The sequence below is a fragment of the Carassius auratus genome, chromosome 17 (assembly GCF_003368295.1).
Source record: "Carassius auratus strain Wakin chromosome 17, ASM336829v1, whole genome shotgun sequence".
Classification (NCBI taxonomy): Eukaryota; Metazoa; Chordata; class Actinopteri; order Cypriniformes; family Cyprinidae; genus Carassius; species Carassius auratus.
Genome location: NC_039259.1, coordinates 15,893,509 through 15,954,623, shown reverse-complemented (window position 1 = coordinate 15,954,623; position 61,115 = coordinate 15,893,509). Strand labels below are relative to the sequence as shown.

The 61,115-nt window shown below is 37.6% G+C and overlaps 2 protein-coding genes and 1 long non-coding RNA gene across 12 annotated transcripts in view; 1 reads left to right on the top strand and 2 right to left on the bottom strand.

Moving 5' to 3' along the window:
* Positions 1-747: 747 nt before the first annotated feature.
* On the top strand, positions 748-2,221 carry LOC113117916 (uncharacterized). The gene is made up of 3 exons (XR_003294232.1): positions 748-812; positions 1,254-1,348; positions 1,954-2,221. It is a non-coding gene; the product is annotated as an uncharacterized LOC113117916 (long non-coding RNA).
* Positions 2,222-16,180: 13,959 nt separating this feature from the next.
* On the bottom strand, positions 16,181-40,808 carry LOC113117410 (stonin-2-like). Of its 5 annotated transcripts, none has more exons than XM_026286061.1 (7): positions 40,749-40,808; positions 35,635-35,785; positions 34,730-34,894; positions 30,331-30,513; positions 22,442-24,316; positions 20,058-20,260; positions 16,181-18,385 (listed from the first exon to the last, which is right to left on the bottom strand). In XM_026286061.1, the coding sequence occupies exons 2-7, from the start codon at positions 35,708-35,710 to the stop codon at positions 18,308-18,310; spliced, it is 2,580 nt and encodes an 859-aa protein (XP_026141846.1). In that variant the 5' UTR covers positions 35,711-35,785; positions 40,749-40,808; the 3' UTR covers positions 16,181-18,307. The 5 variants fall into 5 exon arrangements, with proteins under 5 accessions (XP_026141846.1, XP_026141845.1, XP_026141847.1 ...); XM_026286060.1 differs by having other exon boundaries at positions 35,635-35,794; positions 40,749-40,807; XM_026286062.1 differs by lacking the exons at positions 35,635-35,785; positions 40,749-40,808 and having other exon boundaries at positions 34,737-34,891.
* Positions 40,809-52,770: 11,962 nt separating this feature from the next.
* The window catches only part of foxn3 (forkhead box N3), a 79,576-nt gene continuing 71,231 nt past the window's right edge, over positions 52,771-61,115 (bottom strand). For 5 of the 6 annotated variants that reach the window (XM_026286054.1, XM_026286058.1, XM_026286055.1 and 2 more), the window contains exons 5-6: positions 59,091-59,199; positions 56,787-57,255 (exon numbers count right to left, since the gene is read on the bottom strand). In XM_026286054.1, the coding sequence (XP_026141839.1) occupies positions 56,787-57,255; positions 59,091-59,199 (578 nt within the window). Of the gene's footprint in view, positions 57,256-59,090; positions 59,200-61,115 lie in introns of all 6 variants that reach the window. The other variant, XM_026286059.1, reaches the window with a different exon arrangement.

Below are 61,115 nucleotides of genomic sequence, written 5' to 3'. Positions count from 1 at the left end.
CCCCCACGCCCAAACATAATGCAACACGGTGACATCGCGCTATTGCGCCATTTTGCGACTACTTGGCGGTCTTTTTTGGATCGGCAGGCATCAGTTTATCAGGCGGCCTGCGGTGCACTTACAGCTCAAACTGGTGGTGAGTAATTCTGGGTATTAGATCATGTATAACGTAAAAGTGTTTATGCCCCCCTATATAATGATATTATTGCAATACGTATCAAAATACATCGAAGTATTTTAGCTGCAAGACGATGGGTAGAGATAATTAATTAAAAAATGGTAACGTTAACTGTTATATCCCTGAAATAAAAACGCCTGCAGTCATTAAAGCCATCTAACTGTTTAGCGCTGAAAAAACAGTTCAAATAAAGTTTAAACTTGAGACATATGTTTTTAATTATTATATTATTATTATTATTGTTTCGAATAATTTAACGTTAAGCTTTTCATCATGAAATTTGTTCGATTCAATGCTTTTTTTTCTTCAATTGTGTCATGCGAATTAGTTATACAGGTTTATAGTAACTTAATATTCTGCTGTACAAGTTTAATTAATTTTGGATCTCCTTTAGCTGTCAGATTTCTACACACGATGTAAAGAGGCTCCTTTTTTATTTATTTTAAGCAAAAACCGCCTTTTCTTCTACAAGCTCTAGTTTTATATTTGGGGTTCAAGTTTATCACTAAGGTATAGTATTTAATATAGTGTGAATTTAGGGGCTATACTATATGATGTTATAACTTTTGTTTGTTTTTGCTTTGTTTTGCATTTATCTCTTTGCCATGTTCTGAAGAAGCCATATTGTTGTAAGGTATGTTTTTTGTTCATTTATAAAAGAGCGCTAGAACAATCTGCTTTAATATATTACATTAATTAGATTAAAATATTAATAGATTGAAGGTAGTTTAATCTGATTCTTCTGGTTTTCTTGTGTGCTCTTCTGTTATCCTATAATTTTTGCACTTTACAGTTGCTAGCAAGGAGAAAATGAATGAAATTAATATTTACAGGCCAAGTTGTTGAAATAGTGTTGGTTTTACATTTTGAAATTGCACAATATCAGTTGTTTTGCAATAAGATAAAAACCTGCCAGTTTGGGTGAGCCTATGACTTTTAATCTAGTACCAACTGGAGGACCTGTATGATATCTGCATTATACTAGATATGATGAACACGTAACAGAAACTATAACACCTGCCTCATAATGTGTCATGTATAATTAATTATTTGGGCATTACTCTTGTATCCACAGGTTGATGAAAAATGAGGTCATGGCCTGTTTCAGTATGAAGTGGGGGAAGGGGAAGCTTGCTTTCACCAAGATCAATCTGTACACTGTTGTCACAGGTAAAACAAAATTAACATACAATACAAATATTAGCATCATATCATTGTGACATTCAGCGTTGTTTAGTTTCTGTTTTTGTTGGTTTAGTGAAAACCAGTAACCTCGTATTGTAGGTACTCATCTGTCACACAGAAATCACACAAACTTCCATATATACACTTCTTATTGATTGGCAGGTCATTCCTGTTGCCAGCCTATCTTTATTGTTCAGAACTCTAACAATTGTTTTTGCATTCTCTAACAATTGTTTTTGCATTTAATGTATTAGACATTAAATGTTAATTTACCTTAAGACACTCTGCAAAAAAATACTGCAATGTGTCTTTGTTGTCATGGTTTTCTTTTGCTAGATTGTCTGCTTAGTGTTTGTCAATTGCATCACAAGCTGAAATATATTTTGATGACTTATAGCATGTAATTTACATTCATGGCTCTTAAAGCTAGGGTAGATTTTTATTTTTTTCTAAGAAACCAAATCAATAGTGTAAGTGGTCTAAATGTATTCTGTGGAAGGCAAATAAATAGTTAATGATTACATTCAGTGATTACTATAGTGCATCATATCCTATACTTACACATTTTCTTATTCAAATATTTCTTACAGAGAGTGTCCAGAAAACATCAAAAGAGACGGGGCAAATACTGCAGCAGCCACTGCCTTTTGTTTAAAATATGCCCCAGCAGAGCCGTCGCAAGGAGGGTGAGAGGCCCTGTGCAAAGTTGATGTGCGAGGCCCTCTACAATTTTGCGTGTGTATGTGTGTGTGTGGTGGGGGAGGTTGCTGTAGCAAGGCAAGGCAAGTTTATTTATATAGCAAATTTCGAACAAAATGGTAATTCAAAGTGCTTTACATAAAATGAAGTAAAATAATCATGAAGAACAAAAGTAAAACAAGCAATTTTAAAACTTTGGAAATTATTTAAAAATTGACTTGAATTTAAAACAGTTAGAAATAGAAAATGATCTTACAGTTAATAACATAAAATACAGTGCAATCAGGTCGGACATCGCACAGTGCTCATTCAATAAATGCACAGCTAAACAGATGAGTTTTGAGTCTAGATTTAAATGTGACTAGTGTTTTAGCACATCTGATCTCTTCTGGAGGCTGATTCTGGAAGCAATGTATTTTGGTCCTAGGTCTTTGAGTGACTTCTAGACAAGTAGAAGTACTTTAAAATCAATCTTAAATGTAACTGGAAGTTAATGAGGACTGGTGTGATATGCTCAGATGTTCTAGTCAGAATCCTGGCAGCAGTGTTCTGGATGAGCTGCAGCTGTCTAATGGTCTTTTTGGGAAGGCTGGTGTGGAGCCTATTACAATAGTCCACCCTGCTGGTGATAAAGCATGAACAAGTTTCTCCAAGTCTTGGCTGGAAACAAAACATCTAATTCTTGCAATGTTTTTTAAATGATAGTATGCTGATTTAGTACTGCTTGACATGACTACTGAAACTAAGGTCTGTCTCCAGAATCACACCACGTTTCCTGTCTTGATTTTTAGTTGTTAGACCCCTAGAGTCAAAGTATGCATTCACCTTAAAAACTTCATCTTTGTTTCCAAATGCAATGACTTCAGTTTTTTCCTTGTTTAACTGAAGAAAGTTCTGGCACATCCAGCTATTAATTTCATCAATGCATTGGCAGAGGGAGTCAGTGGGGCTGTATTCATTTGGAGATAAGGCTAGGTAAATCTGGGTATCATCAGCATATCTGTAATAGGCAATTAGGTTCTTTCTCATTATTTTACTTAGAGGAAGCATATACAGGCTAAACAAGAGCGGTGCAAGAATTGAACCTTGTGGGTCTCCACATATCATGGATGTCTACTTAGACTTATGCTCTCCTAGACTCACATAATGATCGCTCCTTTTTAAGTATGACCTGAACCATTTGAGTACCATCCCAGAAAGCCCGACCCAGTTTTCCAGTCTCTCTAGTAGTATGTTATGATCGACAGTGTCAAACGCAGCACTGAGATCTAGCAATACCAGCACTGATATATTGCCAGAGTCACAATTTAAGTTAATATCATTTATTATCTTAATGAGTGCTGTCTCTGTGCTGTGATGCGGTCTGAAACCAGATGTTTAAGTGTTTATTCAGCTGATTAAAAACTACCTTTTCTATAATTTTGCCTATAAAAGGAAGATTAGATATTGGTCTATAATTGCTCAAAATGGTGTTATCAAGATTGCTCTTTTTCAGGAGGGGCTTAACAACTGCAGTTTTCAGGGAGTTTGGAAAAGTCCCAGAGAGAGATTTACTTCTAAACAGTTAAGCACACTTTTGAAAAAAGATGTGGGAAGTGTGTCAATATAGCAAGTTGATGATTTTAGTTGCTGCACTATGTCTTCCAAAATGTTGTTTGTTTTCTTACTGACTATTATTGGAGCAATATCATTAATAACATTCTTAACTTTTGAGTTGAAGGAATCAAGGAGAATATCAACAGAGTCGGCAAAAAATACTTGGTGTTAAAGATATGGCCTCCGTAAATAGTACACTAGTGTTCTTGTTAGGGCTGCACTATTAATTGCATGCAATTGTCATGCATGTCTCGTCAGTAAAGCTGGTTCTGTGATTAGCGGTGATTAGCGGTTGATGTCAATAACCTGCTTTCAAATGGAGCCGCACTTAAAAGACAGAGCCGTAGTTTGCTGACAAGCTACGCAATATCGCGTTCATAACCGCATGAGATTCTTCTGCGATTTTGAACGCAATAATGCACCACTTGTCAGCGAACTACGGCTCTGGTTATTAAGTGCGGCTACATTTGAAAGCATATCCTTCTGACAGAGACAGTTCTAGAGTAAGTGGTAGCAGAGATCAATATATCAAAGAAAATACAGAAGTGATCAGATAGTACTACGTCCTTAATAACAATGAATGAAATGTTTAGAGCCCTACTGATGATTACATCTAGAGTGTGTCCACCTTTGTGTGGGTCCATGCACATGCTGAATCAAGTCAAAGGTATTTAGAACTGTTATCATTTCTTTTGTAGTTTTGTTTTCTGCATTGTCTATGTGAAAATTAAAATCCCCTGCATTAGCAAAACAGTCAAACTCTGAGGAAATCATTGATAACGTTTCTGTTACCTCAACAAATGCTGAAGAGTATTTTGGAGGCCTGTAAATAATAATAAAAGAATGTGTTGAGCACCTTTTAGCACAATCCCTAAATATTCAAAAGACAAGTCATGACCAAATGACACTTGTTTGCATTGATAGACATCTTTAAAAAAGCAGCTCCACCTCCACCTCTCCTAACAGTCCTGCAAACACTCATGGAAGTGAAGTTAGGAAGGACTGCTTCATTGAGGACTGTTGAACTGCAGCTGTCCTCTAGCCATGTTTCATTTAGAAACATAAAATCCTAATTGTTTGTGGTTATAAAGTCATTGATTACAAAATGATTAAATTTTTTAGTGAGCGAATGTTTAAAGATGCTAACTTGATGGCAGTGCTTTATGTCATTACATCAGTTTTAGTTTGATGCATATTAGATGAGTTTGCCCTTCGGCTTAAGATGGCCTTAAACTTTCTGTCACATGATAAAAGTGAAATCGAGAAAGCTACAGGCACACTGGGTTCCCACTTGTTCTTTAAACATTTGTGAATGTTGCGGTTATTATAGCAGGGACCCGACACATATCACTGAGAGCTTCTATCAGTTGTTTTTGGTTCACCTTCAGCAGATTGAGGGTTTGGGGCCTGCTGTTGCTGCAGCGGTCTGAGAGCTCTCACAGGAGCAGGGCCCCCAGGCTTTGATGTTTTGGGACCCTGCTGTTTTCTTGTTGACATTTGCGGGCTTGCAGCGAATGAGTGAGAGAGTTTAGTCCAAGCATACACCAATTCTACCATTTTCAGTGAAAAGCACAGAAGTGGAGATGCTGGAGAGAGGAATAATGTGTCTGGTGAGATGGGTTGTGTCTCTGGTGTTTCTTGTGGCTGTGATATGTTGTCTTGGCTTCCCCGGCTGTCTTCAAGAAAGTCATCCTTGAGTGCTGAGTCTTGTATCTGTTTTGATACATCACAGTCTGTCTGTGAGGAGCTCTGAGGGCAGGTCTCTTCCGGGATGGTGTCCATCAGCAGTGCTTTTTGTGGCTGCATGGTGTTATCAGTTGGGAGTGGTCCACTGATGAACGACTGAACTTGGGAGTCTTCAAAGTGTTTGAAAGAGTTCACTGAAGTCCTTCTTAAGGATGTTTGACTGCTTTTTGAGAGTATCATTCTTCCCCACATGGATTGATAATTAGATTTGTAGTCTTGTGCTTCATTTTCTGAAGTTCCTTGTTCACATAAGAGACCGTTGCTTGAGGAAGGCAGCATGTTATTGTAGTCCTGCTACGGATGTTTCTGATAATAGAGTCACCCACTATCAGAGTCCTAGGCTCGGCTACGCTCTGAGCTGAATGTCACTGTCTGTTAGTAACGGTGTTAGCTGCTAATCACATTTGGGGATTCCTCACCCGCATTCATTAATTCTTCAAATCTGTTTTCAAGATGTATAGTGGGAGGAAGAATACTGGTATTTACAAGCCTTGTCATAGTTGAATCTGGGGTAGAGAAAGCTACGGCAGCAATACGAGAAACTCATGACAATCTGATGTCTTGTGTTCCTCTGGGTCTTGCACCCTGTTTGTGCCATCGATTAGTGTGATGATCCGTTTCGGCTTGTTCCTCTACACTTGGTACAAACTGTTGAGATTCAGAAGATTCATGGGACTCACCGGCTGTATGCTGAGAGGGTCCATGACGACAGTCTGCTGAGTGTTTCGCCTGTTTTGGAAGTCCAGCAAGTAACTTTGTTTCAAGAATCACAATTCTTTTTAGAAGTTTGCAGCAGTTCATGCAACAAGTAGATCCAACAGGAGGCATTTTCTCTCTCTTCCATTTGAATGTAGGCAGTTGTTTTCCCATCTCCAGAATGTAAGCTGCTGGCAGTGGGAGGCAAAGTCTTCTTTTGTAGTATTATTCCAGTCAAAAAAAGTTTTTAGTTTTAGCGTTTGTGCCAAAAATATTTTGTTTGAGCACTGTGCTGATCTGCTGAAGTAAAAAATCGTAGAAAAAACTGAGAAAAGTACAGAAATAATAAGCGAAGCGCAGAACAGTAGGCTAGAACGTCCGAACGGTAGCAAAGCCAGAACCGCAACAAACTCAACTTTAACATGCATCTGTTCGATTGTGATGCCTTGCTCACTGACATGCTTGTGCGCAAATCATGGCCACGCACTAGCTCATAAGGATCTACAATCATAATTATAATAAGTTAATAAGAATGCTTAAATTAGTTCTAGGCTTGTAGACAGTTATATATGAAGAGTTCAGATGGAAAGTGCGATCCAACATTTTCTTCTAAAATAATTATTTTCTCATCTTCCTATGTTTATGTTCAGTATTTCACTTTATTGGGAAAGAAAAGAAACTGTTTATTGCTATTAAAGTGAAATTAAACGGTACTAGGTTTTTGCAGCTGAATTTTACATCTAAAATCATTTTGCACTATTTGAAAATAATATTTTCTTTTAAAATGTGAACTCTCACTCTTATTCGTATGTTTAATAGTCGAAAACGCAAATGTCTATTGTCACATTTATTTTATGTTTTACATGAATCATTAACCTATCGCATTCTTTCAATTCAAAAGGGCGAAATTTCATAAAAGGTTGAGTAGTTTGCATCTCTAGATAGTCTATTATGTTTGGTCGCTGAACATTTCAATCATAAAACAGTTCTCTAATACCGTAGGCTACTGCTTACATTTTCCACAAACTCTAGTTATGTTGTGACAGTAAGACCCACATTCTTTGATATGATTGGCCATCTCGACCACTGAGGCAGACCAGCCTAGAGCCTTGCACGGACCTCAAATTTAAGCCCTATCCCTATACCTAGATTTTTTTTTTAATGGCCAAGCGGCCAGTGCCAGACAGTGAACCTATGGATCAGTTTAGCCTTCTTAAATCATCACGACTTGCCTAAAATAAAATCTATAGATATATAAAACAGTTCAAGTATGTTTAAGAATTAAACCGAGATAAATGTGCACTATATCCAGTAGTTTGTGCGGAGAGTGCAAGCAAAAGCGTGCTGGCCAGTGCAATCACTTGCATTTTTTTCAGTGGATATGCAGTAATTTTTGCTCATAAAGGTAAGAGTAATACATCATTCGTAATTGTAAATTGTCTACTTTTATTTGTGTGCAATCACATTATCAACAAATCGTTGTGCTTTTATAAAAAAAAGAAAAGAAAATAGTCATGATGCGCTTTCTACCGTCTCGTCTTGAACAGGAGCACTTAACAAAAATGAACCAAAGCTCAGTGAATACATGACTCACGGACGTGACAAATAAATCTATAGAAAACTTTAAATGACTACTTAACAAAATACAACACATCAGAAACAAAAACTCATTCATTATAAAGATAATCCATAAAGATGAACTTTTCTCTTAAGGCTTGTAAAATTAAGAGTTGGCGAGTCAGGATTAGCAACATCATCCTTGCTACACCAACTCAGAAAACTATTTATTAGTAAATAATTCAATCTCATTCCTATTTACCCCATGACTCATTTATGGTAATAATTTTTTGAAGATGCTTTATGTCAAGCTTAAGCCTATTGCGTGCATTTAAAAGCAGAACACTGTGATGCTGCGGGACACTTAACACTGTTAAGCCGCTATTGACAGTCATGTTAGCACGGTCTCGTGTTGTTTCCCTCAGTGCAGCAATTTTTTCATCACTAATTGATGGATGTCTTAAATATAAAAATAAGGAGAAGCCTTAAACAGGCCTAAGGACAGCCCGCATCTGAACTATGATGTGGAAATTGGCCCGAAACCCGGCCTGGAGTGTAAAAAAAGTCAGGGTGAAATGCAGGGCTCTAGACCATTTAAAAGTTAAACTTTATAACTTTTTGTCGTCCTATCAACAAACAGCTTTACTCATTCTTATACTTAGAGTCTTGTACTGTCTATCCGCTATGACTATTTTAGTCTACCAAAGGACAAGATGGGTGGAAAAAATAGTAATAAAAATGAGATATAAATGACATAAAATGCAGGCCAGGAGCGAGGTCCTCTAGAGGTGTGAGGCCTAGTGAAGTTGCACGCTTTGCACAGCCCTTGCGACGTTACTGTGCACCAGACAGGGTGGGTGGAGGCAGGAAAAAAAGAAAGATGTTAATAAAATGTATGTTTTCAAAACTATTCAGTTCCAATAATGTTGATGTTAAAATGTAATTATTTTGTAAATGTTCTGTTCCATGTTAAATGTAAATGATACAACATGTGAATAAATAAATCATATTTGTTATAATCCAGTTCATCTCTTAGTCATTTTTCTGATAAAACCACAAAACATTTGTGTATTCCATTTTCAGACAGTCTGACGTTAGATTCTGACGTCAAAAAGATTTTCATTTTCATCCAAAATGCAACGTCTGACCAACATAGCAGACTGATGTCAGTCTGAAGTTGGGTTCAGACGTCAACCAGATTTTCATTTTGATCCAAAATGCAATATCTGACTAACGTTGGAGATTGACGTCTGTCTGACGTTGGGTTCTGACGTCAACCAGATTTTCATCCGAAATGCAACGTCTGACCAACGTAGCAGACTGACGTCAGTCTGACATTGGGTTCAGACGTCAACCAGATTTTCATTTTGATCCAAAATGCAATATCTGACTAACGTTGGAGATTGACGTCAGTCTGATGTTGGGTTCTGACGTCAACCAGATTTTCATCCGAAATGCAACGTCTGACCAACGTAGCAGACTGACGTCAGTCTGACGTTGGGTTTAGACGTCAACCAGATTTTCATTTTGATCCAAAATGCAATATCTGACTAACGTTGGAGATTGACGTCAGTCTGACGTTGGGTTCGGACGTCAACCAGATTTTCATCCGAAATGCAACGTCTGACCAACGTAGCAGACTGACGTCGGTCTGACGTTGGGTTCTGACGTCAACCAGATTTTCATTTTCATCCAAAATGCAACGTCTGACCAACGTTAGAGATCGACGTCAGCCTGACGTTGGGTTCTGACCTAAACCAGATTTTCATTTTCATTCAAAATGCAACGTCTGACCAACGTTAGAAATCGGCGTCAGCCTGACGTTGGGTTCTGACGTCAACCAGATTTTCATTTTCATTCAAAATGCAACGTCTGACCAACGTTGGAGATCGACGTCAGTCTGACGTTGGGTTCTGACGTCAACCTTATTTTCATTTTCATCCAAAATGCAACGTCTGACCAACGTTAGAAATCGACGTCAGCCTGACGTTGGGTTCTGACGTCAACCAGATTTTCATTTTCATCCAAAATGCAACGTCTGACCAACGTTGGAGATCGACGTCAGCCTGACGTTGGGTTCTGACGTCAACCAGATTTTCATTTTCATCCAAAATGCAACGTCTGACCAACGTTGGAGATCGGCGTCAGCCTGACGTTGGGTTCTGACGTCAACCAGATTTTCATTTTCATCCAAAATGCAACGTCTGACCAACGTTGGAGATCGACATCAGCCTGACGTTGGGTTCTGACGTCAACCAGATTTTCATTTTCATCCAAAATGCAACGTCTAACCAACGTTAGAAATCGACGTCAGCCTGACGTTGGGTTCTGACGTCAACCAGATTTTCATTTTCATCCAAAATGCAACGTCTAACCAACGTTAGAAATCGACGTCAGCCTGACGTTGGGTTCTGACGTCAACCAGATTTTCATTTTCATCCAAAATGCAACGTCTAACCAACGTTAGAAATCGACGTCAGCCTGACGTTGGGTTCTGACGTCAACCAGATTTTCATTTTCATCCAAAATTCAACGTCTGACCAACGTTGGAGATCGACGTCATCCTGACGTTGGGTTCTGACGTCAACCAGATTTTCATTTTCATCCAAAATTCAACGTCTGACCAACGTTAGAGATCGACGTCAGTCTGACGTTGGGTTCTGACGTCAACCAGATTTTCATTTTCATCCAAAATTCAACGTCTGACCAACGTTAGAAATCGACGTCAGTCTGACGTTGGTTTCTGACGTCAACCAGATTTTCATTTTCATCCAAAATTCAACGTCTGACCAACGTTAGAAATCGACGTCAGTCTGACGTTGGGTTCTGACGTCAACCAGATTTTCATTTTCATCCAAAATTCAACGTCTGACCAACGTTGGAGATCGACGTCAGCCTGACGTTGGGTTCTGACGTCAACCAGATTTTCATTTTCATCCAAAATTCAACGTCTGACCAACGTTGGAGATCGACGTCAATATGACGTTGGGTTCTGTCGTCAACCCGATTTTCATTTTCAACCAAATTACAACGTCTGACCAACGTTGGGATCCAATGTCAGCATGACGTTATATTGACGTCCGGTGCCTGCTGGGTACAGAAAGGATGTGAAACAATAAAAAGGAGTTGAATGAGTGCAAACCCTCAGTATGAACCTATTGTTCCTATTGTTACACAGTGATCTAAGTTTATATCTTACAATTCCGACACAATGAAGTCCAAATTATGAGATAAAAAGTTAAAATTGCCTTTTTTGTTTTTCCGGCAGAAAAAAAAATAGTAAAAAAAAAAAAATAGTTTGAGATGCAAACTCAGAAATCAGAGGCGTGGAACAATGAAAAACATTTCTTTGAATCTTGGAATTCAGATTTATTTTTAATTAAGATAAAAAAAAAACTATTCTATTAACTCAAATCAATATTTAATGTTCACCTTATTTAATGCTCACGGTTAACCTGTGAGCAGAGATTTGATCGAGGGGGATGGACCATGAGTCAAGAGGCATAGCAGAGGAGACAAAATGAGAGGAGGGAGCCAAGAGCCAAGGGGATTGGAAGGAAGTTGTTCATCCAAGGAATGGAAACATATTGGACACTAAAATGGCCATAAACTCCCTAAGAGAGGTCAGGGTTACAGAAAACGGCTGGGGAGATTCAAAGAGGCAAGGAGGCTGTCAGCACAGCAGTGGGGAACCAAGGTGCAACAGGTTCAGCAGAACCCAGAGAGAAGGGTGAGTCTGCTAAAGAGATGTGGTTTATTATATGCACACACACACACACACACATAGGCCCAGAGGAAGAGAATATGGATATAGAATGAATACATTTAACACTGCTTTTTAATAAAGTTAGCATATCTTCTTGATATGTTCTGTCATATTACATTACTTTGGTACGATTTCTATTAGGGGCATAAATGATGACAGATCACATGACTTTTTTAATCAATCCAGCTTACAACTCCATATACGTATATACAAGAATCAGAGACTTGAGCAGGACATTTTTCTACTTTGCTCAGTAATTCTAGTAACCACCATCAATGCCCCATTCACCACTAATGTTCTTTCTACATTTATTCAGAATCCAAATTCAGAGTAAATTGTCATATCTAGATGAGAGTTTCCAATAACAAGACCATGCAGCTCATCAATGCCTCCTTAGCCGCGAATAGATTAAAATATTTTTCCTTCTTGATTTTCCACGAAAGAAGATAAACCCTGACCTCTTCAGAGAGGGTCTGAAGCCTCTTAGATTACCTAGCTCACCACTAAAACTCAATCAAAGAAGCTTTTGTCAGGCTGTAGTGCCTGGCGTGAGTGAGCGTGCCCCACAGTGACCTTTCTACAATAGCCACTGTTCTACAGCGTGAACTATGGACCTTAACAGCAGCGAATAAGGCCAGTCCATTCCGAGGAGACAATTGCATTCTCTAGGAAAGCAAGAGCCTTCTCTGCTGCCAACCATCAAATACGTGAGCTTTTCGGGATTAAAGCAGTCTATCTAGCCATTGCGGGGTCATCAGCTTTAGGGAGACGGAACAGCGAAGACAAACAGCAGAGCCATTGTAAAATTCTCATGGCATCAGAGCTATCACAACAAGCACAGAGCTGCACAGACACGGGGCCAAAATCAACAGGCTCTCGATTCCTCTGGAACGATCCAACGTGATATTTACATTGGAGGAACACAAAGTAATGCACTTTGTGAACAAGATCACAGGGATGAGTAAAGGTTTCAGATTTAGGTTGATTCAGAGCGCGTCCCTTTTTCTGAGACATACGCTGTGCGGCTGCATACAATGGACGATGTGTTTGACGGATCATTTTGGCCGTCTGTCTAGGCCACACACCCGAGAGAAATAAACCACTACGGAGCTAGCCTGAATAAATGATGTGTGAATGTCTAACTTAGTCGACATACGTACAGTATGGACCTCCGTGCAGTCCCAGAATGGGGAGTAACCGGTGGGTGGGACGGGAGGGCACACGTACAAATGCATTAAAGTGGTGAGGGGGTGTGGGTCACAGGCCAGATTAAAAGACCTATAAGAGGATTGCTTCTGACTCAGGAGGGCAGACTGCTTCCTTGTGTTGTCGAGATCTGTCATGGTATTAACATGCCTTCAGGGGCTCCTTCAGATTAACTCCCTGGGAAAATCAAGGATGTCGCTTAACATTTATGTGGGTTTTTTTTTTTTTAAAAGAATGAGAATTCCATCATTACATCTTCCTGTCATCAAAATACATATGACTCATATCTGGAATGGCATAAATAATAATAATGATATTAATTAAAGTCCAAGACTTTAAAAAGATCTCGGTTACAGAAACAGATAGATATTGAAGTCAGTATTCACTCTGATAAATGAATGAATCTATCTTACGTTTCAAATCTCTAATGAATTGGTTGATACAGTTCGCAAAACGTATCTGAATGATTGTCCTACAAATCATTTGTTAAAGGGATTGTTTAGGGAAATGGGTTTAATGGTCACACTTTATAAACACTCCAATAACAAACCATCAACTATGAATTTTGTCTCAATAAATTCCTAATTTGCTTAATAGTAAGGTACTTGTTAAATGTAGTTATTAGGGCTGTAGAATATGGTCAAGCAGAATATGTGCTTTATAAATTCTAATAAATAGCCAATAGCTTAATAATAGCATGCTTATAAGCAACTAGTTAATAGTGAGAATTGGTCTCTATACTGAAGTGTAATTTAGACATTTGCTTACATCCAAACAATGATGGAGATGCAATAATAAAGCACATATGACTGAAAACCAATCAGATTACTTCTTGCTCATGATGCACACACAAACCTGTTTACCATACGTGATGCTCTCCATGTATATAAATAAAAGCCTAAATTAAACCTGTTCATCATATAAAGCAATCGTAACTGGTCATGAGACTTGGATTAAACCATTCAACTCACATTTGTTTTATAATGCCTTTGTGATGAATCTGTGGTGAAGTGGTAATGAAGTTTTGGTTACCTGGACTTTTAAAGGAGGGACAGATACCGCTCATGGTTTCATAAAAAATTCTCTTCATTTGTTCAGTTTTGAAGATTAAGTCTTGGTTTAAAACATGAAGGCAAGTAAATGATGACAGAATTGTATTTTTTTGTGTGAATAATTCCTTTAACAGTTCTCTGGATTTTTCAGTGAATAATAATTAACAACACAAGTTATTGTATAGCTTCAGAAGATTTGGAAATTCAGATTATGAGTGAAGTACTTTAACAATATTTTATGGTGCTTTTGTGCCATTTTTTAAATTTAAAATCTTCAATCCTGCATTCATTTTAATAGCATTGAAACAAGGCACCAGCAAATTATAAATAAACAAAAAATAATAAAATCATGCTCAGATGGGTTCGGAACAACATAAGAGTGAATAAATGATGAATGAATTTTCATATGAAATTAACGGAGGTATGCCTGACATTGTGCGAAAACCATGATGCAACACAGTAATCTTTGATCTGTGATCTGGGTTTTAGCTCTCGCACTTAATTGGTCAACAGGGTCATTTTGGAGGTTTGGCAGTCTTCCCTGACCTTCTTCTGTTCCCAGACAGACAGCAAATTGACAAATGAAAAGACTGATAAACAAACATACAGACGGCTTGATAGGACATCTGAACATGCTAAGATCCGCTACAGTGCCCTCGCTCTGCAGGCCAGCCGGCCGTGCCAACCATCCTGGCAGCGCACACTGTTTGCCACCCACACCGGCAGAACCCTAACCCACCCAGAACTCAATAATGTGGATTCATCACATCCATTGCACACCACGTCAATGTGGCGTAAACTGACAAATTTGACAATTTTCCATAAAGAACAGAGAGGAGAACAAAGTTCAGTTTTCTTACTCCATCGTCTATAGGAGTTATGGCAAAAGTTGAGCCAAGTTGTGTTTGAAAGCACCTTATTGAGCATATGGAAACATTATATCCCGATGACATACTGCAGATGAATACAAACCACTTCTAAAATGTAGGCCAAGAAAAGCATCTCTGTCAGTGTGTGGAGGACTAGGGTGAAGCAGCTGTTGTTGACTCATCTCTCTTCATTTTTAAAGTTTGTTTTTGGCGCCCTCTGTTGGGTAAAATGATAATGAATCACACTACCTTTCCTCCAAATATTTTTTTTTATCATAAAAAATTTTAATTTACAGCTTCAGGTGGGATATAAATTCAAAACAATTGTAATTGGGTGAAAAAAAACCCAACTATATATATAGGCTACCTATAAAACAGCCCTTGTGAGATTTGGAGGTACTGAATTCCAATGACTTTCTAGTTCAACTGCATCTCCTGGAGAAGTCACACCCTATCACATTTATGCATGTGCAGACAGAGGATGAATTATTAAGAATTCTTAAGAATTTGAGAATCCTCACAGGTGCTGTCCCTGCTGCTGAGAAACCTCTGCTAGATCAATATCTGCTTCACCTAAGTGTCATTCGACAAGTGCTGGGAAATTGCTGCTCTGAACAAAAAAGTCCCGATTTCTCTCTAGGTCAAAGCTATTACTTTTCCAAAATATCATGGCTCAGAACGCTCGAGCCTATCCAGGATTTTCTCTGTATTGCCAGTGTAGGAATATACAACAAAGTTGCAGGTCTAGTCTCAAGTGGACCTTTCCTTCAAATTTGCCGCATTTCAGTTTTCGAGACGGTAACTGGAAACTCATGAAATGTTGACTATGATGATTTGAGGGGCTAATACTTTCTTCACATTTTATACTTGGGTTATAGATGGGAAGGTACAAGTTAATGATATTTCTCACTAACCTAATGGACATCTGTAAATTATAGCAGCAGCAAAGCATTTACAAAAAGATCAATTTAGGACAAAAGTGGAAAAGTGGGAAAGGAGGCATATAAAGGCAAAAAAAAAAAAAGAGGATATTTGTAAAATTGCCTGAAAGTATAGACATTTATGATAGGTAAAACCCTAGTTCTGTTACTTTTTAATGCAAAATGATGACTGAATAGTCGAGCATTCAAACCTGCTTTCTCTTAAATCATTATCCCAGCAAATTGTTGAATCACGCCTTTAAAATAACACTGTGCAAAAGCAAGAAAATAAGTTATTTTGGACATCTGTCTGCCATAGAGAAAATTAGATGGTAACATAAATCACACTGTTGCAATGTAAGCACATGTAAAATTGTACTATACACATGTTTTTTTTTTCTATTCCAATTCATAGGTAGAAAAAAACTTTGGTGAAGCACTTGACAGGTTTTTTGAGAGCCATCCACCTAAGTACAAAAACAAGATATGAATATTTAATGTCTATACTAACATGTGGGTTTCTGCTCCTGTGACGTGTAACCTGTTTTGTGGGTCATGCATTTCATTAAAATGTTCATGTTTGTTCATATAACCCAATTAAATTGTGATGTATAGGAAATATCTTTTCAAAGTCTTAAAACAAAAGGCATAGGCATCCACAAAATCAAAATACAAGTGAGAACTTTTTTCTGTATTAAATAACAAAATTATTTTTCCCCCAAATCAAATATACTTTATTATATGCATGCCATCCAGCTGATAAATGATTACTGACTGAGTGATTGATGTTAGTGGAATTACAATTATGTGGAAGACGGGAAAACTTATAAAACTATATTATATGAACAGATATTCCTAAAAATGAACAAAGAAATCCAACCCAGAACCAACAAAATAATCAACCAATCCTGCAACAAACAAAAACCTCTTTAAGACACAGTAAATGAAATTGAAGACACTATTGCGAAATATGTATTTGCCCAATATCAAAGTGTCAGTATTAACAGAAGCATTCTAATATTGCAGAACTGCATTTATAGAAAAAAAAAAAAAAAAAAAAAAGTCAAATAATTAAACAAAAAGCAGACAAGATTATCCTTTTTTTTGTTTAACAGTGTGAGATCCCATCATCAGGCAATTTATAGTTCTATTAAATGTTTTCCTCTGCATTATAGGACAAAACAGATCAATCTTAAATCGTCATCATGTTAAATTACAATTAAAAAAAAATGTCATTTGTCATTTTCTAATTAATTCTTGATTAATACAAGGTTTGTGCAATGAACAATCAAATCAACTGTGACTCCCAAAACCAAAACAACAACACATGAAATAAAAATGTAACAAAAAATAATGGACAAATATTATTTGGGAAATGTAAACTTAAATATTATTTTTTTTTAAACATGTATTTCTTATCAGTAAAAATCAGTAAAACAACAATTGGTTAAATCAACAGAACATAAACCTGACAAGAAATGTGAAGAAAAATGACAGTAGTAGTTGCTAGTTTTACAAAGTTCAAGCTTTCTTTAGTTATTATGACAGCTTTTGAACCTACTTAAAGTGCCCCTATTATGGATTTTTGAAAATGACCTTTCATACAGTGTGTAACACACTCTAATTGAATGAAAACATCCTGCAAAGTTTTAAATCTCAAAGTGCACTGTGTATAAAGTTAACTGGCCGTGTCCCAAATGGAACACTTCATGTGCACTTTCGGCCTTACAAATGTCCACCGAATGCGCATCACTGTTAAGTCCACGAGACCGTAGTGTGTCACATTCATCATTTCAGTATTCAAACGGGTGCTTGCGAGCGCCCCCCTTTGCTGTCGTTATGCACCCTCTAACCGCACTATTCCTGAGCCCGCAAAATATAATCAAAATATAATCCTTTCATTAACCATAATGGGGGCACTTTAATGGTTAAACTCAGTTAAAAAAATAAAATAAAAAAACTCATTAGCTCATCAAGAAATGCAAAGTAGTACATTCGCAATATTTTCCCTCACTGAAGTACTATGATTAAAGACTTGAACATATTTGCAGCTACACAGATTTGATTCTATGTGTGTGTGCGCGCGTGTGTGTGTGGCAAACAAAACCCAAAGAAAAAAAGTGAACAAATTAACTGAATCTGAATCATATTTTCATTTGGAATTTTCATTGCTTCTATTAAATATTCATTAAAAAAAAGAGACCGATAAACAAATCTAAGGTAAACAATTCTTACTGGTTCCTTTAATTTTCCTAAAATGTATTTGTAATTAGAATTTAGTGAGGTTTACTTGTTTGTTTTCTAATTAAAATAAAATAAAAACCCCTGAAATGTGTTAGTTAACTAGTCCCTAGTTATCCTCTGTACAAAGTTAACTGAAAAGATACTCACTTGGTAACACTACACAAATGACTCTTCATAGGCCAAAATATACAGAAAAATGTACACAACATTTATGTGATATCTGCAGCTAAAACAAACCATAACCGCTGCATCGTTTAATGCAAAGTAGATTACTTTATGAGATGATTGAGAGTTACTCGCCTTGTAGACAAAGCCCGATTTCCATGTCAATAAAATACAATTAATAGCAATAGCAAATCATATTCTTGAAATATTTGGACATGCAATGCTTTCAGAGATGTGGGAATATACTGTAGTGTTGCAAGGGATCCCTTTTTGCATATCAAATCTTACTTCTAATCTTATGTCAATATTACACGTAATCTTTGCAAAAAGGAAACTAAAAATTGTAAACGAAAACTACCCCAGTTTAGGGTTGAACTTTCTGTCGTTCAACAAGTGCAAGCCTTAAACCGCCCTCTCTTCCTGGTTCCTCACTGTTGAGCACACCGGCCTGGTTGCTCCTTCTCAGGACTGTCCGATGTGCCCTCATTCTTCTGCTCCACTGCCACCTACAGGACAACAAAGGCAAGTGCAAGTAAGAAGTCGAGTAGGAGCAAACATTAGCCAGAAGGAGGCAGTCGCTCACAAGAAAAGGAAGTCGGGACTAATAACCTAGTGTAAACATAACAACTTAATTTCAAGCATCACCTGCTCTCATCTGCCCATGACTGACCTCACCGGGGTTTCAGACACCTGCTGCCTCTGTCTTGCCCCACAGCTATGCTGCATTTATCATATACAGCGAGATGCTTCATCAGCAGGTTTCTCTGTCATTCCTATACTGAGGTTATAGGCAGAGTTTTACATCTTGTTCCTGCCGTCCTGCTGTTTGTTGCACACCTCTGCTCAGTGATAAATCACTCCGTGTGGCTGCTGAACAGTAATGGGAACAGATGTTTGTAGAAAACAGCTCCAGCCACCTTAATGACATGTTTGGAATGCAGTAGGGAAAACAAGCTCTGGCAGCTGACACAGCAGGTTGCTTGAGGGTGACAACTTGTCTTTCAGTGGCTTTGTCACAGGGTACATGACATTTAGCTCAGGCTAAATCAGATAGCCCGAAGGGTTTGAAAATCACCACTTAATATCCAAATTAAATTCCTGGTTTTCTAAAGTGTAATACTTAGGGTGAGGAAAGGTGTATAACAAAACCTGGTTTAAACAGCTTTAATCACTACTACACTAACACTAAATTTTAATAAAATTAAATTAAAAAACTTTGCCTTGGGAACTAGTTGAATTAAAACATAGTTTGTTGATTTCGGTTAATGTTTATTTCATTTCTAATAATAAAAATCCCTTGTTGGCAAGCACAGAAGTTTGACCTTTTTTTTAGTTGGTCACCAGGTTTGCACACATTTCAGGAGGGATTTACAGATCCTCTCTAAAGCCTTGAGGTTTCTTGGCTGTTGTTTGGCAACTTGAAGTTTCAGTTCTTCTATAGGACTGAGGTCTGGAGACTGGCTAGGCCACTCCATGACCTTAATGTGCTTCTTCTTGGGCCACTCTTTTGTTGCCTTGTAGGTATGTATGTTTCGGATTATTGTCATGCTGGAAGACCCATCTATGACCCATCTTCAGTGTTCTGGCTGAGGGAATGAGGATCTTCTCCAAGATATTACAGTACATGGCCCTATCCATTTGCCCCTCAATGCAGTGAAGCACTTAGCAGAATAACAGCCCCAAAGCATAATGTTTCCACCTCTGTGCTTGACTGTAGGGATGGTGTTCTTGGGGTCATAGTCAGCTTTTCTCGCCATCCAAACATGGCGAGTCGAGTTAATGAATCATGTTCTTTGGCAAACTGTTGGTAGGGGATCAAATACTTATTTCACTGAAATGCAAATCAATTTCTAACCTTTATATAATGTGTTTTTTTTTTTTTTTTGGTTGGTATTCTATCTGTTAAGATAAACCTACCAGAAATATTACAGACCCTTCATTTTGTTTGTAAGTGGGCAAACTTACAAAATCAGCAGGGGTTCAAATAGGGACAGCAGGGGTTTATTTATTTTAGTTTATTTACATTTTTACGACACTTTCAGTTGATAGCAGATAACTGAAATATAGTAGTGTGTTAGTTTGACCTCATTCCTCCTTGCCTGGAGGACAAGTTGAGCAAAAGGTGGCACAGCTACTTCACCCTCCCCCCTAACACACACACACACACAGACAGAATACCTGATAGGAGAAATGTGATTTGTAGGTGATCCATTTCTTCAAGTCAGTTCTGTCCCCCACGGACAAAGAGCGAACGGTGGTTTTGGACGCAGAAGCAGAGGGCATGTCAAACTCAACCTCGACTAGGCACTCAAACTTAGGAGGCACCTCCCAATCTGATCCCAGCTCCAAATGACAGTAGAAAGTATGAGGATGTCCCAGTGCTGCAAAAAATACCATCCACAACCATATTAATGTAATGTATGCAATATTAACACTAATAATTAATTAATGCAAGTCACTAGAGGACTTTTTAGATGACGTAAACCACTGGAACTGACCAGTGTAGATATGCATAATTAACATTAGCATAGAATTGTCCTCAATTCTGCTCAAATGAACTGAGGAAAGTGATGAAAAATGATTTTCTTCAGATGAATGATGCCAAACAGCATTGGTTTGTGTTCGTCTTAATGGCAAAACTTGAATATGCAAAGAAAATGCAAATTTTTAACTTGAACCTAATTATGATGTAAATAACTTGCAAAAAGTAGCTCACAAGTCATATGAACTACTTCTGAAATACATAGTGCCTTTGTGTCCTTTTGAGAATTTGAGATTCTCCTTTTGTGTTCTATAGAAGAAAAAGTATTATGGGTGAGGAAATGATTTATTAAATTATTTTTCTCTATATTTTTTGCATATCATTCTTTGAAACATGGTTTTACAGAAGAGTGTATTTTAGAGAAAGAAAAAATCGTTTGAGGAAAAAGCTGAATTGCAAAGCTTAAAGGATGTCAGACTGTGAGGCTGTGAATTAACAGATGATGACAGCGTGAGTTTTGTCTAACCAATCAGACTCATGCAGGAGGAGGGGATCCCTGCTGATATACTATTGAAAAGCCTAAAGCACTGGCCATTGACAGAAAAAAAAGATGCAAATACTATGACAAAAGAAAATCTACAAACAGGATAAAAGAGTTTTACACCACTGCACTAGCTTTGGGAGTCAATACTGCATTAAGAGGCATGGCTTTTACCACAGCATTGTGATTTGGAAGTTGTTATGAATTATTCAGCAGCACCAAAATATAAAAATATTTAACTACTATCTATACTGATATTATTATCATGACTATAGTGAAAGACAAACACTTAAATAATAGTATAATTTTCAAATATTAGCATTATTTCAAAATCTTTTTATACAAGGCACCATTATACCGTAAGACTAAGAAAAAGTTACATTTGTTGGTTAATTTACTGACTAGACCTACATTATCTACATCCATGTGATGAAATGACTAGATAAAATAAAACAGTTCTTAAACAACTTTTTGCATATGCAATTGCATAAGAGTTACTGGGAAAAACAAGGTAGTTTGACCTGAATGTAGAGACTGTATCATGGCTATTGCTACACTAATGCCATATCTAAATATTTCAATTTGTAGGTCACTAAACTGACAAAAAAACATGTGACATTAGGGATGTGCATGAGTACTCAAAAGTGACAGCAATTATTGGTTACTATTTGACTTCAAAATATCTTGTAAACTTTAGAACAACACAGGACAGTATTTTTGCATTCAAAAACTCTTAAAGGGATAGTTCACCCAAAAATGAAAATTGTCCAATTATTCCCTACATATTGTTCCAAACCCCTAAGACCTTTGTTCATTTTTCAGAACACAAATTAAGATATTTTTGATGCATTTCGAGAGCTCTCTGACCCTCCCATAGAGACCAAGTATCCTTACACGATCAAGGCATCATTACATCATTAAAATATTCAATGTAACATCAGTGGTTTAAACATAATTTTATGAAGCTACAATAATACTTTTTGTGCACAAAGAAAAAAAAAATACTTTTTTTCAACTTTGTCTCCTCCGCGTCACCCTTTAGTGGCATTTTGGAGAGTATCACATACGTAATGTACACAACGTATGTACGTGGATGCATTGTTTACATTCAGATCTAAGCAAAACAATGTAAACCATGTATCCACATACGTTGCAGCTGACACAGAGCAGCATACGTTATGTATGTGATACTCTCCAAAATGGAGCCAGGGTGATGCGGAGAACACAAATTGTTGAATAAAGTCGTTATTTTTTGTTTTCTTTGTGCACAAAAAGTATTCTTGTAGCTTTGTAAAATTACGGTTGAACTACTGATGTCACATGGATTATTTTAACAATCTCCTTACTACGTTTCTGAGCCTTGTTCATGAAAGGATACTTGCTGAGAGCTTTCAGAGTGCATCAAAAATATCTTAATTTTGCTTGGAATTACATGAGGAGGAGTAATTAATGACAGAGTTTTCATCTTCGGTAACTATCCCTTTAAGTTAATTCCTGTTGTTCCACAATATGACATTTTGACCACCTCCAAGTTCCCACCTGAGTTCTTGTCTGGCAGGCGACTGATCCTCCACACCACAGACCTGAAGGCCTGTTCGTATTTCGCTGTGCCGATCGTGACCCTCATGGCGGGTTCGGACCCTGAAGTGCTGGTCGAACCAAAACTGGCTCCTTTATTGAAGCGAGCCTTCAGGGACTTCTCTCCCGTCACACTCTCTCGTTTAAAGTTTTTTGCCCAAATTTCCGGTATGGGGTAACGGATAGCAACATTCTCACATGGTATTAATGTTAAAGGATCCCGATTGGATGAAAACCCAGTTGACATCACCAGCCAGGACTGCACCTCCACTTCCGCACCTTTGACAGAAGCGACTGTTCTCAGAGTGAAGGGAAGGGTTTTTTCAGCAAACGGTGTTCGGAAACGCAAAAGCTCAAAGCGGCGACCAACCGGTGGGCTAAACGTAATAGCATGGGACTCTGCAAACTCTAACTGGTCTGCACACTCATGCAGTCGACAATCCCGCAGTTGAATCCAACGTGACGTTGTGTTGGAAATTATGTCATGCCGGGAAACCACCTCTTTACCTTTGACCTGGACATCATTGAGGCCGATACTGCAAGGTGGAGATCCATTCAAGAAGGCTAGCATGCTCACTCGGGTCAAAACTAGCTGCTCTAAGATACGGCTGTCCCCTTTGGAGACAATCCCATAGAAGTTATCCCTCACCTCTATGTGGATCTCCTCCTCAGTGTAAGTCGTTGGCCAATTAAGACCTTCTTGATCCACAGAGAGGCCCACAAGGCTCTCCTGCAGAGCATGTTGAAAGCTCAAGAAGTCTTCATAGTTGGTTGTCCCAAGCTTCACCGCTTGCTCTCTCACAGGCATATGAACCACTGTGACCTTGGGCTGGATCTTCCTCTTCTCTTTGTAGACCACATGGTCTACACTGATGGTATGAACACGGCCATTCTCGTCATAGTTCTGGAGCTTGGGTTCAGATATCTCATGCTGGGAGTTTAGCTGGAACTCTTTGAAGGGCTTTTCCAGCCCTTTCTCATAGAAAAGTCGCAGCTTGCCACTGTTCGTCAACCTGACAAATATTGGTCCCCAGTGACGTGAGGACATAATGTTCTTCTTCTCTGGGATGCGCAGCAGCATGGGCCAGCCATCCTTGGGCGTCATATGGTCTGGTTTGTAGGTAGAATCATCAGAGTAAACTTCCTCCACTGGACTATCTGGTAGAGTAGAACTACCATCATGGTCAGGGTCAGAAATGTGAATATTCCTGAGCTGATCCAGACCATCTATAGGGGAGCCTGATGAGATACTATCTTTTCCAACAACAGAGTCTTTCTTAGATGAGAAAAACATAATGGATTCCCTTTTGATATCAGCATCTTGATCCTCAAAAAACGGTGAGCTGAATGTGGACACATCTGGTATCTCCTGACACAAGCCAATGCCTTGGGACGTTTTGCGGTCTGTTTTGTCAAAATAGGCACTGAAAGGGTTAATAGGAGAAGGTTGTAGGTTCAAGAGCTCATCATCCAGGAAAGGGTTCTTCTTGTTGTAAGGAACGTTGCTGTTTGATAGTGTGTTATTAAACTCAAAGATGGAGTTGGTGCCATCAGGGGTCAGGTCCAGAATGTGTCTCTCTGTCATCTGGCCACAAAAGGAAGAGGAAATCAGGTTGCTGTTGGCATCCTGCAGAGGAGAATTGTTGAGGTTATCCAGTTTTATATTAGACTGTTTCCCTGGAGGTTGGAAAACTGAGTCCTCATCATCATCAAAGGTAACCCAGCTGGCAAAGCGGTTGGAGGTGACATAAGATTGGCCATTAGTGTGTTGGTTGTTTGCTGTCCAGTTGAATGAATCCATGTTCATTCCTTCATCATCTTGGCACACAGAAGAATCTATCAATAAAAAAAGAATACAGAGCTATTTCAACACTTTTAGATGAAATTTGAGCAGGAAAAAAGCATGTCATATATAAGAGGCAGACATAATCTTATAAACAAGAAAACAGATGACCTCCTCGGATTTTCCAGTGTCCGTTGAGCCTATTTCTGAAACCTAATGAGAGTCACAATGGTTGGATTATTTTGGTCCAAACCAAGAAACGACTGAAAGACATTTCCACTAACAGGAAGAAGGCAGATTCCTATCAACCACAATTCATAAGCATGCATTTGAATACTTTCTCTCTCCTTCAACATGCTATTTATTAATTTCAATATAGATATACTAATATTTTATAAAAAGAGGTTTGATTGACTAAAGAATAATGAAGTTTTCAGTCTTGTTCAGTCAGTTTCACTAGGACAAAATGGATCTATAACAATGGGATAATTGAAATCAATTTCTTTTTAGTCACACCAAGGTCATCTGTCCCACTAAAACAGTAAAACAGTTTTTTAAATGTCATATAAACACTTTTCATCTGAAGCTGGGACGTTCAATAATTGTGAATGAACCTGCAAAAAAGCATAAGCAAGAATGATAGCTAAAGAAAAGAAACAAATCATTAATAAATGAATCCTTCTGCTCTTTTGAACCAAGCTCAAACTCTTATATGTTCTAGTTCTCCCATGCCAAATTAGAGAGACAGTTTTTACCTGTTGCTAGGCACCAGCATTCCCCACCTCAGACCTGCTTTCTCTGCCAATGCAACAAAGCACTGAATGGTCTGTCTCACATGCTGAAACTAGAATGACTGCACTATGCAACAAGAGCATGCATAAACACACTCTGACACACTCAACTCACAAACAACAATTTTATAGAAACTAAAATTCAATAAACAACTAATAAAGCTATGGGCCTTATTTATACTTGAATTGTTCAGGCCAAGCTCTTTCCAGTCTCTTAAAACATTGCTTATTAAATGTGTGAGAGTGTTGGCACTATGGCTTGTGGCTTTGTTAATCTTCTCATATTAGTTCAACAGGGTTCATCACACTACAAATCAGCTGAAACAATTACTATAACAGAAAATATTAAAAGACTACAATACAAGACATTTGCACACACAGAAGCAGCCAAAAACATAAAAAGACTCTGATTTCAAGGCTCATATCTTATCAGCCCTGGAGGGAGAAGGTTAAAAGATTATCCCAGCTCAGAAAAAAATGCAATGCCCTAAATATGAATACTTATGAACATCGTCTGCGCACCTCCAAAGCATGTTTGTTCATGTTCTTACAAGGGATACATCAAATCAGCCAGAGGGTAAGATAAAATTGCAACCATCAGAACAATTGTTCAAGGTTCACTTAAGTTAAAGTTAAATTAGCATTTCTAGATTTTTTCCTACTTATCTCTATTTTTTATTCCAACAAAGAGACAGTTTAATTGCAGAACACTAGCATTCACTGCAACACGTATTAATCAGCATTTAATTGTTTTTGAATAAAGTAAACATTCTTAAAACAAGAATGATTGATATGCATATGCATACATTGTTTAGTTTTTTCAAATATATTTTAAATAAAAAAAAATGACATTCTGACATTTTACATTTACAAGCATAAATCAGTAACAGTTTAGTGAGGTTTATGCTTATAACAAAAAACATCTAACACAACTTTGCTTATGAAGAAAATGTATCTTATATTTGGACGAGAAATATAATGGGACGAGAAAAAAGGAAGAAAACAGCAATTTTTGGCATTCTAGAGAGTCTGTTTTACGGAGTAAATCGTGAAAGCAAAATCTTGTTGCCAAGCATCAACTTACTGGTATTTCATACCAAGTAAAACTCAGCATGGATAGAGCGCTGATCCTGAGGCTATACAAGCAATGCCAAGTGAGACTCCAACAAATGCTCTCACCCAGCTCTTTTTTAAAAACCCTTTTAAACACTACCCAGTTTTAAAATACAGAACTGAAAGACAAATATATGCATAATCAGCATAAAAAGATAACATATTTCTTAAAAGAGGAAGAAAGAATGGCTAAATGAAAACTCAGCAACTACCACAAGCATTTATAAGTCAAAACTCTGTGCAATGTCTGTCACAATGCAACAATGTGAAGAAAAAGACTCACCAGTACAGCAGATTCAAGAGTCCAGGTGCTAAAGAGAGGAAACAGATGGGACACCAATTGTAAGGCTTCTCTACGGCACCATGCATTAAAAAAAGCAGGTCACATGACCTCGTTCTCTCCATGAAGTGCCCGCACAGACATGTAGATGCCTGTTGGTCTGCCTCCCAGCCTGCCTCCTTCACAGGAGGAGTCTACATTTTTTGACAGGTAGCTGTCTTTACAGAAACCACATCTCAACACTCGCAGAGAAAGGCATTCTTGGAAATATAATTGGTCGAAAACAAGTTCAGAAACATTTTGTGTGTTGTCTCATGTTTGTCTGTAACCATGTGGAGAAGTGATTCTGTCCTTTGAATATCTCAATCATCTACCATATAAAAGAGAAGACGAGGAAATATGACACTGTCTGAAACTGACTCATCAATAGCATGATGGTGTGCAACAAACAACTACTTTTTACAGTTACAAAATGTGCAAGACAACTGCCATCTGACTGCAAACTTAGGAGCCGAGACAAATGGTTGACAGGTTGTGTTTGCACTGAAGTCTTGATCTGCTTTGAGATCTCTCAATCCTTTCAACACTAAGCTACTGACCTTTATTTTGCTGGTTTCAGGTCAGTCCTTCTAAACCAGAGCCTTAACTGGGGATAACTTCAGAGTTACTGTGCACCCATTCATTTTCCCTTACATTCTCATCAAATTGAGAGTCTTACTGTAATATTAACGTTAAATGATCATATTTTACCATTACTCTAAACCTTAAAGTCACCAAATGATGTGTTATTTTAGACAATGTTGTCTGTTTTGCTCAATTTTCCAATGGAAACAAAGACAAATCAGAACTATAAGTCCTTGAGCAACACACAGTGGCATTTTATTTCTTAATGCACGTTTTGAATGAATTAGGTGACCATTTGGTTCGTTGAACCACTTGCCATAGATACGTTGGGTTTGAAGCGGAGCATCAAAGTACTGAAAGAACGATTCAAAAGCATGCAGAGTCGTCGCTTGTGGTACCAATCAATGGTGATGATCCGCTTCTAGTCGAACAAGCTTAATGATTAAATGGACCAATCATAAAGAATCATTTACTTCACTCTTGAATGAATCAGCCATTTGAACGAATCAAATGAATGAATAAATGACTATATGGCTTAATCATAAAGACATTTACCACCACCTACTAGCAGTTTTAGTTTATTATTTAGAGTATCATATCAATAAAGTAATAATGTATTATTTACATAGTAATAATAATAAAATGTATTATTAAATTTGAATCCCTTACCAGCCCTACAAAAAATAAAAAAACATGATTCTTTATTTTAGAACATGTTAGCTTTTAGACAGCTTTATGTAAATGCAAACTATATATTTTAAACCCTAAAGACATTCCATGATGTGTCCCGTTTGAAACTCACCAAACCATGTTGGTGAGAAAACACACAGTGGAAGTGTCATCTCTGACAGGCAGAGCTTTCCCATAATGTGAAGCGGAGTGATAGCTGCAGGTGTGAGTCACAGGAGGCGGGTTTTTTCATGAGGACATTTGCAGGGGTCAAAGGTCACAGACGGTGAGGAAGCATGTGAGAATCCCAGCAGGATGTGCTCTTAAACAAGCTGTTGCTCTACTCTATAACCTCTGCTGATCTGAGATTACAGTAACTTCTGCTGTTCTCTGTAGAGATTTGCTAACTAATGACAATGGCCTTCTGTGTGGGTGCATTTGGATATGACAAAACCACATTCACACATGCTTTCTGTTCCTCTATTGACCGCACGCACACACACACACACACCCATTACATCACTATGGAAAACAGCATTCTTATGAATCACTGGAAATGGAATGAGAAGGAACTTAAAATGTGCATTGTATATCAAATGCACTGCACATCCTCATAAAGAACATCATTAGCCATCTGTGCCTGTAAATTAGCCTGACGAAGCTTTCGTAAAGACCTGGCTTGCACCATACAGCTGCATAAACAATCGTATTCATTCGTTACCAATAGTCTCGACTTACAATGAAACATTCATAACTATAATGTTTCATTCACGAACAGATATAAGTCACATAAAGGGCGAGATTTAACAAATAGAGCTTAAAGCTGACACAAGTCAATGTGTGCAGATAGACACAAGCCATGTGCAATGTATACAAACAGTGAATGCAGCTCAAACAAATTACAGCAGAGAAGAACTATGTACACAAATAATCAGCAATTACACACAAATTTGCACTCAGTTCAGCTGTAAATAAACAATCATGGAACAACACCCAAGGGTCACATGCTGAAAGGAAAACAAACAGAACGGCGCCCTACTGCCAGGTTTTAGCAGCGTACCCTTCAACACACTAAGGGAAGGAGCAAAGGCCACTGGGTAGGGTGAGAATGGGTAGGGTTAGCAGAGTTTCAAACAATTTGACGTCTAATGGTATCTCGCACAGACAGATCATCTGGAAAATAAAAAAACAAATGCTGCTACAGAAACTTATTGATAATGATTGCTATTGCTCAAACATACTCCTCAATATTAAAAACTCACATGTAACTAGACCTTTTGTACTACAGGCATGAATGAATCTCAGATCTCCAGGTTTGATGAAGACAAGGGCACTACTACTTTTCAGTGTCATCCGACTTTTTTTATTTATTTCACCTAGAGGCCAATACAATGGATGAAAATAGCAAAATCAAAAGAACAGAGACATGAGAATAGTATCTTTTGAGTAAGTAGTAACCAACATCCATCAAACCACATTCTAACAAAATCATCATCGCAAAACATTTTTTTTAAATGATTAATTATCCATTCCCTTATGCTGCTATTCAAGTGTGCTCACTACGGCTGTACTGATTTGATAAAAAATGCAGTAAAAAAAACAGTAATATTGTAAAGTATTAATACAATTTAATCTAATTCTATATTATATTTTAATAATTTTACTGCAGTCTTCAGTGTTACATGATCCTTCAGAAATCATTCTAATATGCTGATCTGCTGCTAATTTTTGTTTAATTATTAATGCTGAAATCAGCTGTGCTACTTAATATTTTTGTTGCTTTTATATTGTCTTTTCTTTATTTAAGAAAAAAAAAGTTTTTTGCATCACTGTTTTCCTTTTCTTACAAGCTCAAACATGACCAAACTCCAGTGTAGCTCGGCATAATTACACACTTGACTATTTACTGTAACATTTGCTTTAACTAACACTCAATATGCACTTCTATTCACTCCTGCCTGGAGTGAAAATTCTCTTGCAGTGACTCCATCTTCCCACAGCCTGAGAAATGAAGCATGCTGCATTTTAATAAATAAAACCGTCTTAAGCACCTCACCCTCTCTTGTTTCCATAGAAACCCTGGTCTGAGTGAGCTATTGCTGGAGGGCCGAGGCGAGAGGCCTGAGATGGATCGTGCAGGAGCGCTAACCGCTCTGCCACAAATTACCTGCGAGAGAGAGCGTCCTGCCTCAAATCAGCACAGCGTTCCTTCAGAGCCACCATCACTCACACGAGAGGAGCGTCTGAGGAGCAGCTGTCAAAGAGCGTGTGAATTTATTTGTCCAGATTCCTCCATCATTTACTACGCCACAAAAAGACGCCGTCTTTTCATTCCACCTGCGTTCTGCGTTCCTGGATTCGACCCCGAAGGCTGTGCTGAGCAACGGAAGGGATTTATTGATGGATAATTCAGCGTGTGAAGCATTTCCTGTGCAATTCTCACTACCTTCTGTCTTCTCACGAGGGGACAGACTTTAATTACTGTTTGAGGCACTGGGTGGATATAAAACCGCCACTTACAGATGTTCGACTGATGAGAGTTACCCATTTATTAACTTAGCAGGTCTGACTCTGTGTGTGTGGTACTCACTGGTAGAGGTGGGACAGGAGGGTGTTTGACTGGGTGGCTCTTCAGTGTTAAGTGAGGGCAGGTCACAGGAAGACGCCCCCATGCTCACGGAGCTCTGCTCCTCTGATTGGGTGGTCCAGCTGCTCTCTGATGGGGGAACGGCACTCCAGAAACTGGCCGAAGAGCAAATGCTGTGCCTCGGACCTTCAATAAAACAACTGTCTTTAGAGATATAGATTTAGGATATACAGGCATAAAACAACTGCTATCTTCACAAACAGGTAAAAATTCTGCATTTAAAAAGAAAAAGTTCACAAAGAAATTTGTGTTAAAGGATTTCACTCATGCAGGTCTAATATATATATATATATATAGACACACACACACACACACACACACATAATCCACGTGTATGCCATTTATTTTTTATAATAAATATATTAACATACATTAATTTTAAACAATTTGTGGTTGGTAAGATTTTTTATATATTTCTCACTAAGGAAGCATTTATCATATTGTAATATTGTACGATGTGAATTATTATTACACTTTAAAGTCACTGTTCTATATTTTAAGAGCTTTTAAATTGTCATTAATTCCTATGATGAAAAGCTAAATTTTCAGCAGCCGTTACTCCAGTCTTTAGTGTCACATTATACTTCAGAAATCATTCTAATATGCGGATTTGGTGCTCAAGAAACATTTCTTATTATTATCAATTCTGAGAACAGTTGAGCTGCTTAATATTTTTGTGGAAACCATGACAAAGAACAATATTAAATTATTAAAAATAATATAAATAAATATTTATAATAGAAATCATTAAGCTTTTGATCAATTTAATGCATCCTTGCCTTATTGTATGCAATAATTTGTATATATATTTTTTTAAATAAAAATAATAAAATCTTAATGCCCCCCCCAAACTTTTGAATGATAGTGTCGATAAATATTTCCATTAATTTATTTGCATTTCATTCCATTTTAATTTCCTGAAATTAAACGACTGTAATTCAGGAGTTGAGTTGGAATCTGAAGGCATTGTCATTTTTGATTCTAAATGGTGCACAACTCTGTTATGTGTGTGTGAATACCGTAAATGTGTGTCGCTAATGAACAGGTGTTATCACTGAATTAGGAACGAGAGACTATTAAATATTCACAGTGGGGAAAAGTGCTTTAGTAAAAGGATTAAACATCAAGGGTGAGGCGAGATAACATAGCATACTGATTTATATCAGCCTCGTCAAACAATCGAATCAATCTACTCAATGATTTTAATTAACACTGCTGTAATTACTATCAGAGGACATATTACTTACGTTATAAAATACTGTGTAGTAGAACGCTTTGAAACAATGATAGAGAGAATACAGTAGTACTACACAAATGATGTTTTAGATTCAGGTTGGAGTAAATATGTAAACTCAGATGACATACTTCCAGTTCTTTAAATACATGTAGGCACTGCTGATGCTTAATTAAACAATTGGGATTCAAAAACATCCCAAACACAGGATGTGTTCACTGCCTAGCAACAAATCCAGCCGCGTGCTTTTTTTTCTGGAGCTCAGTTAAAAATTCACAAATGTAGTTATTTAAAACTATGACCTACTTAAAAAAGTACAACATAAAGACGAACTTGAACATTTTACAAGGTTACAGGTTGAAATGGATGCAGAGGTACATAAGATTTATCATGCAAGTCATTACAGCGATGAATTTAGAATGTATATAGATCATCTAAGTATCACAAAAACAAAAAAAGATGATGTCTAAGCATGACACTACTGCATCATCAGGTTGTTCACATAAAAGTACAGTCAGCTAAGGAATAATGCCGTGCATGATAAAAAAATATCACTTGCCAAGTGATTAAAACTCTTCCCTCAAAATAATAAACTGAATTTGAACTGATTCCAAAAACTCAAATCTCTATATTTTCATATAGCTGTCTTGCCACTGATGAGTGGAATCTCAGTCATTCAAATAAATAGTTTGAAAGATTTTAATAAAACTCTCAGTCTATAAGAAAAGAAAACAAGTGTGCATGTGGGATTACTCCACCTAACACTCCTTTTCCTGAGAGTTCCCAAACCTCTGATTTCACCACAAACAACTTTAGATGGATCCATATGTGCTCTGAATGGTTTTTTTTTTAACACATTATGTTCACAATATACTTATTTCTTATTAGGTTTCTGCTGCATTAGCATAAAAAAAGCATTGCTTTCACTACTCATCTTTGTTGTTTTATAAAATAATTAAAGTAATAATTAATTAAGTATTCAGTCAATCCAAAGTGATATCAATCTGGATGCATTTGAATATAAATAATGTAAGACACTGTGGTTGGATAAACCCTACATCAGACACTGGCTTTCTGGCTGCTAAAGCTTCCCCTGGCCTAGACCACACATGGGAATTAAGGCATCAAACCTGAAATCATGTTGGACAGCCCCTGTAATCGGACTAAATAAGAAGTACTTTAACAAACCCAGGCTTGATCTCTTAGTGAACACATTATGGAGGAATGATAGACTGGCTGCACCCTTGACTTCATCCTAAGGCAGATTTCATGCAAGAGCAACAACAGCTGAGATGAAAACTCTGCTTATGGCTTTAATTAGGGTTTGAAGGGTTTGGCCATTTGCATGTTGCTGCACTCGGCCTCTCACAGGAGATTTCCTGGGAAAGAGTTGCTGGCAAAGTTGCTGGGTTTTCGACAAGAGTGGGGGTGGGTGAGTCAATGTGTGCAAAAAGAAGACAGACAGAGATAAACACAGAGACCGACAAGACTAGACCAAGCACTGGGCCTAAAGGAAGTGACACAGACCATTTTAAGTCCAACTCAACTGAGTCAACTCGTTGTATAAATCAGTAAAATAATGTTTCTCTGGAATACTGGAAGCATTGGGAAATTCTTACCGAAATGGGTGTGGTTTAATTGTCCGAAGCTCAAGGCTGGCACAGCAAGGTTGCTATTGTGCCTTTAAGCAACGTATAATCCCAGGCTGCGCCAGGAGATTTGTCAATATCATAAATCACATGACTATACATTCATTTGTTGAGGAAACATCTGTCACCCATTACTTTGAGTTTATTTTGAGTATCATTATGAAACTATTTTGACTATTGTTATGAAACAGAGGAAATGCACTTCAAGGTTTAAAAGCAGAAATGTGGAAGTCATACATGCACTTACATAAACTCTTCCATGAACTCAAATATGTGTAAGTTTGTGAACCTTTTGGAATGTCTATATTTCTGCATAAATATGACCCAAGTCCTGAAAGTAGACAGTGAGACCCCATCAAAACCATCTATAAAGTGTTTGAACACCACAAATCCACCGTCAGACAGATGGTGTACAAATGGAGGAAATTCGAAACCACTCTTTCCCTCCCCAGGATTTATCCACCATCAAAGATCACTCCAAGAGCAAGACTTGTAATAGTCCACGAGGACTTCTAAGCAACTAAGCGCCTTTCTCACATTGGCTGATGTTCAAGTTCACGAGACCACCATCAGTGATGTTTCCTGAAGAGCATGTGGACAAACACAGGACTACTGGAGACATGTGTTGTGGATGGATGAGAGCAAAATAGAACTTTAAGTTTTAAATGAATGAGAAGCGATATGTTTGGAAAAAAGAACACACTGCATTCCAGCAGAAGAACCTTATCTCATCTGTGAAACATAGTGGTGGTAATATCATGGTTTGGCCCTGTTTTACTTCATCTGGGCCAGGACAGCTGAAGCTAGTTGTTCATAGGAGGACACTATCATCATAGAGTAGAAGGGGTTTTTGTACTGAGAAACAGGCTAATATTCCTACAAGTCATTGTGTTGTACTGATCAGCAGTTACAAGAAATGTTAAACTGCAGTTACTGCAGGAAAGGGGGGCCAACACCAGATACTGAAAGCAATAATTCACATCCTTTTGCAAACACAGATATGTAACACTGGATAATTGTAGTAAATATTAAAAAGTAAATATTTTCATCTAAATTGTTTGATTGGTTTTTCTTTGTTTACTTTCACTTGTGCGAAAATCTGATGATGTTTTGGGTCATATTTATGCAGAAATATTGAAAACTGTAAAGGGTTTGCAAACTTTCATGCAGCACTGTGTGTGTGTGTTAACCTTAGAGTACTTTAAGCTCTTTTCTCAGACGATTTTGCTCTGCTTTTCTGATTTTGTTTGTTTCCTTATGATATGACCCCTTTTGAAACTGTGTGCATTGCACTGCTCTGTTTTCTTGTATTGTCAGGCTTTTTTAATGAACTGAGAGATGATGGATTGTATTGTACTGTACTGAACCCTGAACATGCATTTGGGAGCACAGTATGTGCATCTCACGGTTAGATTCCAACTTCCATGCAATAAAAAACATATTTAAGTTGTTCTCATACCTTTTACCTGTGATGGCGGGGGAGGAGAGGGTGACCATGGTTTGTCATCAAACTGAATCCAGGAATTCAGCTGTTCTGCTTCCTGACCAGACACACATGGTACTTCTGTCCAAGTAGCAGAGTCCTGCACAGGCTGATCTGAAGAGGGCTGGAGGTGGTCCTCATCTTTGGACCAGAATAAGAAACACAGTTAGAGAAATACAGCCTCTTCTCAGTAAAAAGGTCACAGTTAAATGTTAAATCTAGCAGGGTGCAAGAACTGTGGACTGTTCCCGCAGTAATCACTATGGAGCAATGACCTCAGGATGCAGGAATCTCACAGAAAGGTCTGAACACAAACTCAGACACTCAGCAAAAAAGGTTACATGTCTTTATAATTCCTTACAAATGGTGCACATAAAGTCCTGAGTTTCTATTTCAATTAGACAAGAACTTCTAGAGCTTTTTCTTTGCCATCTAAAGCATCATTCAACCATCCAACATCAGGCATGACATTTGTCAGGGTAGCACCATATTAAATTTTTACAAAAATGATACAAGGCTATGAGGGATATGTGGAATTATACTGTTGTTTAACATCATGCCAATAGTGCAGCTGCCAAACATCTTTCCCTAGACAAAAACTCCATAACACTTGTTTTGAAAGTAGCGAGTTTTCATATTAGTACTTTTATACCTGTATACACTATATAGTCTATCCCTCACAGCCTGCACATGCATAAGATTCAGTATGGCTTCTGCCCTGACTATGATCTGTCACTGACTGGTCAAATAGAAAACTTTGCAGACATTCATCAACAGAGGATTCAAGGTACACATTCTAATACTTACTGTAGGTTTGATCCATGAGAATTAAACTCAGAAAACAACTTGTAACTCTAAGTAAAGACTATGTTTGTACTGACCTGCCTGTGACTCCTCATCTGAAAAAGCAACCCAGCCTGGTCTGGGATCAGTTCTGCCACTGGCTGTAGCAGCCATGGGAGTTGTCCTGTCCTGTGTTTTGTACCTTGTAACGTCGTCTCACTCCCCCCAAATCTTGGACTCCATGCCCACCTAGAAAGGCTTAAGAAGAGAGAACCATTAGGATTTCCATTCATTAGGATTTGATCTAATTTGATAAAGGTACCACAAAATTAATTTTAATTTAAAATGGACCTTTTGACCTTTGACCAAACAGTTAGAACGGACAAACAAAAATTAAAACAAGAAGCAAAATGAAATGTTTTTGAAACATCAATGAATCTTAAAAACCTGTAATATTTTAAATATTAGTTAAAAAAAATAATTACACCTGAATATATTTTAAAATGGAGTTTATTCCTGTGATGGGAAAGCTGAATTTTCAGCAGTCTTTAGTGGCATATGACCATTCAGTATTCATTTAAATATGCTGATTTGGTGCAGATGTGAATCAGTGTGAATGGCAAAAAATCAGTTTCAGGAATCAGTATGAGTTTCAGGAATCAGTGGTGTAACCACACAGTTGACATGACAAAAAGTAAAACATAACTCATCCCGTGAAGCCAGAGGAGAACTAACTCAATCAGTCAGTTCTTCTCTGGCTTTACAGGATGAGTTATGTTCTTTTGTTGAGTAGTGCTTGTTGTTGAGAACACAAAAAGACTGCAAATTTGAGGCTGTGATACCACAAATAAACAACCATTGCTACAGGAATAAAATAAGAGACAGAGAATGGAAAACTCAAGGACGACATGTATTGTCTAGGCAAAATAAATATCTCCACAGCAAGTAATGACAGCAGTAAACACAGAAGGCTTGTGTAAGTGTTTTTGACTGCCAAACAGAAAACAACATGCCTCAACAGGGCCCTTTAAAACAGGATGGAGGCAGTGCAAAGCCACAGGAAGGACTACTGATAAATGTCTGACAACTGAAAACCATTTATAACCCAAATAGCTACTACAGCCCCTCTGGCTACTCCGATCAAACATCATACAAAGAGGAGACATAAAAGCAGTGCGTTTAAAAAAAAAAAAAAATTCAAAATCAAAGCTTCAAGAGTCAAGGATCACAGCTCCCTAATGTATTATTAAGTGTGCACCACCAAAAAGTCACAAATGCCCTTCAAATGTCACAAAAGAGGAAAAGCACAGTGACAAAGCTCATAGGCCATTGTGATCAGGATTTTTCCACATCAGAGAGGGGCGATTTTCTAACCTAAATCCAGACCCTGCAGGAAGCACACGTTCATAGAGGAAACACACTTGGATGTGCTGAACAATCTGGTAAATTGGGGCCAATTCTGTAACATGTTTTTGTTCTGGTAAATCTCTCCTTTGCATTCACAATCCGGCTGCATGCTAGCTACCCTTTCTCAGCCCCCTATTTCACACCAAACAAAGCAAGCACCTCCCTCCAACTAGATTCATTCAACATTGCACATCACCCACTGTTTATTGAAAAACTCAATAGTTTGGATGCAATAAGCTCCATATCTTCAGCCATCTCTTGGCCAGTCATTTGACTATTAAAAAATGATATCATTGAGTATTTGAATTTTTTGTTTGAATGTATTGTTACTAAAAAAATTATATATATATATATATATATATATATATATATATATATATATATATATATATATATATATATATATATATGTTAATTATATATATATATACACATACATACATACATACATACATACATACATATATATATATATATATATATATATATATATATATATATACATTTGTTGTAAAATGGCCTGAAAACTAGCATTAAAAACTTAAAAACTTCTAATTATAAATGGGTCTTTTTGAAAATAATGATTTAAAATATAATTTTTTTTATTATTTTACACTATGCTATAACTTTTTTTCCAATTTAATAATTTTTTTTTTTTTTTTACAAACCTGTAATTATAATTTTTTAACTAAACAAACAGACAAATTACCTAATGTAAACATCACAGTAATTGTTATTAGTTCCTGGTTTATCTTGAGTCAGATAACAGATTTGAACAGAAAAAAAAAAAGCTGTAAAAAAAAAAAAAAAAAGTCTACTCAGTCAAGAGTCAAACCATTTACTCACTGATGAGTCTGGGTCTGTGAGATTTGTGAACCTGTTTGATATATTCAAATCTTTACAAAATCACACATACAAATAAAGTTGTCCCATCTGACTTTATTTAAATTTTTTTCTGAAATATTTTCATTCTGGCCATTTCCACTCTGTCTGAAGCCTTTAGAGTGTATAGCCAGAATTTTAAAAGCAACACTGATGTTTGCAGCTGCAAAATCTTACAAAACTCCCATCCACTTCTCAGACTCCAACGGGCTTGGGCTCCATCGTTCTGTCAGTTATGTCAGTGGTGCATGCAGGCGTCCACAAGATATGTGCACAATATTGGGACGTTTGGCAGAACTGGTCTGCAAATCTCTCTCTCGCACAGCCATCCGAGAGCTCATGATCATGCATGGCATCATCATTCGGACTGTGCTTTCAGACACTGCATAATTTCCTGCTGTCAGCGCTCACAGTCACAGTGAGTTTGCCTCACACAGTCCAAGTTTTAACACTTTATAAAAAAAAAAAAAGGTGGCTAGGAGTAAAGACAAACAGATCAAACAGGAAAAACTGTGTCCAAAGTGTCCAGAGATGTAGGAACAAACAGTTGTTATCTATGTGGTAGATCTGCTATTTCAAGTCACAGCTAGACCTCAAAAATACATAGTGGTCACCATCTAGACACCGAGTCAACAGGGCTCAGTTCAGCCTCTTATTGGGCCAAAAGCAATGATCCAAAGTATATATATATATATATATATATATATATATATATATATATATATATATATATATATATATATATATATATATATATATATATATATATATATATATACATATATACAATCTCCTGCCTCACCAACCATGGCATTAACGATTCCTGGCTTTAAGACCAACAAGTTTAAGGGGCCAGTGAGGAGTCAGATCATCCACTAGCACAGAAAAGAAGTTCCTTAGCTCCTGCAGTGTCCCCTACTGTGCCTAGCAGGACAGACCCCGTCATTCCCTAAAGCCTCACCTCATGGAGTGGGCTTACTGAGATGCCACACTAAAACTCAGCCCTGCACCAAAAGACAACAAAAAGTTATAAAAAAAAGTGCCTACATCCCTTGCTTCCCAAAAGTGATCAGCTTCATGCCAAATTCACACGAAAAAAAAACTATTTACAGAGTAGTGAAGCTCACATGAATAACACCATAGTCTCCAGACGCTCTACCAAAAAATCCTGCTGCGCTCAGTCTTCAAAGACATGGCCATCAGCTCCAAAACAAGCAGAATGAGTAAAAACAAATATCAGTAACTAAATCCATGTATAGGTAAAGAGGTCAATCCACCACCTGGGACAGATGAATGCAGTAATGAAGAACATTTCCCCTCGGATAATACACCAAATGCCCTGCGGTAACACTGCCCGTATACAAAGATGAACACTGACAACTACAAACTTTCTTTTCTATACATAGTGAGCGAGACTATAATTGAGTTAATGTAGACAGGTAAAATATACATTTATCATTGCCATACGCAAACCTTCACAATGAGCCAGTGAATAAGAGTATTTTCACAGAGGTAGGTGGAATTGTGGGCAGGTTTTGCAATGTAGGACAAAGGATAATATTACATTATGTCTTGATTCATTTCTGAGTGATGCTTTGTAGTCTGGTAAATCCCAACAAGGACATGGATATTTAAGGTGTGCGTTTTTACGTAGACAAAAGCAAACTGTACAAGCCCAGATCTAGCCATGACTCACAGCAAGAGAAAAGCTCCATGTTATTCACATACCTGTACAAAACATCAAAAACACTGCCGCCACCTCCACATGCTTTTCACAGCAGTTGGATTTATCATCCCCTGAGGAACTGAACACCTCTTACAAACGTTTACCATGGTAAGCACAGTTTCTGCCAAAGTACTTTAGTTACTAGTTACTGCAGTTACAAAAACATTATTCAACTACCTTCATTAAAGAGCCGTGAATTAGCTTGACAAGCACAATTCCTATTTCAAATGGTGCATTCCCTTTTAAATTCATGAACTGATAGCAAGTGTTTGATTGGACACAAACCTATGCAGTGCAGCATGAGTCTTCAAAATTTTAAGATCCATTTTTTTTCCACTAAAACTGAACTGAAGATTGCTTTAAAACTAACACTAAAAATTACTCTAATTCTGATTTCATAGGTTTGGGGGGTTATAAACGATATCAAAAAATTACGAAAAGATGATAAAACTATCTCATATTAGTTCAAGAAAGTCCCATATTGAGCAGCTTGTGTATTATTTGTTGAAAACTGGTTTTGTTGTTAAAATAAGTGACTGCAGATTCTTTAAAATCACTGGTGAACCCTTCTTGTGAATATGCAGAAGTGGGGGCATACATGTATACAATAATAGATAACCATGCATTATGTAAATGCACCAGATTGCAGAGAGTGAAACAACAAAAAGTACTGAGAGTTATTATTATAGGTCTAATTAAAATTATTTTTCAAGAACACCAAGTAAGAATATTAAAGGTTTGCATATCACAACAGTATATACTGATATGATCGTTTCCTTTCATTGTCAACTCAGATTCATATGCTGAACATACAACAATAATCTGCTGTGATGTTATCAAATGAGTAAAACAGGCTTCAACACGTAACAATGGCACAAAAACAACTAGAAAGGTCTCTTCATCACATTAGCTTCACATAAAAACTTCTTCGATCAGTGTATTCGGACATTTGATAACTTTTTGCCATGTATTACATATATAATGCTACCTATATAAACAAAGCACACGCGCTTACAACAACCTGTTGCAACACTGGGAGACGCATAGTTTCACGTTAACTAATGTAACTTAAACATTTAACCCTGAATATATATCTGTGAATATATTACAAAGATTGATAGGCAAATTAAGTCGACGGTCCTGTGTTTAACCCAGCGACGAGCCCAAAAAAACAAGTGCACGGGATTATTTACATACCGATATCGTGTTGTTGAGTCCAAGCAGATTGTCGCTCTCACTCGCTCCCGGTGAATCTGGTCTAATGCCCCACCTTATTCGCAGCTGATTGGACAGTGAAAGCAGCGCTGTTCGATGCCGCACCTTATTGTCATATGATTGGACAGTTAAAGCAGCGCTGCTTCAAATGTCCAATCAGGTGCTTACCAGGTGAAGAACTAAAGAAAGTTTCCCCAAAACCAGTCTACCCAAAATGACTGGCCATTCTTGATAATTCTTGTTTTTGTGTTGTGGCATGTCTGTGTGTGGCAGCTTTTCTATTTTAGACATTTCTGCACACTATGTGGGAATGATAAAATAAAACATTTATTATTTCAAAGTTAAAGTGAGTGAGCTATCCATAGTTTATGTAAAACATAAATATCTCCTACAGGGGGCGCCAACGTTCTGATAAAGCCTGACATTAGTTATCAATTTAGATAAACTGTTCGTTTTTATTAACGAAATGATTATAGATTGACTTTTTTAAACCATTTAATATGAAATAAAGTATTAAATAAAAATACAATGACAACAATCAGGTTCGATGCATATCTTCTAATCGCCAAAATGTTGGTTTTACCTGAGGAATGACTCTTATTATATGAAACAGGCTACCTGACTCTTGTTTTCAGTCCACATGTATCTGCCTGTATGATCAGGAAAACCTCAGACAGCTGTGTGTTAAGGTTACAGACTCTTTGAACCCATTCCTGTCTATCAGCCTGTCAAGCTTTGAAAAAGCCAGGGACCTTTTCCCAGGAACCCCGAGAGGGGAAAGAATAAGAAGGTGAAAAAAGTAAACACAAAACAACTTTCAAGTCACCACATCCGTCAGTGAAAGGAAAGCTTTATTTTTAGCATTAGCAGCGGGGTGATTTCTGGCGCTCTGTACGTGAAATGGCAGAGACCCTGCTGAGCTCTCGGAGTTCTTAATGAAAGCGCTCGCTCAGTCTCTCACGCGCCCGGCTGTCTGCGTGTTAGCAGCGCGTTGCATAACTACTGGTGACGCCTGTGCCGTTGCTCACTGTTGCTCACTGTTGCCAGGGACGGCGGGCATCTGCCCTCCTGCTTCACAGTCATGCATCTGAGACCCCTCAAGTCAAATGTATTAACAAAGAAGTGTGTTCTCAAAGTATGCAGCTCTAAATAAAAACATGATCAGAAGTAGGCTACTTTCTTTTATAGCTAAGCTTTTATTTGTGCTTTATTTATTCAGTTGTGTTTTACTTCATTTATTCAGTTGTGTTTTTATAACATTATTTAGTTTTTTCTAAACTTAGAAGAAAAAATATAGATGCAAACAGGACAATTAATAACTAATACGGATACTAATTATAATGAAAACATAACAAATATGCTAAATGTTGTATCTTTTTAAAGACAATATTTTTGTAATTTGAAGTATAGTATTTATAGCATAATAGCATTATCGATATGTCACATATCATTTCAGACTTTCCGAGGGGCAGAAAAAACACTAAAGAATGTTTTTCCAAATGGTTCTAAAAACACTTTTTTTGTATAAAGTGCTTCATTTTTTTATGCAAATGGCACTTGGATGAGGCATGTTGTAAGAGCAGACCCAGAATAGTCAGTCTGCTCTCTGGCACATGTGTCTTGGGAGTCAAGGTGAGAGGGAGGACCGTTCACATGCTTCCTAGTCTCCCATCCATTCCACATGCTGGTGATTTATCCCCTCTGGTTAACCTATTTTCATCACAATTAAAATGCCCAGGGCTTTGATGCATTAATCTTTTCTTCCATCTCATTCTCTCTCTCTCTCTCTCTCTCTCTATCGCATAGAGACACTGAGTTCAGTCTTGCTTTTCTCTTGTCATAGAGAAATGATGAGGACATCATTGACTAGCCAGGGCGCTGATACAGTTACAGTATTAAATCTCATATGACATTACATCCAATTTGTGTGGATCAGGGACGCAACCCTGGCCTTCCCTTCATATTTACATCTACTTGCCAGAATGTCTCCCACAAACAATGTCAATAACCGAATCCCAAGCTGGCAGAACATATCAGAGAGATTTTACGCCACGTTCCTTGTGAAGTTTAATTCAAATGTTGATCTAATAGATCTCATGCTTGTTTCTGATCCACATCAGTCCACACAGGCCTTTAAAATCTGATGAATACATCAGTTCTCCAGGGAGGAATAAACCTGTCCAGTTAAATGAGATTGCAAGAGTAGCTGTGCATCTGGATCCAAATGAATCTGTCGGACAGACTAATTTTATAATGGCAGTCTCGATCAGAGCAGCTGCAGCCCTTCGCCAAGTCACATTAATTCTCTAAATAAGTTCTCAATGAACTCATAGCGAATCAATGGGGTCTCTTCTGTCTGCAGGTGGCTACGGCGTACAAAGCTGACTAATAGGCGGGTTTGATTGCTTCACCGGGTGGAAAATTATCGATAGAGCCAAGTGCTTATCCAGTGGTCCATGCGCCTTCGACTTCACCTCAAATTTTAAAATGCCCCTTCCGATGTGGTTAATTCCTTTCAAAGCAAGTTACTCAATACACAATAAACGGCACAGGAATTGGTGACTCAAAGTTAAGACAGATTTGGATCTGAAACCTGATGTAATGTATGGAAGTTTCTTTATGCTGAAGTGAGCAGTCTTAAACAGACCAATGTAAACTTCAAGCTTAACCCTCAATTCCAGTTGGTGCCACTTTTGAAATAAAAATTAGATTCACAAATCTATAATTATTATCACAAACTTTACTTCCATAATGTTACATATTTCCAATGTTATTGGTCATTATATATTCTAGTTCAAAAGTTTGGTAGGATTTTATATATATATATATATAAATTTTTATTATTCAGTTGATTGCAAAGCTGGAATTTGAGAATCATTACTCTAGTTTTCAGTGTCATATGATCCTTCAGAAATCATTCTAATATGTTGATTTTAAAGTAAGCCATTTTCTGTCAATGTATAGAGTTGAAATGAGACTTGCGGTTCATTAACCGCGGTAGGGAAATAACGAGAAGAATAAGAGCAGTAAACGGTAAAATGGTTTGCACTTCAAACCACTGTGTTCATAATTAGGATAATAAATTAAAATAATATGGTAAGACCCATCAATCTGCAAAATGAGGTGTTTTGTACAGCTAAAATAGCTGCAAGCGGAAGCCAGACACATTCAATTTACGAATGCCCATGCCTGCTCTTATGGGAAAGATAAGGTGGATACTCAAGAAACATTTCTTGTTATTATCAATGATTACGTTTACATGGGCATCAGTGATCAAATTATTTACCTTATTCTAAATAACACAATATTATGATTAAGGTGTTTACATGAGTTGCTTTTAGAATATTCCTTTCATGTTACCGTCTTACATGATTGTAGCCTACATAGATCGATTAATGGCACACGTGAGTACATCCCCACATGATGCCATCTGACATCCATATTAATTTTACAAAAGCTGCAGTAAATTATCTGTCATACTATGTGCAAACAGTCGACAACGATGTTGAAGCTATACTCTTTTGTTTGCTGTCAAATGGTTGACCTGACCACTTCTGTGAAAAAAAATAAAAATAAAAATCTGTCAAACAGTCCTACACAAGGGTAATATTGTGATTAAGGTGGTGTATATCCGTCTATACTGCATATATATATATATATATATATATATATATATATATATATATATATATATATATATGCATTCTTGCTGAAAATAAAGTACATTTTAATTTATTTAAAATTGTAATTATACTAATTCACCTCAAGCCAAATACCTCAAAATGATGTGCATGCACTCAAATAACCACAAAAATCTTCACATACATAAAAACTGTACATTGTGCATAACATTACTATACAGGAGATAAAAAAAAAAAAAAACATATTAATAGAATAGCTTTATTGTACTGTAGTGCAGGAGAAACTGCAGAAAGTTAGTGGAGAATTACAAAGTAGTTGAAGTCCATTCTGTGATAAAGGCTGGATGGACAGACTTGGCTGCTGATGGAAGGGCTTTCTCTCCTCTTTTCCCCCGCTCCACTGGCTCCAGCTTTCCCTGAGGTTCTTTAGGTGGACTCCTAATGAAAGATCAAGGGCATTAGCTGCCGTCGGTGCAGAAACGGGGTACCTGCAGTCAGTGGCGGCTCCAGACAATTTTGATTGGGGGGGCAATGGGGGGTCCTGGTCTTTTCAAGGGGGGTCTCATGAAAACCAACAAAAAATACAGTGGACATGGCTAAAAACTGCATATTTCTGCTACTAAACAACAAAAACACCTTTGCAATGTAAACAAATGACAGGCTACATTTGTTATTCATATCCTTCACACTGCACTTTCATGTCAGGTATATTATGCATTTTTATTGACACTGATATTTTTACATTTATTTCCAGATAGATATTATTGAGTTTACAGGCTAAAGTGGTCTTTCTGTTGTAAACACTGTTGCTATTGTAGAAAAAAATATTTGCATCACATTTAAAATATAATTATATTTTAATTCATTTCTGAATTGTTTTTATTTTTATAATGATAATTCAGAGAATGAGAAAATCTGAATAAGCCTTACCAGTGTTATGATAATTATTTTTACGTGTTAAAAATAAATAAGTACTGTAATATAATAAAAGTTTAGTCAAATAACATAAAAAGACCAGACCCTTCGATGCCTGTGAAACTTTTCTCCCTCAAACAGCACGCTAGTGTTACTTCTACACTACAGGCTACACACAGCAATATAAACAACGTATCTGCATGTTCTCACATCACATCGTTCTTGTAAAATAATAATAAGTAAAAAAACATCAAAATCACTTCGCTGAGAATGAAACACCACTTACCAGCTGCCACGATGTTGAAAATATCCTCTAGCAATTAAAAAATGCGCGTGCAGCATGAGGAATCTTCCCGGTTGGATGAGGTCGTAGTCAGGTGAACCGTCATCATGTTGGTCATTTTATTTACGGCTAAATTTTTATTAATAAATTGTACTAATATTATGATTGGGCGTGGGCAGGCATTCACAAAAGTTTGTTATTACAAAAAAGATTTGAGGAAATTTTGCTTTGACAAAAGGGCACTTAAGGGGCAAAGGAGCAGGTGCTCAAGTGAACCGGTTCTTTCGGACAATTCGATCAAGTAAACCAGTTGAAAAAAAAAATGGTTCACCGGTTCTTTTGCGCTCGATAATGCCGTCATTGGCGATGATTGCCCTTCATTCAAGCCTTTGGTTTACCCGCACTTATAACATTAGCACAGAATCAGTTCAGAATCAATCACCAAAAGAATCAGTTCGGTTCAGATGCGCTCTGTGTCAGTCTGCTTCACGCTGAATCACGCATGCGCAGTTATCATCAGCTCATCGGTTCTCGAATCGGACGCGTCCGACAGAAACGGTTCTCGGTTCAGTGTATGAATAAATGTCGAAATAATTATTATTTATTATTGTTCTGCGTAGTTTGAAGAGAAACATCTTTGGATCTTTATCCCGAATATATATATTTTTTAATCAGGAAGAGGCTGGGGGGTCAAATGGGGGGTCAAGGCATTTTTTGGCAGGGTCTTGAGACCCCCCAAGACCCCCCCTGGCGCCGCCGGTGCCTGCAGTTAGCACGATGGTTACAGAACATTAATTTTACCGCAGGCTCATTTGTAACTGAGAAAAGTGTGTGCGCATGTGGGTGCATATAAAAGTGAAGGGGAGAATAAGAGAGTGACAGAGAGAGTCACAGGGGAAGACAGATATCAGTCCTGATTTGAAACTCTCTCACAAACTTAGTGTCCAACGCTGTAAAATTCATGGAAAGCATGGTGTGGAGAGCAAAACGGAGAAGTGGGAACCATTCAGACTGGCATTTCCATCTGCTTCGTCAGCACAGCCACTGTGGAAAATGTCAGATTCATTACCTGCTCCCTCTTTTCTCTCTCTCTCTTTACCTTATGATTCACACAACTTTGGCTAGTTCATCTCTTAAGCCCTAAGCACATTGTGTGATTTGTTCTGTCCTTTAAAATTGTTCCTTGATTAAGGCAGACTTAGTAAGCAATGAAATATCTTCCATAGTCGGACTTTGGATTATTATTATCATGTTTTTTTTTTGTTTTTGTTTTTTTGTAAACTTAATATTTTTAATGAATTTTGACCCTTTATAACCAATTTCGACCCATTTTAAAATTTCCCATTGACTTGGACATTGATAGAACATTCAGCATCCAACACTAATGATGTCATTGTAATATATCATTGTAACATTTTAATGATTTCCTATAGGTGTCTTTTGTACATTTATTTGCATAATGAATTGTGATTTTTTTTTTATATCCCTTTAACAATCTTTAGACATTGAATTATGCACTTGTTCATTTTCTTAATTAGTATTTTAGTTCCTGTTGTACTGTAAGGTACTTTAATATCCTTAAAACTAGATCAGTTTATTTGAGAAGCGTTTGTAAATTAAGTTTAGCTTTGTTATCTATTATCCTTGTCAATTTTTCTCAGGTAAATTGGATTTATTTTAAATTTGAAAACCTGAATTTCTGTTTGTTTGTTTTTTCACACATTAAGGTTGCCCAGTAGTCCACAACAGAAACAAGTCGCAACACAACGAAATTAACACAACACAATTAAAAAGAAGCCCCAACAATGGAAACAAACCCCAACACTAAGAAATTAGCACAACACAACTAAACATGCTGCAAAACACAATGGAAACAAGTCACAACACAACAGAAACCTGTCGCAACACAGCGAAATTAGCACAACAAAACGTAAAAAGCTGCAACATAACAAGCACTACACAATGGAAATAAGCCACAAAGATGGAAACAAGCCACAATACAACAAAATTAGCACTATGGAAATAAGCTGCAACACAACAGAAACAAGCCTCAACACAACAAAATAAGAACAACACAACTTAACCAGGGTTTTTTACTCTCATTATAGATCGATGAAAGATATAGCAGTAATGTCTAGCCACTCAAACCCTGGTGATTTCGTCGAGAGACCATGTAGATCTGAAACACATGCCTTTGCTGATGAAGTCCTGGCACGTTTCGCCAGCCATGTATGAGAGATTCCAATTTCTCCTCAAATCCCTCGACTGTGCCCTCATGCAAATCAGGCAGATTAAGGCAAGATGTATGGACTTGCAAATGTATTCAAACATTCTTCCCTTAATGCCATAGATTTGCTGTAATACTCCCATATTTGTGTCTGACTTACAAAGACTGACAAAGTGAAGGCACCACGTGGCATATTTGAATAGTTATTATCTCATAGCGCATTAAAGACTGCACTTATTGATTAGCGCTGGCAACGAGTGTCTTGGTTTCCTGCTACTTTGCAAACGAGTAGAAGTTGCAGTTGCAAAGTGTTCACACTACCACTGCATTCGAAAACTCTAAAATGCTGACTTCGGAGGCAGCATTCCAAGGCAGGAAGGCATCAAGACTCGTACTAATCCAAATTCTGCTTTACTTCCTGTCTCTGGATGTACTTTTTTCTGATCTAATTTTGGAGACAGCATGTATCCTTTGCAGCTTTTGATATCCCACAATCCTGTGCGTTCCATTCTGTGATGACTGAGCTAAAAAAAATAAAAATAAAAAGATGGCGTCTGAAAGTTGCGTTTGGTGGTCAGTTCATGTGTAAATGTATATTTCTGAATGACTTTTTGCACTTTTGATGTTATTTCTAGCGGGAAATCAGTATTATAGTATTTAAATATTTGTTTAGTTATCACAAAAACTCTTTCTATTTTGTTGTAGATCATTAAAACATTACACTGCCTCAGAAGTCTGAAATCAGTTTCATGAGGTTCATATAGGGGTGGTGTTAGCGCAGTGGGTAAGACACATGCCTTTGGTGTGAGAGCCCTGGGTTCAAATCCACTGTGAGACACCAATGTGTCCTCTGAGAAAGACAATTATGAATGAAAAAATTGACAACCAATCATAATTCATCCTGCTATAACAAGCTCGAAAATTTAAATTAGTAGACAAGCATGCGCTTAGAATAAAGACGATATCATATGCTGGTGTGGACGCTAATATCGTTATCGTTCTTGGTGTGAACAGGCCTTGAATTGTGTACACGATTTACTATTTCGTTCCCTCGATGTGCACATGATTTATAGATCGAGAGAAAATTGAGTAAATTTTGTGCACAATTTAGCAAATCGAGGGAACGCATAAGTAAATCATGCACATCATTTATTCTTGCATGTCATGTGCGGGGTTCCATACCAAACAAACCTCCTGAGATGATAACTTTTTAGGTGATGAAGGGGGCAGCCGCTGTAACAATGCGCTAAACCCCAGTGCAGTTTTTTTTATGTTACGTTCTGCCGTTAGACAAAAAAATAACATCCGGATGTGCTGGAATGAAAGCCACCTCACTTTGTTTCCTTGGCAACAAACACATGCAATATGTCTTTTGGAAGTGTGTTTTGGGGCTGCGCTCCGACTCTCGTGGGAGATTTCAGAGGAACACTAAGATAGATTGACTGAGTAAATGAAACAGCCTTTTGACTGCCAGAGTGATGTTTGCAGAGATTGTGCGATGAGGTCACAGGCATGCCAAACTCCACACAAACACACACAGACAGCACAAATTGAATAATGACATTTGTTTGGCGTTTAGTTTTGTTTTGAATAGAATGTTCTCCGGAATATGTCAGTGTGAAGTAAAGGGCGCATGTTACCTCAGCTCTGGTAACCTGTGCGTAACCCTTCCAAAATAGACAAACTCTGTATGTCTGTGTCTGGAAAAAAGCTTCTTGTACATTTTCAGTCTCTCTTTTCCTGTAGTTGCATAGCAACACAGGCGAGCATGGGTGTGGTGACAGGGCGCAGGGAGGCAGTGTGATTTCCAAATGCTCACTCTTTGATTGAGAATAGGCCACAGACTCCATCAGGGTTTATAAATGATGTGTATACAGAGTTCATTTTGATGAGACTGGCAGACATCATCAAACTCTTTCAACAATTTTTAATGTTCATTTAATTTATGAAGATCATAAAATATAGTGTCAGTTTTGCATACAGACTTTATTTGAAAATGTAAATATTTGCACTGTATCTTTAAGAATGTAACTGTAAGCAAAACCACTTATACTTTACAGTCATATTGTTCGTTGAAGTCTATCATCTGTAAATGTGCAGTGTGTGAAGTTGGGAGGTCGGTGACTGGGAAGGAAGCGACAGTCAAGATCAATATAGAAATTGTGTCATGTTCCAGATACTGTCACTGCTGGAGTTTAGTCATGTGACATTCTGGGATCAGTACAATAAGATGACATCAGCAGACAAAAGAGAGAGACACAACATATTAAAGAGAATTTAGGGTTTGTAAAGGTTAACAAAACTTTTTGAGTTTTTTTTCTCTTTGTTTTAATATGTAGTAATTACAAAATTTCCCACAGTGAGATTTAAGGTCAGTAAGATTCATTTATATATATATATATATATATATATATATATATATATATATATTAGGGGTGTAACGGTTCACAAAATTCACGGTTCGGTTCGATACGATACACTGATGTCACGGTTCGGTTCGGTTCGGTTCGATACGTTTTAGATACAGCAAAATGTAAAAACATCTCAACTTTTCAGAATGCCGCAAGCGCACCGCGGGTCATGTGACAAGAACCAACCAATCAGCTTCATCCTTTCCCGTAACAACGTTGAGAGCTCAGCCAAGATGAAGGAACAGCTGATCATAGTTGTATATGGATTGCAATTTTGAAATAAATTCAGTAGCAGAGCTACTGCAAGCGATTTTTAGAGCTGCAAATCCATTTATCCTTCGCTGAAATTTCCGTGTCTCATGGAGAGAGAGCACGTCATTGTTGCTTAGCAAAGACAGACGCCTCATGAGCGCTTCTGCCCGAGCGCTTTGGAAAGGAGGAGAAAGACGCGCTTAGCGTTTTCCATGCGTTTTTAGGCACGATATGTGAACGGCCCCTAAGGCGCTCGCTCACTCAGCACGCGCTGAAGGCTCGTTGCAAAATGTCTAATGCATTTAACAGACCAGAAATATAAGATCCTAAAATAACCAACAGGTCTGGTGTTTGGGTTGGATTCCCTGTAAGCTATAGTGTCTAAATGCTGCAGGGATAGTTTGCTGCGTGCATGTTTCTCCTTTTTTTCGTCTTTTCCCAGATAGTACTGACGCATATATCCCAGATATTCCCGCTGTTTTTTTTTTGTTTTTTTTTTTGTAATCCCGCTGGTGTACCCCATAGACAGTAAAAGAAATGGACACAGCGACTCCACTGGAACTCAATTGAGACAAATGAAGCCCAGTTTTAGCGTATTTTAGCACTTCCGTTTCTGACGCGCAGACTCAAACGAAGCTTGACGACGTCAGCAACCTGTCTGCCAGATGTAAATCTTCTAAGTGGCTGTGCGTGCAAACTGCCATCGTTAATGTTGCAGAGACGGCGAGCTTGAGCGGGGAGTTCTTTGGCGTGAGTGAGCAGGAGTAAGTATTCTGATTAATTATTTTGTATAGTATTTTAAAATGTAACGCCAGTACGCCATATTAAGTTAATTGCCTGCGAGCTTCTCCCCCTGTCTGTACGGTAATGCGACAGAGAGTCAAGTGGTTATGACGCAATCGTTAGCCTATTTTTTACAAAAACTGTTTATACGGGGCCATAATGTAACATAGAAGGTAATGGAGCCCTTTATACATTGTCGTGTATCTTTAGAAATAAATAATGGACAAACAGAGTCTTTAAACGCCTCAGATGTAAAGTTATTCGCTGTCAAAGTGACGCCAAAATGAATGGGAGTCAATGGGAATGCTAACGCAAGTGAAGTTCTGCTAAAAGATGGCAGCCCCCACCCGACTTCAACTTCCGGTCGAGTTCCTTGCCCCTTGGTGTACCCTCATGTTGCAGATGCGACATACCGTTGTTTTTTTTATCCACCACTCTCTTGCCATCACCATTATAGCTTAAAGGGAATCCAAAGTGCACCCAAACACCAGACCTGTTGGTTATTGGAGGATCTTCTCTTTTCTAGTCTGTTAAACGCATTGGCTATTTTGCAACGAGCCTTCAGCGTGTACTGAGTGAGCGAGCGCCTGCTGAGTAGCCTAACATAAACATATAAGATGGTGTTTTTTTCTTCTTCGGGAGTGTCAGGGGCGTTGCCTGTTACGTTGTTTGGGTTATTGGGCTACCTTGTTGAACGCATATCATTATATTTCTTTCTCTCTCTTTTTTTTTTTTTTCAAATATAATTAATTACTCCAACGAACCGTTCGGTATACATAATGCGTACCGCGTACCGAACCGAAAGCGTCGTACCGAACGGTTCAATACGAATACGCGTATCGTTACACCCCTAATATATATATATATATTTATGAGAACTCGTGTTCAACAAAGGATGCACAAGCACAACAGCACAACTGTTTTTATCAATACTAGGAAGAAATATTCAACTGTTTTCATCAATAATAATAAATGTTTCTTCAGCGACAAATCAGCATATCAGAATGATGCCTTTTTGTCACTGATCACGTGACACTGAAGACTGGAGTTATGTATGCTGGAAATTCAGCACTGCCTTCACAATAATTAATTATATTATAAAATATATTAAAATATAAACAATTGTTTTAAATGGTAATAATCTTTCACAATAATACTATTCATACCGTTTTTTTTTTTTTTTTTTTTTTTGAGCAGGAGAAACTTCTTTTAAAAACATTACTTTTAAATGGTTATGTAGTTTATTCCTACAATGTAAGTACATGTATATGTTTTTGATTCGTAGTCCTCATTGCAAACAGATTTTATGGTGAAACAACAACATTTAGAAATGTCATATTATTCCAATCCAAGACAATGTTGTTAACTCTGGTTTAGGCTATTTTTTCTCTCTTTCTCTTCCAGTTAAACATGTTGAGTATTATATGATGTTATTTGCAATAATATCAACAATGGATTTAGAGCTGCACAAAACCATCATGCTAGTCCAAAATCACCTTTGCAACTTTTTTTTTTATTGCAACTGGAAGACAATACATCACAGAAACTTGATGGTAGGGTTGGAGAAAAAAACAAAACAAAAAACAAAACAAAAACAAATAGAATTTGTCATAGCAATGGACAAAGTGGTATTTACATTAATCGATAAAATAGTTGTCTTTGGCAATATGATTCGAAGTCAAAGAAAATATAGAGTGCAATTACACCTCTATATTGACATATTAGCAGGGTGCACATGCCATCAGACTGAATATTTCATCACAAACCAAATGGACTCCGTTACTTTCATCTTAAACAACTCAAACATGTAACACAATGACAGTTAAAAAGGAACCTTTCAAAAAAAAAAAAAAAAAAAAAAAAACAATGGGAAGAAAAAGAAACACTTCACCTCCTATTAAAATTTTTTTTTTTGGCTGTCTCTTCTTTATGCTTTTTAACATGTTTCAAGTTCCTCCGAAAAGAACTAGAAAGGAAAAGTTCCGTAGTGAGTGTTGTCTTTGAAGGAAGGCAGTGTATAAAGGACTCATAGCTCTCTCTACCGGTTTCCCAGTTTGAAGCATATTGAACGGAAATGTGTTATGACAGATGTTTATAAAGACCAGCAGACAAGGTTATAATCAGGGTTATTTTGCGTCAATAAATGTCTAGCTCGGTTAGGGAAAGGCATGCCAACTGGAGACATCACATTAACACTCATGGGTCAGATATAACATTCAACACGCTACAAAATATCGGGTCGAACCATCATCATCATCATCGTAGGATGAATGGGGAAGGCAGTGTGACTTCGTGAAACACAGCAATGCAGTGTGATATTAACAGATATAATGGAGAACATCTTAGACATGAGTACTTGACAGAAATGCTACAACTTCTTGAAGTGTGTGACAGACATATCAAGTATGCATCGTCCATTTAGCAGTGTATAGAGCAGAGATGTTCACAAGTCTTTAACTTGGAGTCCAAGTCAGGTCTGAAGTCTTTATCGCCAGAGTCTGAGTCAAGTCTCGAGTCTTTGGTCACGAGTCCGAGTTGAGTATCAAGTCATTTAACGGCTCGCTAAAAAAATCTCAATCAGAATCCTCATGTAGCCTACTGACATATTCTTATTTACTAATCTGTTTTATAGGCTACAGACAAAATACATGATCTATGATCTGCTTTGTAAAAAGAAGGGGTGTTAAGATGTAATGTACATCCAGCCTGTTATGTTTTAATCCATTACCATGTTTTTCTGTAATCAAATTCTATAATAACAGTCCAATCTACCATGACACAGATGTTACAAAACCATACAAATTAAGTATTGCTTTATGATATAAGTCAGGGGTATTCAATTAAAGTTCCGAGGTGGACGGCCTCTATATTTTCCAAGCAGAGGTCTGGACAATTTATTGTATTTTTTTTACATGTATTGTATTTTTACATTTAGATACATGTAAGGCCACGTGACAGATTAAAATAGTATACTGTTTTGTTTTAGTTTTTTCAGGGTTTAGTTCCTGAAATCTATTACTATTTCATATTTTACTTAAAAGCATTATCTACTAGAAACAAAATAATCCGAACGCTCTCATCTTGAGCAAAAAAGAAAGATAACTAGCAGTTGCAAAGTTTAAGTTCTATGCTAACCATCTAACATCAATTCTGGATGGATGCCGGGATGCGGATGCAGTCCGCCTTTTGAATATCGGTTATAGAAGTATTTAAGGATAAAATTCTCAAAAATTTTCCCGAGGCATTTTCCTCGAGCCAAGTATGGAGTCATTTCAGGTCAAATCTGAACTGAAGTCAAGTCTGAAGTCAATAAAAAAGCAACTCGAGCCCGAGTCACTAACTCAAGTGCCCATCTCTGGTGTAGAGAGTCATTACTGGCTTTGGCACTGAATCCTTAAGTTCTTTACTATACGTTAAAACGGTAAAAGTGCAATTCGGTGAGGTCGTGAAGATATATACACAAACGTTTGCACTGAGCTCTGGTATCACTTGTTTTTATTGTCTATAAGTGCTTAAATATATATGCGTGGAGGCGTAAATAACCGTCTGACTGCCTGTACCGAGAACCACTGAATCAATACTGATGACTCCTGAACAATGCTACATGTAAATATAGGAATAAAATAAAATAAAAAATGCAGATCCAAAGTCTTGTGGAACAAAATGGAAGACCCTGAATAAATCACAGACATGCACATCTGGATTACATATGGAAGTAAAGCAGGCACGACAGCCGGAAGGGGACTGACACTCACTACGAACTTCTCCTTGATGACACGGACATTGACGTAGCGGGTATTCGTGGGTATTTGGGGCGGCCGCTAGAGTGGACCGAGACGGCCTGAGTCCCAGTCCTCGTATTGCAGAGAGAGTTTCCCAACAGTCAGTGTTTGTCCCTGAAGAAGGTAATTGTTAAAGATGCCTGCTTCAACACAAAGGTGATGAGGACGACAAATGGAAATCAAATCCGACAAAAACAACGAAAGAGACTAGGCCTATTGGCATATTTATATATGAAAATAATTCATGCTCCATGCTAAATACATTATTTACCTTACATGAACTTTGATTTTTTTTTTTTTAAACGGTCTTCTTTTATCTTTACAGAACCCATGCAACACGATTTGGAAAATCCTGCTGGCTACATTGCTTAAATTAAGAAAGGAAATGGTCTAGTGTTCATTTTATACAGTGTTTATCCTGACTGGATGAAATTGCTTATTACATCACGAGGGTTTCAAAAAAACTAAAGTTGTAAAAACGTAAACAAATGAACAAACACATAACAACTCCACAGTCATTATTTTCTGCTATTAAAATAAAATTGGCAGGTATTGTAGCTTTAGCTCCGAGTTTTCATTTTCATTGTGCCGAAGAAAGAGTATCACCATCCACTATCGGTTTAGATGGAAAATATCACTCAATTTGATTGCTTAGGAAAAAACTTGGGCAGTTTTAAGAGACTTATTGGTAAATATATCACTTTTGACTCCAAAAAACACTATGGCTAAAGCTTATGTCTTTACCCTCATCCCAGTGAACTATGATTCATACGAGCCAAAAGAACAACTATGAGTGTTTTCCAAACGATGCTTTAACGACCAGAGCATCAAGGGGAAGTGACATCACAGAAACTGCTTGAGGATTGTCTTTGGCACTGCCCTGTGCTTCTAAAACATCTTATATTACAGCAGAGATTACTATAACCCATAATTATCACTAACTCGAGAACTACTCTGACTGCAGAACGTGCTGCAGAACACAATTTGTCGTCATGTTTTTAAAGGATTAGTTCTCCCCAAAATTACAGTTCTGTCATCATTTATTCACCCTTATGCCGTTCCAAACACAAATTAAGATATTTTTAATGAAATGTGAAATTTCTGTCCAGTTGAAAGTGTTTTCAGCCAAACCTCTGAGCTTCTACAACCGAATCTGAATGTTATAAACACTGTTTGCTTAATTTTTGTATAAGACTTAATTAAATCTGTTCATCAGACAAAGCAAAACCTTGGAATAAACCATTTAATGTATGTGGATTAGTTTTTTTTTTTATTATTATTATCTCTTAATGATCTTATTAAAGTGTCAGAGTTTTGGTTGAACAGACTTTCAGTGGAGGGACAGAAATCTTTCAGATCTGATTGAATTTCATTTGGTTAAAACAAAACTTTTGGGGTGAACTCTCCCTTTAACTATGACAATGGGGCAGGACAATTTTTACTATCACTTTTTTCTCAGTCGAATGAAATGTTTTACAGAATATCTTCAAAAAGGGAAGGCTATGGCTTTAATCTCCGTAGATTAAAAAAAGAAATCACAATAAAATGAACTAAAAGTGAACTAAAACAAAGAACCCTCAGCGAAATGTTACCTATAAAGATAGGAAAACAAAGTGATTGTTGATATTGCCACAAATCAGTAGAATTCACCTGATGTCCTGGAAAAAAAATAGTAAATTCTATTCAAAGTGATGTTTTTTTTTCTCTTTATAATACAGTCAGTTCATTATTTTTGCTCTTTCTGCCCCTTTGCCGTCCGGTTGGTGATATTGTTCAAACAGGCCCTGACTCCTGCCAAATGAAGCAAGGATCCGGCCGCCTCCTTCATCTCCTCGTCGTCACTTTCCGGAGGCTTCTCCGTGCGCCTCTTCTTTAGAGGAAGAGTGTCACTGGCCACTCTCTGTTTGACTTTTGTCAAATGTTGCCGTTTCTTGTGCTGGGCCAGAGCGAGGGCGTCCACGGACCATTCCTTGGGCTCCTTCTTGATTTTGCTCTTGTCGTCCTCCTCGGCATCGCTGCTGGCCTCGTTGGCGTGGAAGCTCACCTCGCTTCCATCGCAGTTGGCCTCTTCTTCAACATCCGAGCTGGAAGATTTGGCAAAACTGTAGGTGTGGTCCTCCTTGGGGTCGCTGTTGACCAGTGGAGAGTTACAGGTGGGCTCGCCATCACTGGTTATTCTGTATCCGAGTACTGACCTATTAACACAGACGAGACATGCATTAGTGCAAGTGCACACATGCTGTTCCTGTTGTACTGTGCAAGTGCTGAGTAAAACAAATGAACTACATGCGCTTGGTGTGTAATTATTTTGTGGAGCTGCTTGTAATTATACTACTATAGCAATTAATTATAATAATATGTGTAACATGGACACTCTGTAATGATGTTTCGCAGTTTTTTGCACAGATGGCAACAACCTCTGGAACACATGAATAAATTCATCCCATTTGTTATTATATAAAGCGAGTAAATCTAAAACACAAAATCTGTCGAGAATATTTCACCTAGGTAATATTTCACCTAAAATCAAAATAGAAAAAAATTAAATTTACAGTACATACACTACCATATTCAAAATGTTTTTGAAGAAGTCTAACTAATGCTTAATTTATTTGTTCAAAAACACAGTAAAACAGTAATGCTGTGAAATATTATTGCGATTTAAAATAATTGCTTTCTGTATGAATATATTTATGAAAGTTTAATTTATTCCTGTTATGCAAAGTTGAATTTCAGCATCATTCCTCCAACTTCAGCCTCATATGATATGTCAGAAATAAAATAAGTTTAATATGCCAGTTTGGTGCTCAAAAATATTTCTTATCATTATAAACATGAAAAACAGTTGTGCTGCTTATTTTCTGGTATACACTGCAGCCTTCGAGCGCCTCATCCTTAAATGTTAAAAACAATTAAACATTTGTCTCTGAAACACACTTGAGCTTTGAAGCACCTCTTCAGTTGGCCAACAACATAATTAATAAGCAAATTAATTGCTAGATTACAAAACTCTCCATTTTGGGCTAAAATAATGTGATGAAAATGGCAAATAAAGAGAGTTGAGCTCTCTTTATGCCTCTTACCCTCAGAAACCGTAATGAAGTGTCTTTTAAGTGATGCTTATTTTGTGCTTCTGGTCACAGTTTATATAGCAGTGACAGAGAACATCCGGCCGAGCTTTGCAGCAATGTTAAAACTCCCTCTGTGGTTCGAAAAATAGTCCTAAGAGCTTTTCCACTTCCCCCCTCATATGTGCATTTATGATTCATAAATTATAACCACAGCACAGCAGGCTAAAGAAACTGTTTCAATAATTAATGCTTAAATGCAGTGTCACTCATTTTAAAGAGGCAAAGAGGCAGTTTGACTCTTTGGATTGTATGCAGCCTGTCACTGCACGATATGTGCATCATACAGCATCTGAGAGCCTGAGCAGACCCTGTGTGGAAGCATATGGACAGAGGAGAACTGTTCCTGAATGCTCTTTTCATAACAGAGGTAATTAGAGATACTTAACAGGTCTAGGTTTTTGAGCTTTCTTAGCACTAAGATCTTATTCTATCCTTTTAGTACATAACACATCTTCTATTGAGCTGCAGCAGAGCTCAGAAATCTTGATTCCGTGACCGGGCCAGACCCTGAGCACATTTACCTTCAGCTGAGGGGACATTTCATTTAGATTTTGCAGAGTGTGCATTGACACTAGCATGCAGTACCTGAAGGGTGCATTTGGTCATGCCATTAAAAAAAAAAAATTGGTGTTTGTGATCAATTATACATGCCACATCATGCATGCAAGAGTACGGCCTTAGCCCGGATAAGACTTTGCACTGATGTCTGCAATGACCTGGCTGCTCTGATCTAATGAAATGTGAGGAACAGAGCAGCCAGACTTAAGAGAGTCAAAGGGAGAGATAAGATATGAGCCACAGCACTGCAATGGAAGCATGATTCCGATTGGCTGATAAATCTGTCAATCATGTAATGAGTCGGGAAATGGGCTGAAAGTGACCAGAGGGACAGGACTGACCTGACAGCGGCTGTCCTGCTGACAATGGGGTTGATGGGAAGGGGTCGGATTCCTGGGAAGAGGCCCTGGCTCATCATTCGAGCTCCATTCTGAATCACTCCCTGAGGGACTGAGGAGAGAACACAGATAATGTACATTAATGCAAACGCTACCCGATAGCCTATGGGAGCCAAAATACACAATGTAAACAATCCTCTATTCATCATGTATAATAGCAGATATACGATCTATTCAAAAGTGGCACACCATTTTTAAGCATTTAGAAATCTGCTTAAAATGTTCACATTCCAGTTGTTGATGCTGCAAAGATTAAATTTCCCTATAGTTTCAAATACACTCAAACAGACAAGAGCTGTCTGAAATAATCGGTTTTAATCTGTTAGGCTGGCTTTTAGAAAATATTTTTTTCTAAAAAAAATTCTAAGAGTGAAAATACTGTTTTCCAAGTTTTTCCTATTCAGTCATGAAGCATAACCACAAACCCTATGGATGATTATGGCTTTTCTAGTTTACTCATAATGGGAGATTAAAGTAAAAAACTGAAAACATGAATTGTGCTGCATCTGAATTAAAGGGTTAGTTCTACCCAAAATGAAAATTCAGTTATAAATACACACCCTCATGTCGGTCGAAATCTGGATCCTTTCTTCTCAAAGAGAAGAAATATTTAATGAACGTTTTAGGTTAACCCACCTATGTGACATGGACTATTTTATTGATGTGCTTACAACCTTTCTGAGCCTTGAACATGTTAGTTCTGTCTACACTCTTAAAAATAAAGGTGCTTCAGGATGCCATAGAAAAGAACCTTTATCATCTGAGGAAACTTTCTGTTTAACAAAACATTCTTTGTGGTGAAATAAGGTTATTCAGAATATATTTCAGATTTGACTGAATTGACTGATTGGTCCTTTGTGGAACCAAAAAAATATTTTTCCATGGCATCACTGAGAAGAACCTTTTAAGCACCTTTATTTTTAAGAGTGTATGCAGGGTCATAAAGCTCTCAGATTTAATTAATAATTAATGGCATTTTGGGGTAATTTTTGGGTAAACTAACCCTTAAAAAAAAATTTAAATTCTGATTTTCATTTATTAAAAAAAATAATAATTGCCAGGTCACATAAATCAGTCACATGATTTAACAAGGAAGTGGTCTGTTATTTGATCGCTTGAATTATTCAATAAAATGCTGACAATGCTATATGTAAAAAAGTGCCCTTCTTAAAAAAACTAAAACAAAACAAAAACAATTGAAAGTCAGATTACACCATTAAAATATGAGAAGTATGTCAAGAAGAAGAATCCAATTACACACGGCCTTTAACAAATATGTATTATAAAATGTAATAAACATGTATTATTCTTTATTACATATGACTTTTTCATGTAGGTCACACTCCACATTCAAAAAGCGTTCATGCATCCCTGTTATGTGCATCAGTGCAGCATCCTCTTTTAATGAGGGTTAACCAAAATTAACCACAATTTTGGCGCTGCATTCAAACAGACCTAATGGCTGCTGCCCTTCTCATAGTCCAACTACGGGGCAACATATAGCTCCTTCTGGAAAATAAACCTGGACTGCTAGCAGATGGCGAACACAAAAAAAGGACAAAATAACCATCCATTCAGAATCCAGCACACTGATCTGGCCATTAGGCGGGAGCATTGTTGCCTAGGCAACCGGTCCCCCTATGTATGCCATAGTCGCGGAACTCAACTAGGTGACAGCGAGATCCGGCCTCGAAGCCGAAAGGAACATCTGGGCTGGCTGGGTGCCCTCTTCACCCGCCTCTCCACCCCGAGGGAACACACTGCCATAACAAGGTGAAGTGATGCCCTGTGACAGAGGCCGTCCCAGCTAACCGAGTGCACAATGAGAATTGACAGAGATGTGCGCCTCTCCACCAATTAGCGTGGATGGGCTAGCAAACTGAATAGCTAATGATCTCGCCCCATTGTAGGCAGTTCATGTTGAGCCATCCATCCAGGCATCAGAAACAACAGCAGGACACAAAAGCA

Coding starts and splice junctions, on each gene's coding strand:
- LOC113117410 (XM_026286061.1), bottom strand. CDS start 35,710: ATGGCTGCTACAGCCAGTGGCAGAACTGATCCCAGACCAGGCTGGGTT. Junction 30,514..34,729: donor CCCGCCATCACAGGTAAAAG/GTATGAGAACAA, acceptor GTTTTATTGAAG/GTCCGAGGCACAGCATTTGC. Junction 24,317..30,330: donor CTCCTGTCCCACCTCTACCA/GTGAGTACCACA, acceptor TTTTATTGATAG/ATTCTTCTGTGTGCCAAGAT.